The sequence below is a fragment of the Panthera tigris genome, chromosome A1 (genome assembly GCF_018350195.1).
Source record: "Panthera tigris isolate Pti1 chromosome A1, P.tigris_Pti1_mat1.1, whole genome shotgun sequence".
Taxonomy (NCBI): domain Eukaryota; kingdom Metazoa; phylum Chordata; class Mammalia; order Carnivora; family Felidae; genus Panthera; species Panthera tigris.
The window spans coordinates 88,407,164-88,468,111 of NC_056660.1; the positions used below are offsets into that span (position 1 = coordinate 88,407,164).

At 47.2% G+C, this 60,948-nt stretch overlaps 2 protein-coding genes, 2 long non-coding RNA genes and 1 pseudogene across 5 annotated transcripts; all 5 read right to left on the bottom strand.

Annotated features, from left to right (window-relative positions):
- Positions 1 to 21,330: 21,330 nt before the first annotated feature.
- LOC122242064 (proline-rich protein 36-like) lies at positions 21,331 to 24,225 on the bottom strand. The gene is made up of 3 exons (XM_042999259.1): positions 23,634 to 24,225; positions 22,495 to 22,685; positions 21,331 to 22,238 (listed from the first exon to the last, which is right to left on the bottom strand). Coding segments are annotated over exons 1-3 (1,101 nt in total). The 5' UTR covers positions 23,636 to 24,225.
- Positions 24,226 to 24,234: 9 nt separating this feature from the next.
- On the bottom strand, positions 24,235 to 25,828 carry LOC122237338. Its single transcript, XR_006215761.1, has 3 exons — positions 25,431 to 25,828; positions 24,911 to 25,122; positions 24,235 to 24,477 (listed from the first exon to the last, which is right to left on the bottom strand). It is a non-coding gene; the product is annotated as an uncharacterized LOC122237338 (long non-coding RNA).
- A 7,952-nt stretch (positions 25,829 to 33,780) lies between these two features.
- Positions 33,781 to 38,304, bottom strand: LOC122237321 (ral guanine nucleotide dissociation stimulator-like). 2 transcript variants are annotated; one of them, XM_042981416.1, is made up of 7 exons: positions 38,157 to 38,304; positions 37,932 to 38,064; positions 37,634 to 37,760; positions 36,490 to 36,674; positions 35,587 to 35,646; positions 34,458 to 34,651; positions 33,781 to 34,202 (listed from the first exon to the last, which is right to left on the bottom strand). In XM_042981416.1, exons 4-7 carry the CDS (start codon positions 36,492 to 36,494, stop codon positions 33,808 to 33,810), a joined length of 654 nt encoding a protein of 217 aa, XP_042837350.1. In that variant the 5' UTR covers positions 36,495 to 36,674; positions 37,634 to 37,760; positions 37,932 to 38,064; positions 38,157 to 38,304; the 3' UTR covers positions 33,781 to 33,807. The 2 variants fall into 2 exon arrangements, with proteins under 2 accessions (XP_042837350.1, XP_042837343.1); XM_042981409.1 differs by lacking the exon at positions 37,932 to 38,064.
- Positions 38,305 to 46,838: 8,534 nt separating this feature from the next.
- On the bottom strand, positions 46,839 to 54,000 carry LOC107180736. Its single transcript, XR_001511490.2, has 3 exons — positions 53,975 to 54,000; positions 53,191 to 53,277; positions 46,839 to 46,877 (listed from the first exon to the last, which is right to left on the bottom strand). It is a non-coding gene; the product is annotated as an uncharacterized LOC107180736 (long non-coding RNA).
- Positions 54,001 to 55,244: 1,244 nt separating this feature from the next.
- Positions 55,245 to 59,265, bottom strand: LOC122237319 (annotated as a pseudogene).
- Positions 59,266 to 60,948: the final 1,683 nt, after the last annotated feature.

Here is a 60,948-nt window from a genome sequence, read left to right on the forward strand (position 1 = left end):
CATTCATGGCGGTCATCAGCCAGGGAAGGGAAGGGCCCCATATTTTAAATGAAGTTGGCATGTTCTTTTCAGGGGGATATGTTTCTTTTTTACTGACATTCGGAGCCACACAGTGGATACAGTTCTTTACAGCAGGAGTAGGTTTCAGAAAAGGCAAGGAAGTGTCCCATTTTGCTCTGACCTTGTGGTCCAATGCACAGACCACGTGTCCAGATTTTGTTTGTCAGTGCCACAGGCCCTTTCCATGGTAGTGTTCCACCGGTTGGGATAGTTACAGTGTAAGCAGTATTTTACTCCCCATTTATGGTTCATCTGCTGGCTGTAATACAGAGGGAAGAATGTGCTGAAATGTATTAATTCCTGATTGATGGGCTGCCAGGGCATTGCCAGGGCTGCTGAAATCCTGGCTTGCCAGCCTGGCTCCTGGCAAGGCCTTGCCTGGGGAGTGACCACAGACAGCCTGTACACAGGCGTGTGCGAATTGCTGCAGAAGCCATGGCCATAAACCTCATTTTAGTCTTTGTGCGTGAAACCCAGAAGCTGGGCACTGGGGAGGGCCACACCCCAGTCTAGCTGTGAGCTGGGTCAGAGGACTCCCAACTGGGGTGTAAGTAGCATGAAGGCACGAGTGGGCTTTGGGAGTTGATGTGTCTGAATGACTGATCGAGGACCAAGAATGGAGAGTGAAAGCAGCTTAGTCTTTTGTAAATGACCCCAGCCGGCATTGCCTTGTTGGAGCTGTCAGTGAGAGCTGGAGTGTCCATCAGTTAGAGCAGCAAACTCTTCCAGTTAGCCGGTACTCTCAGATCCTACATCATCTCCACAACAAAGGTATTTGGAACATGGCTTTCTGCAAGTGAATTTCTTGGCTTTTCGCTGTGCTATTATTACTGGTAAAGTGTGATGGCATCTTGTGCAAGTAACCTCCCATTTCACCATCCAACTTGGGGGGCACATGGGTGGCCTGCTGGTTCTCATTTAGCGCCAGGACTCACGCCTTGGAGCCCAGCCCCCAGCCAGACTGTGAGCCATGCATGCGAGGGCCAGGCCATATTCCGCCGCATCCCACTGCTCCCCTCGCATGCCTGGCACACCATCTGGGCTTAGTGGAGCTCGTGGCTTCTCAAGGGCTCTGACATCTTCTGTCAGGTGGTTTTTCAGAACCCATTTATCGTTTCCTTCACAGACGATCTGTTGCCCATTACTGGTATCGCAGTGGGTATTTTAAACGTTGACAGTTGACCAGTTTATAAAACAGGTGAATGCTGTACCTCATTATATGTTTTTGAATGTGTTTATGGCTAGTGCTGTTGACCATTCTTTATGTTTTGAACTGATTTACTTTTATAAGTAACTTTCTTGGGTAGTTTTCAGCAGGCTTATATATATTTTCTCATTGCACAGTAATTTTTGGTAGAGTTTTCACAAATGCAGATGTTTCCCCAATTTGTTTTGCTTTCTAATTCTTTTCCTACTTGACACCATTTAAAATTTGTATATGGTGACGTAGACCAGTTTTCCTTATGTCCCGGACTTTTCCTTGGGAGGGTTTTTCTCACCTGTGCACACGAGCAGTCAGGAGTCTCGGGGTGACACTGCAGTCTGGCTGTCATCATCACCCTGGGTGAGATGTCTGCTCATATGTTTGGGTGACATTTCAGCACGGGGAGTACCCCACATGCACCCCTTGAACCCCCTGGAGGTCGTGCACCCACACTTTCAGGAACGCGCAGTCTTGTGATGGTCAATCTTCCTTTCCATTTGGATATATTATTAATGGTTTGAGTGAGACAGCATTTTGCTGATTGATTTAAAGACCAATTTATCCTTCGAGGAATTATTTTTGACTTAATTAGGTTAAAGGGAGTAAATCAGTTTAATCGATTGATTTATAATCAGTTTGTGCTTTCAGATTATCATGACTCAGGCAAGCTTACTGTCTGTATAAATGTCTGCCATCTGCCTTCTGAAGGATGGGAGTCTTTATGGTCCCCTGATGGCAACACAACCCAGGAAGAAGGTAGCCTGCCCCTTTCTACTTGTGTTTCTTTGTGTCCCTAAATGCTGTGACTGTATGTGACTGAGCACTTTCGTCCTGTGACCTGACGAGAGGTCCCCAGCACCTCTGGTGGCCACTGCGGGCTCTGAGGACACTGGGCCCCGGGGTCCTGGCCCCTCACCTGTGTGTATGTGGAGGGCGCGAGCATGCAGCATGGTTGGCTGTCTGTCCTCCCCCCCTCCCTTCTCCTGTCTCCGTACCACTTCCCTGTGGACATCGGCAACCTGTGTGCTCCTCAGACACTAACTGCCCTCATGGTCCAGGTCAGCGCCCCTCCTGTCCTGGTGCGCACGTTCTACTGTGGGGAGGCAGCACCGAGGCCGCGTCACTGAGCCCTCCAAGTGGCCTCCCAGTGAGCTGAGCACCTCAGCCAGGCTCCCTTCTCTCCTCAGAGCTCCAGGGGACCGGCTGTTCCTCTGAATGGGGACACAGATGACTTCATACACTCAGCAAGCGTCTGTGAAATGTCCTCTGTGTGCTGCGTCCTGGGTGTACAGTGATGGATTAGCGTCCTTTGTTGGGGAAGTCTTACCAAGTTAGACAGCGGACTGAGAGAACAACCTTGCGCAGCCAGCTTCCTAGTTCTTTCAAGCAGTCAGAGGGGAGTCAGGGAGGGCCTTGCAGGAGGCGGAAGCTGGTGCCCAGGCTTGCTGGGGTGTCTGCTGTAGTGAGCTAGGGGAGGGCAGTGTGAAGCCACAGAGCCGCGTGGGGACATGTAGGTGGTTGTGCGGGCAGAGGGGATGGCGCGGGAGGCCGTGGTGAAGATGGTGCAGGCAGGGCGTGTTGCAGCGGGCCTGTGCTGGCCTGGAGAGCCAGTGTGCGTTTCCTCCCTAACTCTGGGCTCAGAGGCACTACATCACCATGCAGCCATGGCAGAGAGCTTACAGATCGGGGCCTCTGACCCCAAGAGCACAAGGGCTCCTGCTCCCTCCTGGCATGCCTGCTTAGATGTGCACCCCCCCCCCCCAGGGCCCCTGGGTCCAAGCCCTGCAACATCCAAAACAAAGCTCTGCAACAGGAACACCTAGATCTACTGATTTCACTAGATAAAAACTCCCATGTCAATCATATTAGGATGTCCCTGAAAGGGGACGGCCATCTCGCCAGTGCGCCGGGAGAAACTGAAGGTCAACCAATCACCGAGCAACAGCACAACCTGGCATGAAAGAAAGACCCACCCGAACCTAAACCCGGAACTGCTGCAGCTTAAAAACCCTACCCCACCATACCCAGGCGTGACTTCCCTGACTCCTCTCACTCCCTGAGTCATGGAACCTCACCCGGAACCTTAGTTCCCAATAAAGCCTTAAACTGCAAAAAATTCTTTTTGACTCTAACTCCTATCTTTACCCTGCCCAACGCCTGACACTAACATTTGGTGTTGAAACCTGGGAGAGGTGGTAGCTCTCCTCCCTTGGCGGAACTCCCCCCTCCTCACCAAGCCAGATGCCAACCACCCTACTCTCAAGAGCCTACAGGAGCTGGTAAGTAGGACAGACCCCTCCTTCCCCCATCCAACTATGACTGACACCCACGAGAGACGTCTTGTAAGTCAGTCTCCTCTCCCCCACACGCCATAAGGCCCGCACGCCGAAAGGCCCGCATGCCAATAGGCCCCTTATTGCAACTCGAGGGACGCCTCGCCTTGCCACGCCAATGGGGAGCAATGAGTCTAAACCGACTCCATCTCTTACCCCCCTCCAAAGTCTGTTAAAAACTTCCGGCTCCTGGGCTTACAAGGCGAACTTCGTGGTAACTGACTCGTCCGCCTTTGCACTGTAGTCTGGCCTCAAAACAAATTAGATAATGATTTTCAATGGCCGCCTGAGGGGTTTTTATAATACCAAATCTTAACCGATCTGGACAATTTCTGCCATCAGCTGGGAAAATGGGGAGAAATACCCTACATTATGGCCTTTTGGGACCTCAGGTCTCGCCCCCACTTATGTTCCTCCCGCCCCTCTGCATGTGTGCTCCTTGTCCGCCCACAACCCCCCAACGACCCCACCTCACCAACTTCCCCGAACTCCGACCCATTAGAGGATCTAGCCACGCCACCCACGAGCCCTCGCCCCCCTCCACACTCCAAACCTCCAGCCATCCCGCTCACTTCCCATATCATCCCGAACTCGTGCTCAGGCCCCAGCCAGCGAACAGACCCCAGTGGCCATCTTACCTCTCCATGAGGTAGCCGGGCCTGAAGGCCTGGTTCACGTTCATGTCCCCTTCTCGCTCCAAGACTTGTCTGCAATTGAAAAGCGACTAGGGTCATTCTCAGCAGACCCTACCCAATACATTAAGGAATTCCAATACCTCACCCAAGCCTACAGTCTCACATGGCATGACATTCATGTGATCCTCACATCTACCCTCACCCCTGAGGAGAGGGAGCGCATCCAGGCTGCAGCCAGAGAGCATGCAGACCAAACCCACATGACTAACCCCACTATGCCCGTAGGTGCCGATGCTGTCCCGGTGGCTGATCCCAATTGGAACGACCAACACGCAGGCAATGGTCACCGGCGCCAGGACCAGATGATCCAATGCCTACTATCAGGCATGAGGGCAACCTCAAGCAAATCAGTAAATTTTAACAAACTTCAAGAAATAATACAAAACCCCCATGAAAACCCCGCAACCTTCCTTAGCTGGCTCACAGAGGCACTTACCCAATGTACCAGACTAGACCCTACCACCCCTGCCAGGGCCACGGTATTGGCCACCTATTTTATTTCCCAATCAGCCCCTGATATTCGAAAAAAACTAAAAAGGGCTGTAGACGGCCCTCAAACCCCTATGGCCGACCTGGTAAAATGGCTTTTAAAGTTTTTTTTTTCAATATATGAAATTTATTGTCAAATTGGTTTCCATACAACACCCAGTGCTCATCCCAAAAGTGCCCTCCTCAATACCCATCAACCACCCTCCCAACCCTCCCACCCCCCATCAACCCTCAGTTTGCTCTCAGTTTTCAAGAGTCATGCTTTGGCTCTCTCCCACTCTAACCTCTTTTTTTTTCCTTCCCCTCCCCCATGGGTTTCTGTTAAGTTTCTCAGGATCCACATAAGAGTGAAAACATATGGTATCTGTCTTTCTCTGTATGGCTTATTTCACTTAGCATCACACTCTCCAGTTCCATCCACGTTGCTACAAAGGGCCATATTTCATTCTTTCTCATTGCCACGTAGTACTCCATTGTGTACATAAACTACAATTTCTTTATCCATTCATCAGTTGATGGACATTTAGGCTCTTTCCATAATTTGGCTATTGTTGAGAGTGCTGCTATAAACATTGAGGTACAAGTGCCCCTAGGCATCAGTACTCCTGTATCCCTTGGGTAAATTCCTAGCAGTGCTACTGCTGGGTCATAGGGTAGGTCTATTTTTAATTTTCTGAGGAACCTCCACACTGTTTTCCAGAGTGGCTGCACCAATTTGCATTCCCACCAACAGTGCAAGAGGGTTCCCATTTCTCCACATCCTCTCCAGCATCTATAGTCTCCTGATTTGTTCATTTTGGCCACTCTGACTGGCGTGAGGTGATATCTGAGTGTGGTTTTGATTTGTATTTCCCTGATGAAGAGTGATGTTGAGCTTCTTGTCATGTGACTGTTGGCCATCTGGATGTCTTCTTTAGAGAAGTGTCTATTCATGTTTTCTGCCCATTTCTTCACTGGGTTATTTGTTTTTCGGGTGTGGAGTTTGGTGAGCTCTTTATAGATTTTGGATACTAGCCCTTTGTCCGATATGTCATTTGCAAATATCTTTTTCCATTCCGTTGGTTGCCTTTTAGTTTTGTTGGTTGTTTCCTTTGCTGTGCAGAAGCTTTTTATCTTCATAAGGTCCCAGTAGTTCATTTTTGCTTTTAATTCCCTTGCCTTGGGGATGTGTCGAGTAAGAGATTGCTACAGCTGAGGTCAGAGAGGTCTTTTCCTGCTTTCTCCTCTAGGGTTTTGATGGTTTCCTGTCTCACATTCAGGTCCTTTATCCATTTTGAGTTTACTTTTGTGAATGGTGTGAGAAAGTGGTCTAGTTTCAACCTTCTGCATGTTGCTGTCCAGTTCTCCCATCACCATTTGTTAAAGAGACTGTCTTTTTTCCATTGGATGTTCTTTCCTGCTTTGTCAAAGATTAGTTGGCCATACTTGTGTGGGTCTAGTTCTGGGGTTTCTATTCTATTCCATTGGTCTATGTGTCTGTTTTTGTGCCAATACCATGCTGTCTTGATGATTGCAGCTTTGTAGTGGAGGCTAAAGTCTGGGATTGTGATGCCTCCTGCTTTGGGCTTCTTCTTCAGAATTACTTGGGCTATTCAGGTCCTTTTGTAGTTCCATATGAATTTTAGGATTGCTTGTTCTGCTTTTGAGAAGAATGCTGGTGCGATTTTGATTGGGATTGCATTGAATGTGTAGATAGCTTTGGGTAGTATTGACATTTTGACAATATTTATTCTTCCAATCCATGAGCACGGAATATTTTTCCATTTCTTTATATCTTCTTGAATTTCCTTCATAAGCTTTCTATAGTTTTCAGCATACAGATCTTTTACATCTTTGGTTAGATTTATTCCTAGGTATTTTATGCTTCTTGGTGCAATTGTGAATGGGATCAGTTTCTTTATTTGTCTTTCTTTTGCTTCATTATTAGTGTATAAGAATGCAACTGATTTCTGTACATTGATTTTGTATCCTGCAACTTTGCTGAATTCATGTATCAGTTCTAGCAGACTTTTGGTGGAGTCTATCGGATTTTCCATGTATACTATCATATCACCTGCAAAAAGTGAAAGCTTGACTTCATCTTTGCCATTTTTGATGCCTTTGATTTCCTTTTGTTGTCTGATTGCTGATGCTAGCACTTCCAACACTATGTTAAACAACAGCGGTGAGAGTGGGCATCCCTGTCATGTTCCTGATCTCAGGGAAAAATCTCTCAGTTTTCCCCCATTGAGGATGATGTTAGCTGTGGGCTTTTCATAAATGGCTTTTATGATGTTTAAGTATGTTCCTTCTATCCCGACTTTCTCGAGGGTTTTTATTAAGAAAGGTTGCTGAATTTTGTCAAAGGCCTTTTCTGCATCGATTGACAGGATCATATGGTTCTTATCTTTTCTTTTATTAATGTGATGTATCACGTTGATTGATTTGCAAATGTTGAACCAGCCCTGCATCCCAGGAATGAATCCCACTTGAACATGGTGAATAATTCTTTTTCTATGCTGTTGAATTTGATTTGCTAGTATCTTATTGAGAATTTTTGCATCCATATTCATCAGGGATATTGGCCTGTAGTTCTCTTTTTTTACTGGGTCTCTGTCTGGTTTAGGAATCAAAGTAATACTGGCTTCATAGAATGAGTCTGGAAGTTTTCCTTCCCTTTCTATTTCTTGGAATAGCTTGAGAAGGATAGGTATTATCTCTGCTTTAAACGTCTGGTAGAACTCCCCTGGGAAGCCATCTGGTCCTGGACTCTTAGTTGTTGGGAGATTTTTGATGACTGATTCAATTTCTTCGCTGGTTATGGGTCTGTTCAAGCTTTCAATTTCCTCCTGATTGAGTTTTGAAAGTGTGTGGGTGTTTAGGAATTTGTCCATTTCTTCCAGGTTGTCCAATTTGTTGGCATATAATTTTTCATAGTATTCCCTGATAATTGCTTGTATCTCTGAGGGATTGGTTGTAGTAATTCCATTTTCATTCGTGATTTTATCTATTTGGGTCATCTCCCTTTTCTTTTTGAGAAGCCTGGCTAGAGGTTTATCAATTTTGTTTATTTTTTCAAAAAACCATCTCTTGGTTTCGTTGATCTGCCCTACAGTTTTTTTTAGATTCTATATTGTTTATTTCTGCTCTGATCTGTATTATTTCTCTTCTCCTGCTGGGTTTAGGGTGTCTTTCCTGTTCTGCTTCTATTTCCTTTAGGTGTGCTGTTAGATTTTGTATTTGGGATTTTTCTTGTTTCTTGAGATAGGCCTGGATTGCAATGTATTCTCCTCTCAGGACTCTCTTCGCTGCATCCCAAAGCGTTTGGATTGTTGTATTTTCATTTTCATTTGTTTCCATATATTTTTTAATTTCTTCTCTAATTGCCTGGTTGACCCACTCATTCTTTTTTTTATAATAATTTTTTTAACGTTTGTTTATTTTTGAGACAGAGAGAGACGGAACATGAACGGGGAGGGGCAGAGAGGGAGGGAGACACAGAAACGGTAGCAGGCTCCAGGCTCTGAGCCATCAGCCCGGAGCCCAACGCAGGGCTCGAACTCACGGACCACGAGATCGTGACCTGAGCCAAAGTCGGATGCTCAACTGACTGAGCCACCCAGGCGCCCCCCCTACCCACTCATTCTTTAGTAGGGTGTTCTTTAACCTCCACGCTTTGGGAGGTTTTCCAGACTTTCTCCTGTGGTTGATTTCAGGCTTCATAGCATTGTGGTCTGAAAGTTTACAATTCTTGTAAACTTATGAAGGGCTGTTTTGTGACCCAGTATGTGATCTATCTTGGAGAATGTTCCATGTGCACTCGAGAAGAAAGTATATTCTGTTGCTTTGGGATGCAGAGTTCTAAATATATCTGTCAAGTCCATCTGATCCAATGTATCATTCAGGATCCTTGTTTTTTTATTGACCGTGTGTCTAGATGATCTATCCATTTCTGTAAGTGGAGGGGTAAAATCCCCTGCAATTACCACATTCTTATCAATAAGGTTGCTTATGTTTGTGAGTAATTGTTTTATATATTTGGGGGCTCCGGTATTCGGCGCATAGACATTTATAATTGTTAACTCTTCCTGATGGATAGACCCTGTAATTATTATATAATGCCCTTCTTCATTTCTTGTTACAGCCTTTAATTTAAAGTCTAGTTTGTCTGCTGGAAGTATGGCTACTCCAGCTTTCTTTTGGCTTCCAGTAGCATGATAAATAGTTCTCCATCCCCTCACTCTCAATATGAAGGTGTCCTCAGGTCTAAAATGAGTCTCTTGTAGACAGCAAATAGATGAGTCTTGTTTTTTTATCCATTCTGATACCCTATGTCTTTTGGTTGGTGCATTTAGTCCATTTACATTCAGTGTTATTATAGAAAGATATGGGTTTAGAGTCGTTGTGATGTCCGTAGTTTTAATGCTTGTATCGATGTCTCTGGTACTTTGTCTTACAGGATCCCCCTTAGGATTTCTTGTAGGGCTGGTTTAGTGGTGGCGAATTCCTTCAGTTTTTGTTTGTTTGGGAAGACCTTTATCTCTCCTTCTATTCTAAATGACAGACTTGCTGGATAAAGGATTCTTGGCTGCATATTTTTTTCTGTTCATCACATAGAAGATCTCCTGCCATTCCTTTCTGGCCTGCCAAGTTTCAGTAGAGAGATCAGTCATGAGTCTTATCGCTCTCCCTTTGTATGTTAGGGCACGTTTATCCCTCGCTGCTTTCAGAATTTGCTCTTTATCCTTGTATTTTGCCAGTTTCACTATGATATGTCATGCAGAAGATCAAATCAAGTTACTTCTGAAGGGAGTTTTCTGTGCCTCTTGGATTTCAATGCCTTTTTCTGTCCCTAGATCAGGGAAGTTCTCAGCTGTTATTTCTTCAAGTACACCTTCAGCACCTTTCCCTCTCTCTTCCTCCTCTGGAATACCAATTATGCGTAGATTATTTCTCTCTAGTGTATCACTTAGTTCTCTAATTTTCCCCTCTACTCTTGGATTTTTTTATCTCTCTTTTTCTCAGATTCTTCTTTTTCCATAATTTTATCTTCTAGTTCACCTATTCTCTCCTCTGCCTCTTCAATCCGAGCCGTGGTTGTCTCCATTTTATTTTGCAGCTCATTAATAGCATTTTTTAGTTCCTCCTGGCTGTTCCTTAGTCCCTTGATCTCTGTAGCAATAGCTTTTCTGCTGTCCTTTATACTGTTTTCAAGCCCAGTGATTAATTTTATGACTATTATTCTAAATTCACTTTCTGTTATATTGTTTAAATCGTTTTTAATCAGTTCATTAGCTGTCGTTATTTCCGGGACTTTTTTTTAGGGGAAGTCTTCCGTTTCGTCATTTTGGATAGTCCCTGGAGTGGCGCAGGACTGCGGGGCACTTCCTCTGTGCGGTCTTGAATGACTTGCATTGGTGGGCGGGGCCACAGTCAGACCTGATGTCTGCCCCCAGCCCACCGCTGGGGCCACAGTCAGACTGGTGTGTGCCTTCTCTTTCCCTCTCCTAGGGGTGGGATTCGCTGTGGGGTGGCATGGCCAGTCTGGGCTGCTTACACACGGTCAGGCTTGTGGTGCTAGGGATCTGGTGTATTAGCCGGAGTGGATCGGCAAAGTGCACAGGGGCGGAGGGGCAGGCTCAGCTCGCTTTTCTTTCAGAGATCTTCTTCAGAAACGGTCCTGCAGCACCAGGAGGGAGTCAGACCCGCCGGAGGGATGGATCCGCAGAAGCACAGCGTTTGGTGTTTGCACCGTGCAAGCAAGTTCTCTGGCAGGAACTGCTTCCCTTTGGGATTTTGGCTGGGCGATGAGCGAGGGAGATGGCGCTGGTGAGCTCCTTTGTCCCCGCAAAGCTGCACTCTGTCGTCAGGGGCTCAACAACTCTCCCTCCCGTTATCCTCCAGCCCTCCCGCTCTCCAAGCAGAGCTGTTAACTTATAATCTTCCAGATGTTAAGTCCCGCTTGCTGTCAGAACACACTCTGTCTGGCCCTTCTGCTTTTGCAAGCCAGACTCAGGGCCTCTGCTTTGCTGGCGGGGTGCCCCTCCACCCCGGCTCCCTCCTGCAAGTCCATGTAGTGCGCACTGCCTCTTCACCCTTCCTACCCTCTTCTGTGGACCTCTCGTCTACGCTTGCCTCTGAAGAATCCTTTCTGCTAGTCTTCTGGCGATTTTCTGGGTTATTTAGGCAGGTGTGGGTGGAATCTAAGTAATCCGCAGGACGCGGTGAGCTCAGCGTCCTCCTACGCCGCCGTCTTCCCAGAAGCTCCACCAAGTATCGGCTTTTAAAGTTTTTAATGGCGGAGAGGAAGCTCAAGAACAACAGCGACAGGCCTGTCTCCAGCAAAAGGTACAATTATAAACCCAAGCCTTGATAGCTGCCCTGAGGCCAGCCACAGTAAAGCCCTATAGTCCAGGCCCCCTCCCGGGCCTTGTTTTAAATGTGGCCAAGAAGGCCATTGGTCTCCTCAGTGTCCCCATCCCAAAAAGCCTACCAGTCCATGCCCATTGTGCCAGCAAATGGGCCATTGGAAATCTGATTGTCCTAACCCAAGGGACAACAGACTCGTAACGCCTCCACGTGGCAAGGCTTCACCCGGATTGGACTCTGCCTTCCAACTGCTGGAGATGGAGGATGACGACTGATGAGGCCCAGACTCAGTAACTCCGGTGACCCACGCTGAGCCCAGGGTAAAACTCCAGGTAGCAGGTAAGTCCATCTCCTTTCTGTTGGACATGGGGGCTACCTATTCTGTCCTGCCAAGCTATTCCGGCCCCACTACACCATCCTCCGTTTCGGTCATGGGCATAAATGGCACCCCCTCCATTCCCCCATGCACACTGGTACTCACCTGCTGTCTGGATGGTCTCCACTTCTCCCACTCCTTCCTAGTCATCCCCTCCTGCCCCATTCCCCAGTTGAGCCGAGACATCCTCAGTAAATTAGGAGCCTCTATACATTTACCAGCTATTTGCTCCTGTCCCTCCCCCACTCATCTCCTACTGGCCCCTATCACGGATGACACAGACCACAGCCTCAACCCACACCCAGACCTCCCAGTAGACCCAATCGTATGGGATACATCCACCCCAACAATCGCCACCCATCACCAACCTGTCATTAAACTCAAAAATCCATCACAATTCCCATCTAGACCCCAATACTCAATCTCCCACACCCACCAACTAGGCTTGAAGCCCATCATCGATCGCCTACTCAAGGAGAGCCTCCTAATCCCATGTCATTCCCCCTGCAACACCCCGATCTTGCCTGTAAGAAAGCCAAATGGCTCATATAGACTAGTTCAAGACCTCCGAATAATCAATGAAGCTGTAATTCCCATCCATCCAGTAGTGCCCAACTGATATACCCTCCTCTACCCCCATCCATGACCCATTTTACAGTGCTTCATCTCAAAGATGCCTTTTTCACCATTCCCTTACATCCTGAGTCCCAATTCCTCTTTGCCTTCACATGGCAAGATCCAGTCACCTCTCTGGCCTGCCAACTCACATGGACGGTACTTCCCCAGGGATTTCGTGATAGTCCCCATCTCTTTGGGCAGGCCTTGGCCAGGGATCTCCTCAAAGCCCCACTCTCCAGTCACTGTACTCTACTACAGTACGTAGATGACCTTCTATTATGTGGAACCTCTTTCGACCACACCAAACAAGATACAGTCCAGATCCTAAATTTCCTGGCTAACCTGGGGTATCGAGTCTCCCCACACAAAGCCCAAATCTGTACTAATACAGTCACATTCCTGGGAGTCTCACTCACACCTACTACCAAAGCCCTAACCCAAGATCATCTCTAAGCCCTCCAGACCCTGTCCCCACCTGCCAATGCAGATGAAATCCTCTCCTTCCTGGGTCTAGTGGGCTTCTTCCAACACTGGATCCCTAACTTTGCTATACACGCAGCCCCCCTATGCAAAGCAGCCAAAGAAACCCCCCAGGGCCCACTCTCCAGCCCGGGATCTGTCGCAAGGGCCTTCCAAGGGCTGGTCACATCTCTAGTCACTCAACCGGTCCTTTCCCTTCCTAATGTTTCAAAGCCTTTCCTCTTATACACAGATGAGAGGGCTGGAATTGCAACAGGGCTCCTAACCCAACCGTGTGGCCCTAAGTTACAAGCTGTCGCCGACCTTTCTAAACAACTGGACCCTACCATCAGGGGGTGGCAACCCTGCCTCAGAGCACTTGCAACAGCAGCCACCCTAACCCAAGAGGCACTCAAACTCACCCTACACTGCCCCCTAACGGTACTTTTACCACACCGTCTATCTGATCTCCTTACACATAAGGCCCTGGCACACCTCTCCCCATCACGCATATAATTGTTCCATCTGCTCTTTATTGAAAATCCTGAAATATCTCTCCAACTCTCCCCCAGACTCAATCCTGCCATGCTACTTCCACAAATCAACCCCAAAGACACTTCACAGCCACTCTTTCACTCCTGCACTGAACTTAAAGATATTCTCTCTAAACCTCCATCTAACTTAAAGGACCTTCCCCTCACTTCCCTGATTTCACCCTATTTGTAGACAGTAGCTCACTAGTTGACTGCAGGGGCCACCGACGAGCAATGTATGCTGTAGTTACATTAAACCAAACTCTAGAGACCCAGACACAACCCACAGGGACCACATCCCAGAAGGCTGAACTTACAGCCCTCAACTGGGCTCTCTAATTGTCCAAAAACAAAAGGGTCACAATATACACAGACTCAAAATATGCTTTCCTTATTGCACATACACGCTCCCACTTATGGGAAGAAAGAGGATTCCTCACAACTAAGGGTGCCCCCATCATCAACGGGCCACTCATAGAGAAACTCCTTGAGGCCCTCAAACTCCCACAGGAAGTGCCATTGTCCACTGCAAGGGCCATCAACCCCTAACCACAGAGATAGCTATAGGAAATCACAAGACTGACAACACTGCTAGACAAACAGCTCTCTCTCTCTTGACCCAGTTCCTATGGGCATCCTCACTGAAGATACAACTCCCGATTATACCCCAGATGAACAAAAACAATACATGGCCCCTCCCAATGCCCACACCAACGCAGGCTGGATCATGCTGGGCCCCAGACTGGCCCTCCCAAATAGCCTAGTCCCTTCCCTACTAACAAAAATCCACAAAACCCTACACATTGGGCTGGAGGCCACCTTCCGCTTCCTTGAGCTCATTATGTACCACCCCCACCTACGACAACTGATCACCAAAACACACCAACAATGCACCACATGCGCTGCAGTCAGTTCCCAAGGGAGAATGAGGCACTCATCAGATGCGGGGCCATCTCCCGGGTGAAGCCTGGCAAATAGATTTCACTCACGTGCCAAAACACAAAAAATTACTTTATCTCCTTACTATAATTGACACCTTTACAGGGTGGATAGAAGCCTCCCCCACCTCATCTGAAGGTGCCTCCATAGTGGCTGAGATCCTTCTTAAGGACGTCATTCCCCACTTTGGTCTACCGAGAAGGATACAGTCTGACAACGGGCCTTGCTTTCATCTCAGCAGTCACCCAACAGGTCTCCAAAGCTTTAGGTATTACTTGGAAACTCAACATACCATACCACCCCCAGTCCTCAGGTAAGGTTGAAAGGGCCAATGGCCTCATAAAAGACCATCTCACTAAACTCTCCATAGAGACTCAGCTTTCTTGGCCTCAACTCCTACCTATAGCACTCACCTGACTCCGAGCCGCTCCCCGAGGACCCACAGGCCCCAGCCCATTTTAACTCCTATACGGGCGACCCTTCCTGTTACCCCAACCCCTACCAAAAGATCCTCCTCCTTTGGCTGCCTATCTCCCTTACCTCATCCTGCTCTGACACCTGATTCGACAGTATGCTGACCTTACTCTACCAGCTCCCATTGATCTCTCCTCTCCTTCACTATCTGTAAACCCAGGAGACTCAGTGCTCCTTCGAGTAAGACAAAAACCAACCCTTGCCCCCCGATAGGAGGGTCCCTACACAGTCATACTCACAACCCCCAGGGCTGCTATATTATTGGGCCACACCCCGTGGGTTCACACCTCCGACCTCAAGCAGGCCCCCCCCTTTACCCTCATACCAGAAGAGTCGTGGACCTCCCAACCAACCAGCCCCCTCACCCTCAAACTAACCTGACAGGCCCCTTCATGACTGACCCTTCCCCTCGGTTTTCCACCTTCACACTCACAATATTACATGAGCTACAACTCTCCCACTCATCTGACCCATCACCCTCCCCTTATTTCTCTCCTGGGTCTCAACTGTTGGCTTCAGGGAACTCTCTCCGATTTCTCCCCCATTGAAATCTCCTTCTTTACCTTTTTGCTAACGATACTTATATATCATGATGATACTTCCCTTGTTACTCCTTGTTAATATCATCCCCCTTATACCCTCACAACCCTCCTATAGGTGGGTTTTTTACCTATCTGAAACTTTTAATGGACACACCTCTATCATATCCTCTACCCTTTGCCCCATTGTTGGGTGCCAAAATCAAGTCACCTTTAAATTCCCCTCTTTCAACACCTTCCAAGCCTCCACACGGATTACTCCCGCCATTTGCTTTTTATATGACCAAACCAAGATATGCTCCCAAACCTCCCGCAACCAATATGGAGGATACCCCTATCACTATTGTAACATACACTGGCTCAACCTATACTGTTTCACAGGACCAAGGACGGGACGCTTCTGCTTAAAAAATGGCAACTTTACCCTTTCTATCCCTGATCCATGGGATACCCACTAGCAAACCGGAATAAAGGGCAAACTGAATCAGAACAACCATTTCTCTAACCCCATCTCCTCTTTAACCATCTATCAAACCTATGATCCCTCAATGTCTCCTTCCCTCTCCAACCTTAAAGATCTTACCCAAGTAATCACGGACCAAGAAGACCAGCTCAACACACAACTACAGACACCCCCTGCACAACATCCCTTCTCATGGCTTACATTCATCAGACAAGAAGCTATCCTGCTTAACCACTCAGGCTTAACCAACCTGTCACACTGCTTTCTTTGCGCATCCCTTCAGCAGGATCCAGTAATAGCCATCCCATTACCCACACCCTTTCCCAACACCACTAACTCCATCAACCACCCCAGAAGTCAAATCTCCCTACAGGTTCCCATCCTCACTGAGACCCCTCAAGGCAACATGTCTCACCCAATACGCTACTCCTCTCATGCCTCCCCAACTTGCCCCTCCCCCCTGCCTATGCCTAGCCACGACCCTCCAGGGGGAGGGGATTGGAGAATCCAGGGGGATTCTATTGGTGTAATGGAACAGCTTATAAACAAATGCCAAAAAATGCTTTCGTCTGTCTCCCAGTCACCATTATCCCCCAACTCACCCTATATGGACAGGAAGAACTCCATCAACTCCTCGAATTCCATCTCCAAAAACGAGCCATTTTCCTCCCACTAATGGTCGGACTATCCCTGGCCACCTCCCTATTGGCCGCCGGGGTTGGGACCGACTCCCTCGCACACTCCATTACCTCCTCCAGGGACCTGTCAGACTCCAAATCGCAATAGAAGCCTCAGCAACCTCCCTATCCACCTTACAAAGGCAGATCAACTCCCTAGCACAGGTCACTCTATGAAACCGATGAGCCCTAGATCTCCTGACAGCAGAAAAAGGGGGAACATGCCTGTTCCTGAGGGAAGAATGTTGCTACTACCTCAGTGAATCAGGCTTAGTTGAAACCAATATAGAACACCTAAAGGAAATCCAAAAAACCCTATCCACCTGCCCAGGATCCTCAGACCCCCTAACCTCCTGGTGGCAATCACCCCTCTTAACTTGGCTCCTCCCCACAGTCACCCCACTAGTTGCTTTCTGTATAATACTTATGCTCTTACCTTGTTTTCTCCATTTAATATGGAAATGAATTCATGAAGTTTCCCAGGTCCCATTTCATCAAATGGTGGTCTGGCCCTATTCCCGCATTCCAACCTCAGATCCCACATACTATGGCATCACCCTTACACCCACAGGAAGCAGCCAGATCAGATCCGTTGCCCATTATCACCCATAAGAGGTTGGAATGTTAGGATGTCCCTGGAAGGGGACAACCATCTCGCCAGTGTGCCAGAAGAAACCTCTCCAGCGCTGGGGAAGAAACTGAAAGGCAGCCAATCACCGAGTGCCAGCACAACCCAACGGAGAGCCCCGAGCAGCGCGCCAGAAGGAACTGAAGGTCAACCAATCACCGAGCAACAGCACAACCTGGAACGAAAGAAAGACCCACCCGAACCTAAGCCCGGAACTGCTACAGCTTAAAAACCCTACCCCACCTTACCTGGGCATGACTTTCCTGACTCCTCTCACTCCCTGAGTCACAGAACCTTCCCCGGAACCTTAGTTCCCAATAAAGCCTTAAACTGTAAAAAATTCTTTTTGACTCTAACTCCTATCTTTACCTCGCCCAACGCCTGACACTAATAAATTGCAGATCTCCACTTCTTGTATGGACCATGCCAGGGTATGGGAAGGGGATGGGGAAATCCTCACAGAGTGAGGATTCCACAGAGAGTGGAAAATCATGTAGTCCCACTTCTTTATTTTTCCTTTGTAGGTTTGGCTTCTGGTGTCAAATCCCAAAAGTCAGTGTCAAGACTGAGATCAAAAACATTTTCATGGGTTCTGCACTTGGCTTTAGGGCAGCAGAAAGGATTGCTTAAGACTCCATGCAAGTCAAGAGAGGCGACAGGGATTTTAAGGGACGTCTCCGTGAGCTGCTCTCAAGCTCCTGTTGTCATTAAATATACAAACAATGTGCAACACGTCAGTAGGCCACATGCTAGAAAGAATGTATTAAAGACATGGTGCAAACCAAATTTAGACAGGAAAAAATATTCCATGCAACAACATGATCTAAGGACTTTGTGAGCACGTGCAGAACCCAACCCCTACATACACATCTACATACACCCTACATACACATACACATCTACATACACCCTACATACACATAGATCAGCGTAGTCTAGCCTGCCCCCCAGGGGCCCACCAACTAGGCAAGTGAACTGCTGCTGGCTGTTTGCAGCAAGGCCAGAGAACAGTGATCTGCTTTGCAAAGCGTTCCCTATAATCTCCTAACTCAGGACAGTATTGTGCGATTTCCCACACCTTCTGCCCAAGTTTTTATCCAGTATTTTTCTGGTTTTAGGTCTTAAGTCTTTTTTTTTTTTTTAATTTTTTTGGTAACGTTTATTTATTTTTGAGACGGGGAGAGACAGCATGAACGGGGGAGGGTCAGAGGGAGAGGGAGACACAGAATATGAAACAGGCTCCGGGCTCTGAGCTGTCAGCACGGAGCCTGATGCGGGGCTCGAACTCACGGACCGCGAGATCATGACCTGAGCCGAAGTTGGATGCCCAACCGACTGAGCCACCCAGGCGCCCCACGTCTTAAGTCTTTAATACATTTTGACTTCGTTTCTGTGTGTGGTGTTAAATACATGTCAAGTTGTTTTTCTGTGCATGTTGTTTTTCTGTGCCCAGGGTTTCTGACACCACCTATTGAGGAGACTGCCTTTTCCTCACGTTATATTCTTGGTTCTTTTGTTGTAAATTAATTGGCTGCATACGCGTGGGATTCTTTCTGGGCCTTCAGTTCTGTTCCAATGATCTGTGTGTCTGTTTTAACACCAATACCATAGTGCTTGGGTTATTGTAGCTTTGAGATCCAGTTTAATATCAGAAAGCATGATGCTTCCAGCTGTGTTCTTCCTTCTCAAAGTGACTTTGGCTATTCAGGGCCTTTTGTGGTTCTGTCCTCATTGAAGGATTATTCTATTTTTGGAGATGTGCTTAAGCTTTGATAGGGATTGCACCTAGGGAATGTGTAGATGGCTTTAAGTAGTGTGGACATTTTGACCATCTTAATTCTTGGGATCCACTAGCATAGAATGTCTTTCCGCTTATTTCCGTCCTTCAACTTCTTTCTCCACTGATTTCTGGATTTCAGTAAAGAGGTCTTTCATCTTCTTGGTTAAATTCATGATTTTCTTTTTTAAGTTTTCTATGTTTATTTACTCTTGAGAGAGAGGTATACAGAGAGAGAGAGAGAGAGAGAGAGAGAGAGAGAGAATGAGTGGGGAAGAGCTGAGAGAAAGAGAGACACAGAATCTGAAGCAGGCTCCAGACTCTGAGTTGTCAGCACAGAGCCCAATGCAGGACTCAAAATACAATTCATGAGATCACAACCTGGGCCACAGTCAGATGCTTCACTGACTGTGCCACCCAGGTCCATAAATAAGGTGTGTTTGGATATACGGTTTGTTCAACCAGACACAGAGAGCTGTGACATAGACATATACTTCCCAACACATTCCCACAACACACCTTGTGCATCTTGGCAGGTAGCCACCTTGTCTCTATTTTCTGTCCTGGAACCCAGTGCCTGACTCAAACATTCAGTGAATTCATCCCAGAATACTGCAGTTGGGAAGAGACCTATATTTTTCATAGAGTTGCTGAAAGGCACCTCAAAATCATTGAATTTTACAGAGTTGTTTCTGATCTGCCTGGAATCCTCTGAGGATGTCTAAGTTGGAATGGCAGTTTCTTTGCTGAGAGATCAGGGAGCCCTGCAGTATTCCTGTGTGTCTTGTCGTCACCAGAGGGTGCTGTGTGGCTGCTCATGACAAAGACACTATTCCCCAAAGATGGGGCTGGCAGGTGCAGGGCTTCACTGCTGGAGGAGCCTGAAGCGTGGAGTGGCTTTACTCAGTATCAAACCGTTGACTGAGTCTCCATCCTGCAGGCTCCTTGAGCTCCTGGTGTGCTTTGTAAAGGACTCTCTTGCTTGCGGAGGTTCAAGTGGTTCTTGCTGTTGCCACTGAATCCTCAGGATGAACACATTCAGGTCATGGTCTTTAACTCATTGACCTGACCTGCACTTACAGGTACGTTCCTGAGAGTAAGGGACCTAGCCTGGGTGGAGGGCCAGCAAGCAGACAGCAGTGGCCCAGGCTGCATCCTCCACTGGCCTGAAAGCAGGGACTGGCTGCTCTACTGAGAAGCAGAGCTATGGAACAGGAGGCGCACAGGTGGCTGGGGTTTGTCATGGGATGGGGCCTGGACGAGTGTGTTCCGGGACATGGGGCAGGGATGCTGTGCAGGAGATCACAATGAGGGAATGTGGTTTCTTTCCTGCCCCATGGGTCACTCCTAGGTACCCTGATGGCCTCAGTGCTGGCTTGTCCTCCTAATTCTTCAGGTACCCAGTCAGTCCTGGGGTCCTTGCTTTTCACATAAGGCCCCAAAGTAATAAAGAGACTATAGATATTGGAAACTGGAGGCAGCACCCGCAAAATGCATATGAATTATGTTCCAAAAGTTGTGCTAGGTGTACAAGCCTAATAAAGAAAGAGAGATTTACAGTACACATGTACCGTTCTGTACAACGACGAGAGTCAAAGTATTGGAATTGGCTCAGTCATTCAGCTTCTGGAGACGCAGACTGGATGATGATGTGTGGCCACGGAGAACGCAGAAGGGGACAGGACCGTGCCTGTCCACTGTGGGGACATCACGTACTACAAGATCATAATCCTGGATCCTTCCACGCCCAACCTGTCACACCACTCATAGACACAAACACAGACACCTGCTGCACTCAAAGCAAAAGGACTGGGAAGATGACACCATGTCTTATGGGTGATTATTTCTTCGAAGAATATAAATTTTTCTCCGCATTTATTTGTATTTATTTATTTATTTATTTATTTTCATATTTATTTATTTGGAAAGAGCGAGAAGGAGAATCCTGACCAGGGCTTCAAGCTGTCATTGCAGAGCCTGACTTGGGACTTGATCTCAAGAACCATGAGATCATGACCTGAGCCAAATTCAACTCAGAAACTCACGATTGAGCCACCTTGGTGCCTGTCCTCATTATTTAAATCTTTAGTTTACTACATAAACGTCACCTGCAGAAAGCCTTTAACATCTTTGTACTTTATTGCCTAATAGATTAGCATAAATGGAATATTGAATATTTCATTTAGGTATTTTTATAATATGCACATTAGACCAATATCAACATGGCCGGTCCAGGAAAATGAAACATTGTCAAGGTATCGCTCTGGTCCAGACGTTTCTCCTCTGGCTTCTGGTCTTGTGTCAAACCTCAAAGGGTCCCCATGCCAGATAATGAAGATATTCCAAGTAGGGAGCTTCACATAATCTTTGTTCTTTGGGGAGTATTCCTCTGTCAGAAAAATATTAGTTTCATTGAATTTTTAATGAATTATTAATCACTCTCATGTTATGTAGCCAGACACAACAGGCCATGTTGTATTTTTGCACACACCTGAAAATTTTGGAGGAGCTAAAGCAGCAGAAACAGATATCGGTGGTTGCAGAGACTGGGGTGAGGGAATGAGCCATGGTGATTAGTAGTACACGTGTCTGTGTGATGAAAATGTTCTAGGAATACATAGTGGACACGGTTGTAAATTCCTGTGAAGGTATGTAATGACACTTGATTTATAATTTCAAAGGATCAGAGTAAAATTTTATTGGAAGTTAATTTATGTTTTATTTACAAAGAAAATACATAAGGCCGTTAAATATCTCTATACAAACCACAAAAATTACAAAGACTGCAATGACAGCGGAAGGGAATTCATCCATTGGGGCTGCAGCCAACATGAGCCGCTGCTCGGGAGCTAAGGCTGGTTGCTCAGCTGCAGCAGGTGGTTGCTCCAGCCCTTCCATGCCCCCGCCAGCTGGGGCTGGAGGCTGCTCAGGCTGTAGGTCCACCAACGGGGCAGGTGTCTCTTCCAGGTCCTGACAGTGAATCAGAGCTGGGACTACAACCTGCACTGGTGGGTTTGCTGCAGGGAGGCTCAACTCTTCTATGTGCTGAGCTTTAGGATGAGTGGTGTCCTTAGCCAGTTTGCGCTGCAAAGCTGCAGCAGGTGGTTGATCCAGCCCTTCCGCGACCCTGACAGCTGGGGCTGAAGGCTGCTCAACTTCTGGGTCCTCCAAAGGGACATGTGGCTCTTCCAGCTCCTGACAGTGAATCAAAACTGGGACTACCACCCGCACTTGTGGTGAAGCTGTAGGGAGGGTCACTGCTTCTTCTAATTGCTGAGCTCCAGGATGAGTGGTGTCTTCAGCCAGCTTGGGCTGCGAAGCTGCAGCAGGTGGTTGCTCCAGCCCTTCCATGACCCCGCCAGCTGGGGATGGAGGCTTCTCAGGTTCTGGGTCCACCAAAGGGGCAGGTGGCTCTTCCAGCTCCTGACAGTGAATTAGTGCTGCGACTAACACCTGCACTGGCAGGGATGCTGCATGGAGGGTCACTGATTCTTCTAATTGCTGAGCTCCAGGGTGAGTGGTGTCTTCAGCCAACTTGGGCTGCGAAGCTGCAGCGGGCACCACAGAGATATCAGGTGCTAGCTCCTGAGGGACGTCTGGATCTTGCCCTGGAATTTGTGCCTTAGCTTCAAGAATTGAAACTGTCATCACTGTGATTGCCATTCCAGGGCCATTCCTAATAAAGGAAACCTCTCCCACAGACATTGTCATCTGAGTCAAACAACCCATCAGGAGGAATTCTCCCCAGATGGCATGCTAATCGAACAGTGATCTGATACTACGCACTGCTTCTAGCCCAGCCACAGCCTCAGGAAATGTGCTCTGTGTGGCATACCCCATCCCCTCCATATGCCCGCATCTCCCATTCAGAGTCCTCCTCACCCCAAGACTCTGGCTCTTTGGGCTCACGGTTTCTCCACGATGAGCAGAGAAGGCGGGCACAGCACTGCAGTTCAGAGCCTGGAATGTGGACCTCTACATATGCCTGCAGCATCTTCAGCCTGATGAAATGTGGGGGCTGGAAAAAATCCTGGGGGTACTGGTCCAGCCAGGTGCCCAGTATGGAGAAGGCCCTGGGGATACAAAAGTGGCCAGAACAATCAACATGGGGTGTTTCTAACACTCTGATGTCTCAGGACACCTCTGTGGGACCTGGCATCCTTGCCTCCTGATCCTGGATGTCCAGAGGCTGTCCCTACACCTTGTCCACCTGTGATTTGGAAGAAGTCCTGCCTGAGAGAGTCCTGATCACTGAAGAGGGACTGTCAAAATTCTATTTGACGTGAACCCCTTAACCAATGATGTGGTCGTCTCTGTCCTTCTTGGGGAAGCCAGACATACTCTTTGGTGTGTCCCCCTGCCTACCTCCCGCTAGAATTCAATTCCGTGCGTGAGTGGAGGGGTGGTGCCAGGATGAGTCAGTGCCTTCACTGAATATACTAGCGCTCTGTGAAAATCCGAACAAATACGGGACAAAGGGACTCTGTCTCTTACTTGGGCTTTTTGGACCCTCCTCATACCTTAAACATGACGACCTGTGCCTATATGGTGACTCATTCACTCAGTGCACGTGTGAGTGTCCTCCACTGACACTGGTCTCCCATAGTGTGGGTGATATGTGGTCCTTGAGCCCTCACTGTGTCTCCTGAACCCTTGCTAAGCAAGCACACACTATTGATGTTCCACAAGGTGGTGAGCGTGATGCTCCCCAAAACCTTTATTCTGGGCTCCCACATGGGGTGGAGGCAAGCCTGTGAGTGGGAAGGGAAGGGGTTGGACTCTCTAAGGGGCTGACTCTGTCCTCTGGTGCCCTTTTCTGTTTCACTGTGCCCACAACCTATCCTCTAACCTACAGGACAGGACCCCTTTCCTTGCTTCCAGGGAGAAGCCCTCAGACCTTTGCCCTCTCACAGGACTCTCAGATGTGTGGGATGCTGGGCCCTGCAGCCCCTCCCACGCACAGTCTCAGCACTGCACTCTTGGAGACGGAAGGCCCGCCAGCATGGGTACAGCCTACTCACATTTTCTCCTGCTCCCGGGGTCTGCCATCCTCCTCAGCGTCAGGATGGAAGCAGCTATATCTGGAGGAGGCCAGAAAAGCATCATATAAGGTGTCCTTTGGATACTACCTCTTGTCATATCCAGGGTCACTGACTGATGACTAGAATGAAGCTCTAGAGGGGAAGGTGCTGTCTGCTGTGTGCTTTGGATCCCAGTCAGCAACTACAGAAGTGCCTGCACATAGTAGGGCTTCCTGTATGGTTGGTGAATGTTAGGACCCCAATCAGCTCCATCACACATATTGGTGTGGACCTAGGCGTGGGCCTTCTGCTTATCCACAGATATCCTTGCTCTGGTTCCATCCAGGACTCAGACCCCCAGATGGAGCCTCAAGTCTTTTCAAATGGGAATAGCCTAACTCAAGATCTGGTGACAGTGAGGGATGAGGCAGAAACTTGATCACGGGCAAGAGGACAAAGATGACCCAGCACAGACACAGCCCTGTCAGCAGACATTTCCACAGAGCCAGGGTCACTTTCCCTGCAGTGCCCCCACTGAGTACCTGCAGTTATTCTACCCCGATCAGAGGAACAAACTGAGACTCAGGGAGGTTTGGTGACTTTCCCTAGACTCAAAGCTTCAAGGGGCTAAATCACACTAGGCTGTGAAGGGCAGGGTGCTCACCTCTTAAACAGTAGGTCCAGGACCTGTTGGGTGGTAGCAAAAGCTCTCTACATTCCCAAGAATGTGCAGAGGTAGGTGGGGTCTCTACCCAGGAAGGCGGGCACCATGTGCTCCGCTCGCTGTTCCAGTAGCATCCAGACTCCTTCGATGGTCCACTCCACACAATTCTCATTTTTTACCCTGAGGTAGAACAGAGGAGGGACACAAAGTCAGACACAGCACCATGGACATCAGGAGGGTTGGGGTCCAGAATGCAGACCAAACTCACCAGCCCTCAGTGACTTGTCAAAAGAGTGAGACCTGGGTGCCCACAGTAGGAAAAATGATCTGGGCATTCACACGAGAATTTGAGGTGGGGAATGGCTGAACACGTTAGGATCTGAGGTCAGATTGTTAGATGAGTGTGGACAGACCTCCCTGCATTAACAGCATTGTCCCTATGATTTATAACACCACAGTCCATTCTAGGGACCAGAAGACAGGGATATTTCCTGGCAGAGGTTACATCAGGGTAGTAGGACATGTAGTATGTTCAGTGCAGCACTGTGACATGGCAACAGAAGGGGATCATGTCAAAGTCCCACATTTGTGAACGGCTGAATGGGTCAGGTACCTTGTCTCATTTCCAGAACGTTGTCTAGGTGGTAAGGCCCTTGCTCCTGATCTGGAGGGGCCCCAGGGACGTGTTCCTTGGCAACCAAAGTGCAGAGCAGTAGACATAATACCATGAGCCCCATGTCCTTTGGGTAAAAATCACCCTGCTCCTCATGAACATGTGTCAGACGTAGAGAAGGTGTGGAAGGATGGTCAGGCAAACCAGGACACCTGGGAACAGTCATTGAAGAAACATGTACAACACAATGCCAAAATATTCTAGACAGAATTGGATGTGATATGGTTTCTAATCCCTTTTCTGATATTCCTATAAATAAGTGGAGAGTGACTTTCCATATGGCCATGGCAGGGCCTGGGCCACGAGTGCATGTTTTGGGAAGAGATGGGGTTCCAGGTTCATCTGGAGTCAGGAGTGTATGAGGGAGACCAGGGGAGTATCAGTGTGTTTTCTGTGCCCTGGGATTCTTTGCATTGCCTCTGGGCCGTGCGTGTTGAGTTTTCCCGGTACCTGCACTCACCCTGGGCCAGCTCTGCATCCTGCTGATGGCACGGGGCTTCCTCCTGTCCTTCAGGGAAGTAGAGCAGGGGCTCTCATCATTCACCTTCTCCATCTCTGATGTGTGACTCTGTAAAGACAGTGCCTAGCAGGCAGGCAGGGGACTCAAAGCCCTGTCTGCTTCCTTTCGCTTGTCCTCAGACCCATGTGACTTCATTCCAGATATATGACACCACATTGTGCACACACCGCCCCCCCCCACCCCAAGGAGGAGAAGCAACATGGTTTGAGGGCCTTGGATTAACCCTGTTATACGTTAGAGGCACCACAGAGATCCCTTTTGCCTCCTTCCCAGCATGACATCTGCATGGCCATGATGGGTCCACCAGGTCATCCACTGCCATCCAACCTCCTCCAGTCCAGGACAGGAGCACCTCACGTGTCCCCCTTTCCCTGAAACTGAACACGAGGGGATGGGAGTGCCCAGGGATGGCTCAGAGCTGTGACCTGACCTGACCTGACCTGGCCTGCTCTAGGCTACTCTGTATTATCTTATGTGACCTCCTGGAAAACATCCTGAGGCATCGCCAGCATGGGTGAAGGAAACCTCTCCAACACCCGAATAATCCTGTACACTGGGGTTTCTGGTATCCAGAGCCCTGGTAACTGGGAAAACAACAAGAGAATATCCCAAACTCTCTGTGTCTGTAGACAAGTGAGCCTGGTATGGGACCTAACTAGAACATGGGTGCCAGGTTACAGGAGTTCCAAGCTCTCCTGAGACCTATTGTGAGCAAAGTGATGTCACTGCCTAGGATCCACCTCCTGAGTCCGCTCCTGGGATAACACCTATGCAAATAGTCCTCTATTTGCTGACTGCTCACCCCCATACTCCAAGAAATGTCACATCGGTCCACAGTTACACCAACACACCCCTCTCCACAGCCCCCTGGGAAGGTCTGGGGGAAGCCAGGGCCCCAGCTTTGAGACATATCTGGGTTGAGACATCACTCTTCATTCTTACCTCTTTCTGGTCCCAGATTCATGATTGTGCTTCTCAGGGATAGCCCATGTCTTTTCTGCCCAGTGGAGATAATTCTAGCATGTACTTCCTCAGGATGTGCTCAGATATACGTGGGATGATACCTGTGAAATTGGAGGAGTGGTGTCACATGTTGGAAATTTATCCAACCATATTTACTTTGACTTCTCACCTCCTCTGTTTCTGCTGCTCCTCTGATCCCACCCAACAGTCCATACTGGTGTGTGTGTTTGTGTGTTTGTGTGTGCGTGTGTGCATGTGTGTGTGTGTTTACCAGTTCTCACTTTCTAGAGTCCCAGAAGATAGCAGCTCTGCCTAGGGAAGGATGGCCAAAAACTTCCTAAGAGCTTAACCTCTCTAATTTCTAAACCAATCCCTACAGATGGGATTGGAGTTGTGGCCTAGTAGGTCAGAGCTCTCTTTTACGTAGACTTTGTCAGTAGTGTGCCACAAACCATTCCCTCCCATTGCACTGGGTACAATGGGGACAGGGTTGCACTCAGTGGGTTGCCGTAGCCTGGAGTGCTCCTCAGAGAAGAACATGCTGGAATGCCCCCTGTTACACCCCTCTTCAGCCTCACCCCCACACCACCTCCATGTCTGCACACAGTTATAGTAACACAACCTTTTCCAGAGCCCTCTCAGAAAACCTGCATCAAGTCAAGGACCCCATTTTGAGGACATGGAGTTGGGTTCATACCTGGTTCTGACTTTTTACCAGTCTGTGATTCTGAGCAAGGCACTCACCCTGGCAGGGTCTTCACTTTCTCCTCCCCTCAGTGGCTCCCTGGGATTCCCACATCCTGTAAACACATCCCTGTGTAATATCGTTCCTGGGGTGTGATATGGACGTAGTGTTCGATTTCTGTTCCACAGAAGATGGCAATGTGGCCCAAAGCCCATTCCAAGTTTTGGTGATTAAAATGTCCATGCCCAGCCACGTGCTCACTCTCACTCTCAGATCCTCACACTGGGGAACAACCCCCGTGTTGAGTAATGACACAGACGGGTACACATAGCCTAGCACTGAGAGACAACAACAGACAGACAAGAAGTAAGGCATTCGATGTGGACTGAATCCAGTCCCTACCCTGAAGTGAGCTCAGGGGTTGAGTGAAGTAGGTTCAGGGTGCATGGGTCAGTGCGACCTTCGTAGGACACCCCTGTGCTGTGCTCCCCCTGAAACCCAGGCAGGGCTGGAAGGAGGAAAAGGTTGTTGACGGCACCATCCCTTCCCGCAGGGAGGCTTCTTGGGAGCTCATGACTGAAGTGACATTTCCTTTTGTATAAACTCAGAGTTCCCTCTGAATTGCATGAGAAGGGGCTGAGGGCCCTCATTTCATCTCCCTCACACTTCCCGTCGTCCTGTGTGCCAGCTGCCAACGTCGCAGGCGCCCAGGTCATGAACGTGGTCCCCGAGTAGGGGAACCCCAAAGCCTTTTTTGTGTCCTCAAATGCTAACGTTCTCTGCTTGTCTCCTGCATCCTGGCTCATCCGAGGCCCCGAGCCCAGTGCCTACAGGAAGAGTGACCAGTGCTAAGCTGTCTCCTGATAGGTAGCTCAGGTGAGGTCATTCCCAGTGGCCTGCACAGCTGCAGGGCTCCTTAGAAACCAAAAGCCACAAAGTTTCAAATAAGAGTGCGCTGGAGGTGGAACCTGGAGAGTCACCAGGCCCTAAGGGTATGGAGGCATGACTTTTATCCGTGGGCTTTTGATCAGAGCGCCTTGTCTTCTAGGTATTGTCAGGGCAGCCTCTTTTTAAGAAAGAGGTCAGTTTGTTGACGCTTGTATAATATCCTTCGTAGTAGTATCTGTTCTAAGGGCTCTGTCCTTGCGGAAATGGGTCTGGATGTATGCAGTGTACTCCTGAATGGAACATTCCCAGGGCGCCTGGGTGGCTCAGTGGGTTAAGCTTTCCACCTGGGCTCAGCTCATGATCTCAGCTGGTTCCTGAGCTCCAGCCCTGCACTGGGGTCTGTGTGGACAGCTCAGAACTTGGAGCCTGCTTTCACATTTTGTGTCTCTGTCTCTCTGCCTGTCTGTCTGTCCCCCACCGGCACTCGCTACAACAAGGAGAAAAGAATCACTTTTGTGTGGTGGACACATGTACCTTATGTTCATTATGCTGATTGTTTTAGTGGTATGTACATATGTGAAGAGTGATTAAATTGTCCACTTAGATCTAAGGAGATTTTTATCACATAATGATTCTTCAAGAAACCATAAAAGGTTTGAAAGGCTAATATACCTAATAATGTAAGCACTCTGTCCTTATTGATATGAAATACTGAATACAGAACTCATCTTCAAAAACTGCTGAGTCATAATAAGAATTCAGGTAGATCTATTGAATGTAATGGAATGAACTAAATTCTTTGAAATATAAGAAGCTAGAAGTTAAGATACTGAAGTCATATTTACTCTCTAGTTTCCCTCTTGACATGGTCTTTTTTTATTCACTGATGTCTTTTGCCCTTTAACCTATTTCCCTCCTTCCTGCCCCTCACCTTTGCAATCATCTTTATGTATTTATGAGTTTATTTTATTATGTTTTGAGAATTTTTGTATTTTGTTTTCTTATTTTTTTGTTTCAGATTCCACATATATGTGAGAGCATTTGGTATTTGTCTTTCTCTGTGTGATTTATTTCACTTAGCATAATGCCCTCCAGGCTAGTATAAATAATGTAGCATAATACAGGTGTGAAGATATCCTTGCGAGTTAGCTATTTCATGTGTTCTGAGTAATACCTAGGAGGGTAATTGAGGGAAATTGCTGGATGCTATGGATGTTCTAGTTTGAATTTTTTGAGGAAACTTTATATTGTTTTCGACTGCCGCTGCACCAAGTTCCAATCCCAGCAACAGAGCCCAATGATTCGCTTTCCTCCACATTTTACCCAACACTTGTAATTTCTTGTCTTTTTGATAAGAACATTCAGACAGGTTTGAGGTGATATCTCTTTCACTTTGGATTTTCATTACCCTAATGTGGAGTGACATTGAACATCTCTTCATGTATGTAGTGGCCATCTGTATGTCTTCATTGGAAAAATGCCTCTTCAGGACTCTGCCAGTTTTGTAATTGCTCTTTGCTCTTGTGTTGCGGAGCGGTAGGAATTCTTTATATCTTTTGTCTATTGACCCTTTACCATGTATATAGTTTGCAAGTATTTTCTCCCGTTCACTATGTTGCGTTTCCATTCTGTTGAACATATGTTTGCTGTGCAGAACTTGTTTTTTAGTTTGATGTAGTCCCACTTCTTTATTTTTCCTTTGTAGGTTTGGCTTCTGGTGTCAAATCCCAAAACTCAGTGTCAAGACTGAGATCAAAACCACTCTCGTGGGTTTGGCTTTTGACTTTTTCCAGCAAAGCCAAGGGCAGCAGAAAGGATTGCTTAAGACTCCATGCAAGTCAAGAGAGGTGAGAGGGAGGCTAAAGGACATCTCTGCGAGCTACTCTCAAGCTCCCGTATTCATACAAATGGTGTGCAATAAGTCAGTGGGCCACATGCTAGAAAGAAAGTATTGAAGACATGGTGAAAACCAAGTTAAGACAGTATATAATATTGCATGCGACAACATGATCTAAGTATTTTGTGAGCACATACAGAACCCAACCCCTGGATACACAGCAACAGAGAAGCGAAGTCCAGCCTGTCCCCCAGATACACACTAACTAGATAAATGAACTGCCGCTGGCTGTTTGCAACAAGTCCAGAGAGCAGTGATCTGCTTTGCAAAGCGTTCCCTATAATCTCCTAACTCAAGACATAGTTTTGTGATTTCCCCACCTTCTGCGCAAGTTTTATGCATGGTTTTTCTGGTTTTAGGTCTTAACTTTAGGTCTTTGATACATTTGACTTCGTTTCTGAGTGTGGTGCTAGATAGGTGTCAAGTTGTTTTTCTGTGTGTGTGGCTGCCCAGTGTTTCTGGCACCACCTATTGAGGAGACTGCCTTTTCCTCATGTTACATTCTTGGTTCTTTTGTTGTAAATTAATTGGTTACATATGCGTGGGTTTCTTTCTGGGCCTTCAGTTCTGTTCCAATGATCTGTGTGTCTGTTTTTACCCCAATACCGTACTGCTTGGGTTATTGTAGCTTTGAGATCTACTTTAAAATCAGAAAGCATGATGCTTCCAGCTGTGTTCTTCCTTCTCAAAATGACTTTGGCTATTCAGAGCCTTTTGTGGTTCTGTCCACATTGAAGGGTTATCCTATTTTTGGAAACGTGCTTAAACATTGATAGGGACTGCACCTAGGGAATGTGTAGATGGCTTTAAGTAGTGTGGACATTTTGACAATCTTAATTCTTGGGATCCACTAGCATGGAATGTCTTTCCACTTATTTCTATGTCTTCAAATTTTTTCTCCACTGATTTATGGTTTTCATTAAAGAGGCCTTCATCTTCTTGGTTAAAGTCATTCTTTTCTTTTTTAAGTTTTCTATTTTTATTTATTATTGAGAGAGAAATACATAGAGACACAGAAAGAGAGAGAGAGAGAGAGAGAGAGAGCGTATGAGTGGGGAAGAGCTGAGAGAGAGACACAGAATCTGAAGCAGGCTCCAGACTCTGAGTTGTCAGCACAGAGCCCAACGCAAGGCCCAAGTCACAAACTGTGAGATCACGACCTGAGCCACAGTCAGATGCTTCACTGACTGTGCCACCCAGGTGCCTGTTGGCTAAATTTATTCTTAAGTATTTTATTCTTTTGGAGGGATTTTAAATTATTTTCTTAATTTCTCTCTCTGATAGTTTGTGATTCATGTATAGAAATGAGGCACAATATATACATCGACCTACATATCTTAGCATTACTGAAATCATTTATTAGGTCTACCAGTAATGGTGTAGAGTCACTGCGGTCTATGTACAGCATATCATGCACTCCTAATAAGTGAAAAAGTGCCTGGGAATATAGGATGATGTGATCGAATTTAGATGAGAGGAAGCAGATATATGGAGTGATACTATGCAAATTTTCTGAAATGTTTTGTGCTTGATATAATCACACAACTCCATAAATAAGGTTTGTTTGGATATACGTTTTCTTTAACCAGACACAGAGAGCTGTGACATAGACACATCCTTACCAACACATTCCCACAACACACCTTGTGCATCTTGGGAGGCAGCCACCTTGTCTCTATTTTCTGTCCTGGAACCCAGTGCCTGACTCAAACGTTCAGTGAATTCATCTCAGAATACTGCAGTTGGGAAGAGACCTATATTTTTCATAGAGTTGCTGAAAGGCACCTCAAAATCATTGAATTTTACAGAGTTGTTTCTGATCTGCCTGGAATCCTCTGAGGATGTCTAAGTTGGAATGGCACTTTCTTTGCTGAGAGATCAGGGAGGCTTGCAGTATTCCTGTGTGTCTTGTCGTCACCAGAGGGTGCTGTGTGGCTGCTCATGACAAAGACACTGTTCCCCAAAGATGGGGGAGCCTGGAGGAGCCTGAAGCATGGAGTGGCTTTACTCGGTATCAAACCGTTGACTGAGTCTCCATCCTGCAGGCTCCTTGAGCTCCTGGTGTGCTTTGTAAAGGACTCTCTTGCTTGCGGAGGTTCAAGTGGTTCTTGCTGTTGCCACTGAATCCTCAGGATGAACACATTCAGGTCATGGTCTTTAACTCATTGACCTGACCTGCACTTACAGGTACTTTCCTGAGAGTAAGGGACCTAGCCTGGGTGGAGGGCCAGCAAGCAGACAGCAGTGGCCCAGGCTGCATCCTCCACTGGCCTGAAAGCAGGGACTGGCTTCTCTACTGAGAAGCAGAGCTATGGAACAAGAGGCACACAGGTGGCTGGGGCTTGTCATGGGATGGGGCCTGGACGAGTGTGTTCCGGGACATGGGGCAGGGATGCTGTGCAGGAGATCACAATGAGGGAATGTGGTTTCTTTCCTGCCCCATGGGTCACTCCTAGGTACCCTGATGACCTCAGTGCTGGCTTGTCCTCCTAATTCTTCAGGTACCCAGTCAGTCCTGGGGTCCTTGCTTTTCACATAAGGCCCCAAAGTAATAAAGAGACTATAGATATTGGAAACTGGAGGCAGCACCCGCAAAATGCATATGAATTATGTTCCAAAAGTTGTGCTAGGTGTACAAGCCTAATAAAGAAAGAGAGATTTACAGTACACATGTACCGTTCTGTACAATGATGAGAGTCAAAGTATTGGAATTGGCCCAGTCATTCAGCTTCTGGAGAAGCAGAGTAGATGATGATGTGTGGCCACTGAGAATGCAGAAGGGGACAGGACTGTGCCTGTCCACTGTGGGGACATCACGTACTACAAGATCATAATCCTGGATCCTTCCACGCCCAACCTGTCACACCACTCATAGACACAAACACAGACACCTGCTGCACTCAAAGCAAAAGGACTGGGAAGATGACACCATGTCTTATGGGCGATTATTTCTTCGAAGAATATAAATTTTTCTCCGCATTTATTTGTATTTATTTATTTATTTATTTATTTATTTATTTTCATATTTATTTATTTGGAAAGAGCGAGAAGGAGAATCCTGACCAGGGCTTCAAGCTGTCATTGCGGAGCCTGACTTGGGACTTGATCTCAAGAACCATGAGATCATGACCTGAGCCAAATTCAACTCAGAAACTCACGATTGAGCCACCTTGGTGCCTGTCCTCATTATTTAAATCTTTAGTTTACTACATAAACGTCACCTGCAGAAAACCTTTAACATCTTTGTACTTTATTGCCTAATAGATTAGCATAAATGGAATATTGAATATTTCATTTAGGTATTTTTATAATATGCACATTAGACCAATATCAACATGGCTGGTCCAGGAAAATGAAACATTGTCAAGGTATCGCTCTGGTCCAGACGTTTCTCCTCTGGCTTCTGGTCTTGTGTCAAACCTCAAAGGGTCCCCATGCCAGATAAAGAAGATATTTCAAGGAGGAGCTTCACATAATCTTTGTTCTTGGGGAATATTCCTCTGTCATAAAAATCTTAGTTTCATTGAATATTTAACCAATTATTAATCACTCTCATGTTATGTAGCCAGACACAACAGGCCATGTTGTATTTTTGCACACACCTGAAAATTTTAGAGGAGCTAAAGCAGCAGAAACCGATATCAGTGGTTGCAGAGACTGGGGTGAGGGAATGAGCCGTGGGTGATTAGTAGTACATGTGTCTCTGTGATGGAAATGTTCTAGGAGTACATAGTGGTCACGGGCGCAAAATCCTGTGAATGTACGTAATGACAGTTGAATTTGTAATTTGAAAGGATCAGAGTAAATTCTTTTGAAGTTAATTTATGTTTTATTTACAAAACAATACATAAGGACAGTACATATCTCTATGTAAACCACAAAAATTACAAAGAACGCAATGACAGGATCAGGGCATCCTTTGGGGCTGCAGCCAACATGCGCCACTGCTCGGGAGCCGAGGCTGGTTGCTCAGCTGCAGCAGGTGGTTGCCCCAGCCCTTCCGTGACCCCGCCAGCTGGGGCTGGAGGCTGCTCAGGGTCTGGGTCCACCAAAGGGGCAGGTGTCTCTTCCAGCTCCTGACAGTGAATCAGAGCTGGGACTACAACCTGCACTGGTGGTGACTCTGCAGGGAGGGTCACCAATTCTTCTAATTGCTGAGATCCAGGATGAGTGGTCGCTGCAGGCAGCCTGGACTGCAAAGCTGCAGTGGGCACCACAGAGATAGCGGGAGCTAGCTCCTGAGTGACGTCTGGATCTTGCTCTGGAGCTGGTGCCATAGCTTCAAGAATACAAAGTGTCATCACCGTGATTGTCTTTCCATGGCCTTTCCTAATAAAGGATACCTCTCCTGCAGACATTGTCATCTGAGTCAAAGAACCCACCAGGAGGAAATCTCCCAGATGGCAGGTTAATGGAACAGTGATCTGAGACTACTCACAACTCCTAGCCCACCCGCAGTCTCAGGAAACGTGCTTTGTGTGGCATACCTTGTCCCATCCACATGCCCACATCTCCCACCCAGAGTCCTCCTCACCCAGAGATTCTGGCTCATTGGGCTCATGGTTTCTCTGTGATGAGTAGAGAAGGCGGTCATGGCGCTGCAGCTCAGAGCCTGGCATGTGGACCCCTATATATGCCCGCAGTATCTGCAGGCTGATGAAATCTGGGGGCTGGAAAAAGTCCTCAGGGTAGTGGTCCAGCCAGGTGCCCAGAATGGAGGAGATGGCCCTGGGGATACAAAAGTAGCCAGAACAATCAACATGGGGTGTTCATCCTGCACTAATGTTTCAAGACAGGGCTGTGGGACCTAGCCTCCTCTATGCCTCCTGCTCATGGATGTACAGAGGGTGGTTCTATGCCGTGTCCACCTGTGATTTGGCAGTCCCACCTAAGAGAGTCCTGGTCACTGAAGAGGGACTGTGAAAATTCTATTTGATGGAAACCCCTTAACCAATGATGTGGTCATCTCTGTCCTTCTTGGGGAAGCCAGACATACTCCCTGTTGTGTCCTCTGCCTACCTCTCACTAGAATTCAACTCCGTGCATGAGTGGAGGGGTGGTGTCAGGATGAGTCAGTGCTTTCACTGCATACACTAGTGCTCCATGAAAATCTGAACACATACGGGACAAAGGCACTCTGTCTCTTACCTGGGCTTGCTTGAAACCTCCTCACGTGACGACCTGTGCCTCTATGCTGCCTCATTCACTTAGTGCACATGTGGGTGTCCTCCCACTGACACTGGTTCTCCCATAGTGTGGGTGATATGTGGTCCTTGGCCCTCACTGTGTCTCCTGAACCCTTGCTAAGCACACAGTCGAAGTTCCACAAGGTGGTGAGCGTGATGCTCCCCAAAACCTTTATTCTGGGTCTTCTGATGGGGGTGGAGGCAAGCCTGTGAGTGGGAAGGGATGGGGTTGGACTCTCGAAAGGGCTGAATCTGTCGTCTGTTGCCCTCTGCTGTCTCATTGTGCTCACAGCTTATCCTCTAACCCACAGGACAAGACCCCTTTCCTTGCTTCCAGGGAGAAGCCCTCAGAGCTTTGCCCTCTCACAGGACTCTCAGATGTGTGGGATGCTGGGTCCTGAAGCCCCTCCCACGCACAGTCTCAGCACTGCCCTCTTGGAGAATGAAGGCCCTCCAGCATGAGCTCAGCCTACTCACATTTTCTCCTGCTCCCGGGGTCCACCATCTTCCTCAGTCTCAGGAAGGAAGCAGCCATATCTGGAGGAGGCCAGAAGGGCATCATATCAGGTGTCCTGTGGATACTACCTCTTGTCATATCCAGAGTCACTGACTGCTGACTAGAATGGAGCTCTGGAGGGGCACCTGGGTGGCTCAGCTGGTTAAGCCTCTGACTTCGGCTCAGGTCATGATCTCGTGGTCCGTGAGTTCGAGGCCCATGTCGGGCTCTGTGCTGACCGCTCACAGCCTGGAGCCTGTTTCAGATTCTGTGTCTCCCTCTCTCTCTGACCCTCCCCAGTTTGTGCTCTGTCTCTCTCTGTCTCAAAAATAAAAATAAAATGTTAAAAAAAATTAAAAAAAAAAAAGAATGGAGCTCTGGAGGGGAGGGTGCTGTCTGCTCTGTGCTTTGGATCCCAGTCAGCTCCTACAGAAGTGCCTGCACCTAGTGGGGCTTCCTGTATGTTTGATGAACGATAGGGCCCCAATCAGCTCCATCACACATATTGGTGTGGGTCTGGGCCTCCTGCTCATCCTGGGCATCCTAGATTAGTTTGACCCAGGACTCAGACACACAGACAGACCCTCACATCTCCTTTTCAAATGGGAAAAGAGCCCAACTCAACACCTAGTGACAGTGAGGGATGAGGCTGATACTTGATCATGGGCAAGAGGACAAAGATCACCCAGCAGACACACAGCCCGTCCAGCAGACCTTTCCACAGAGCCAGGGTCACTTTCCCAGCAATGCCCCCACTGAGTACCTGTAGTTATTCTGCTCTGATCAGGGAACAAACTGAGACTCAGGGAGGTTTGGTGACTTTCCTTAGACTCAAAGCTTTAAGGGGCTGAATCACACTAGGCTGTGAAGGGCAGGGTGCTCACCTCATAAACAATAGTTCCAGGACCTGTTGGGTGGTAGCAAAAGCTCTGTACGTGCCCAAGAATGTGAAGAAGCAGGTGGGGTCTCTCCACAGGAAGGCGGGCACCAGGTGCTCCACTCACTGCTTCAGCAGGCCTGCATTGATGGTTCACTCCACACAGTTCTCATTCTCGTTCACGGGTGTGGCCTTTTTACCCCGAGATAGAACAGAGGAGGGACACAAAGTCAGACACAGCACCATGGACATCAGGAGGGTTGGGGTCCAGAATGCAGACCAAACCCCCCAGCCCTCAGTGACTTGTCGAAAGAGTGAGACCTGGTGCACACAGTAGGAAAAAGGATCTTGGCATTCACGTGAGAATTTGAGGTGGGGAATGACTGAATAAGTTAGGATCTGAGGTCAGATTGTTAGATGAGTATGGACAGCACCTCCCTGCATTAACAGCATTGTCTTTGTGATTTCTAACACCACAGTCCATTCTAGGGATCAGAAGACAGGGACATTACCTGGCAGAGGTTGGATCAGGATAATAGGACATGTAGGATGTTCAGTGCAGCACTGTGACATGGCAACAGAAGGGAATCATGTAACAGTCCCGCATTTGTGAAGGGCTGAATGGGTGAGGTAAGTGGTCTCATTTCCAGAATGTTGTCTAGGTAGTAAGGTCCTTGCTCCTGATCTGGAGGGCCCTAGGGACGTGTTGCTTGGCAACCAAAGTGCAGAGCAGTAGACATAATACAGTGAGTCCCATGTCCTTTGGGTAAAAATCTCCCTGCTCATCATGAACATGTGTCAGATGTGGGGAAGTTGTGGAAGGATGGTCAGGCGAACCGGGACACCTGGGAACAGTCGTTGAAGAAACATGTACGACAATGGCAATATATTCTAGACAGAATGGGATGTGAAATGGTTTCACACCCGTTTTCTGATATTCCTACAAATAAGTGGAGAGTGACATTGCATCTGGCCATGGCAGGGGCTGGGCCACGAGGGCATGTTTGGGGAGCACATGGGGTTCCAGGTTCATCTGGGATCAGGAGTCTATGAGAGATACCAGGGGAGTATCAGTGTGTTTTCTGTGCCCTGGGATTCTTTGCACTGCCTCTGGGCTGTGCGTGTTGGGTTTCCCTGGTACCTTCACTCACCCTGAGCCAGCGGGGCATCCTGCTGATGGCATGGGGCTTCCTCCTGTCCTTCAGGGAAGTAGAGCAGGGGCTCTCATCATTCACCTTCTCCTCCATCTCTGACGTGTGGCTCTGTAAAGACAGTGCCCTGCACGCAGGCAGGAGTCCTCAAAGCCATGTCTGCTTGCTTTCACTTGTCCTCAGACCCGTGTGAATTCATTGCAGATATATACACCACAGTGTGCACACACCTCCCCCAAGGAGGAGAAGCAATGTGGTTTGAGGGTCTTGGATTAAACCGGTTATAGGTTAAAGGCACCTCAGAGATCCCTTTTGCCTCCTTCCCAGCATGACATCTGCATGGCCATGATGGGTCCACCAGGTCGTCCACTGCCATCCAACCTCCTCCAGTCCAGGACAGGAGCACCTCACGTGTCCCCCTTTCCTTGAAACTGAACACGGGGGGATGGGGGTGCCCAAGGATGGCTCAGAGCTGTGACCTGAGCTGACCTGGCCTGGCCTGCTCTAGGCTGCTCTGTATTACCTTATGTGACCTCCTGGAAAACATCCTGAGGCATCGCCAGCATGGGTGAAGGAAACCTCTCCAACATCTGAATAATCCTGTACACTGGGGTTTCTGGTATCCAGAGCCCTGGTAACTGGGAAAACAAGAGAACATCCCAAACTCTCTGTGTCTGTAGACAAATGAGACTGGTATGGGACCTCACTAGTGCATGGGTGCTGGGTTACAGGAGTTCCAAGTTCTCCTGGGGCCTATTGTGAGCAAAGTGATGTCACTGACTACGATCCACCTCCTGCGTCTGCTCCTGGGATAACACCTATGCAAATAGTCCTCTATTTGCTGACTGCTCACCCCTTTCTCCATGAAATGTCACATCGGTCCACAGTTACACCAACGCACCCCTCTCCACAGCCCCTGGGAAGGTCTGGGGGCAGCCAGGGTCCCAGTTTTGAGACGTATCTGGGTTGAGACACAACTCTTCATTCTTACCTCTTTCTGGCCCCAGATAAGTGATTGTGTCTTTCAGGGATGGTCCCTGTCTCCTCTGCTCAAGGGACATAATTATAGGATGTACTTCCTCAGGATGTCCTCAGGCATACGCGGGATGATACCTGTGAAATTGGAGGAGTGGTGTCACAAGTTGGATATTTATCCATCCACATTTACTTTGACTTCTCACCTCCTTTGGTTCTGCTGCTCCTCTGATCCCAAGTGTGCGTACATGTGCACGTACATGTGTGCATGCAAGTGTGTGTGCGTGTACGTGTGTTTACCAGTGCTCATTTTCTAGAGTCCCAGAAGATAACATCCCCACCTAGGGAAGGATGGCCAAAAATTTCTTAAGCGCTTAGGTTCTCTAATTTCTAAAGCAATCCATACAGAAGGGATTGGAGTTGTGGCCTAGTAGGTCAGAACTCTCTTTTACGTAGACTTTGTCAGTAGTGTGCCACAAGCCATTCCCTCCCTTTCCACTGGGTACAATGGGGACAGGGTGGCACTCAGTGGGCTGCCCTAGCCTTGGGTCCTCCTCAGGGAAGAACATGCTGGAATGTCGTCTGTTACGCTCCTCTTCACCCTCACCCCCACACCACCCCCATGTCTGCACAGAGTTACAGTAACACAACCTTTTCCCGAGCCCCCTCAGAAAACCTGGGTCAAGTCAAAGACACCATTTTGAGGACATGGAGTTGGGTTCATGCCTGGCTCTTACTTTTTACCAGTCTGTGATTCTGAGCAAGGCACTGACCCTGCCAGGGTCTTCACTTTCTCCTCCCCTCAGTGGCTCCCTGGGATCCCCACATCCTGTAAACACATCCTTGTGTAATTTCCTTCCTGGAGTGTGGTATGGACTTCGTGTTTGATTTCTGTTCCAAAGAAGATGGCACTGTGACCCCAAGCCAACCAAGTTTTGTTGATAAAATATCCATGGCACAGCCACATGCTCACTGTCACTCTCTGTGTTGTCTCTCAGATTCTCACACTGGGGAACCACCCCCGTGTTGAGTAATGACACAGACAGGTACACAGAGCCTAGCCCTGAGACACAACAACAGACAGGGAAGAACTAAAGCATTCGATGTGGACTGAATCCTGCCACCACCCTGAAGTGAGCTCAGGGGTTGAGTGAAGCAGGTTCTGTCTCAGTGATGACAACAGCCCCAACCTCCTGAGAGGCTCTCAGGAGCCCTCAGCAAAGCACTGCTGAATTCCTGGTCCCCTGGGTCTGTGAGATGTTAAGTTTATGGGGAAGCCACTAAGGGTGAGGGAATATTGTCACACAGCACTAGAGCAGAGTACTGAATATGTCCTCCTGCCCCAGGCCCTGGATCTCCTTACCCTCCCTCTCTGCTGTCCTCCCCAGCTCTTTCCAGGCTCCCTGCTGTCCTTTCAAATGTCCACTGTGGCAACACCAACCTCTGCCTCCGAGTGTCTGCACCACTGTGCCTTCTGCCAGGCTACATATATTCGGATTTGTGCAGGGCTGACTCTTTCTTGCACTGTTGCAGGAAATATTAATGTTTCCTCAGCACAGCCTTGTCAGACCCTCACCTGGTGGAGCTCAGGACCCACTTGTAGCACCTTGATTTTTTTCTATGGAGTCATTGCTCATGTCATTCACATTTTTGTTTCATGTTCTTTCCATCTTCCTGTCTAGACCTTGAGCTCCTAGAGGGAAGACCTGGCTGCCTTACCATCACTGGCACTATCTGAATGCTCAGATGTTCTTTCCCAGTGGATGAATGAAGAGGTAAGGAGATCCATCCCACCATTTAGCAGCTCAGTCATTATACCCTAATTTACCTGTCATTTTTCAAAACTTATTTTATTTTGTATTTTTTAAGTCAACTATACTCCTAACTTGGGGTGTGAAATCACACTGCAAGATGAAGAGTCTCATGCCCTACTGACTGAAACAGCCAATTTTAATGGAACTAGACTGATTTCTAAGTTATCTTGCAGGTTAACATTTTGTAGGTATATTAGGTTATGCTGAATTACCAGAGAACGCCCCAAATTTCAATAGCATGTCCCCATAGATTTCCTCACATGACAGTACTGGGTGCGTGTTTAGATTGGAGACTAAACTTCTTCATGTGGTCATTCAGGAACCCAGCGTTCCTCCATTTTGTCCCTTCTCCCTCCTGAGGATATCAGGTACTTCCACAACCAACAGCACAAGGGGTGATAAAGGGGACAGAGAACAAAGAAATGCACATGGGAGCATGTTATCAGCCAGGTCTAGAGTGCCCAAAATATCCGCCTTTACACTCATTCCTTGTTTTAAAGGCAAGGGATTTTAAGTAATGATCTGTGAGAAACGATGTCCCACAAAACATAGAAAATGCATCCCTAGATATGCACCACAAAATATGCAAAAGGTAATTCCTGAGCTGAAGGACAATTTTCTCCCTCCGGTACACATTTATGCAGGAAATAAGAGTAAAAAATCTATGTGTGTGTTTGTGTGTGATTTATACATATTAATGAATATGACGTTTTATGAACATATATGAATATGTTAAGAAGTGAATGATCACTGACTTTTAAATAGAAGAATTAGTAAAATAATAAGTTAAAAATAATTATTAGTGAGCTTACAGACATAGAGTATTAAGATATATGACAGTATCGGGGCGACCTGGGTGGCTCAGTGGGTTGAGCGTCCGACTTTGGCTCAGATCATGATCCCATGGTTCGTGGGTTCAAGCCCCGCATTGGGCTCTGTGCTGACAGCTCAGAGCCTGGAGCCTGTTTCCGATTCTGTGTCTCCCTCTCTCTCTGCCCCTCCCCCACTCACGCTTTGTCTCCCTCTGTCTCAAAAATAAATAAACATTAAAAAAATTAAAGAAACTAAATTAAGAAATATGACAGTATGAATTAAATGATTGATGGTTGAGAAATCAATTAAGTGCCTAAGATTGTTTTCAAGTACGAAAACTCTTATAAACCACATGACTGTAAGTATAGTGTAAATATTGAAACTCCAACCCAGTTAGGCAGTTAAATTGAAAGAATTACATATATCTATGTTCACTTACACTAAGCACCCCACTCTTTGTTTCTGCTGAGGTCATGATCTCTCGGTAGTGAGAATGCTGAGAAACAGAGGAAGTTCGAAGGAGCCCCCTTGTCTCTTGGTGCGGGTGACATGGAGGGGGCTATTGTGGGACCCCATGTTTTCCTAGATGTCCCCAGTCCAGGAATATTACAACCCTCCCTAATTCCCCTGCACAAACTGGGCTAGGTAAGGAAGTTCTGGCTGCCGCAACTTCCTGTGAGATATGCCCCAAGATCTCTACAGATTTGACCTAAGATCTCATGAGATTTGCCCCTAGATCTCATGACATCTTTCAACAGGACAGAGCTGGCCATTTGCTTTGAGATTAGAAGAAACACAGACTGCCCTGAAGGTTCCACAGCCCGGGAGAATCAATGAGGGCTTATTGAGTGTTCAGAGGAGCCAGGTCCGGTGCACTTTCCTTTCCCCCACACCTCCTCACCTCCTGTTTCAATCCCCTCTAGCTTCACAGAAATAAAAGGCCACCAGGCCAAGTCTTCCATATTTTAGTGGTGGTTGTTACCCCCACTGCTCTTAGAATGCTGGATGAGTTGGAAAGTATGAGCCAGGGGCCTCATATCCTTTTGGTGGTGGCCTTGGGTTGTTTGTGGGACCCTGGGTGTTGGTAGCAGTCCACAAACCAGGAGCGTCCTAACCTGCCTATTTACACTGCACAAAGGTGACTACACTAAGGAGTTCTCCTGCCTGCCCCCTTCTGGCTATATTCAGCCTGACATCTCATGAGATTTGGCCTGGAGATCTCGTAAGATTTGTCAACAGAGCAGAGGTGGCTGCATCTTTTCGAGTCAGGACAGACACAGACTGCACTAAGTGTCCATGGTCTAGGAAAGCGCTCAGGGATACTTTTTCTGTGTTCACAGGAGTCAATTTCTGTGCACTGTGCTTCACCCCACTCCTCCTTCTCTCCTGTGTCTTGCGCCTCTAGTTTACTGGGAATAACGGGCTAGTCTGGTCCAGCAGCCCCTGTTTCTGTGGCCAGATGTTTTACCCACCACATCTAGGATGCTGAGACAGACAGGAAATATGAACACAACACCTCGTGTCTTGGTGCTGGTGACATGACAGGGTCTATTGTGGGACCACAGGTTTTCCAAGGTGTCCCCAACCCAGGTATATCACAACTCTACTATTTTATCCTGCACGAAAGAGGTTATGCTACTTAGTTCCTGCTCCTGCCAAGTTCCCAGGAGGTTGGAAAAGATCTTGCCAAATTTGGCCATAGATCTCATGAGATCTACCCCTAGATCACGCGAGACTTGTCAACAGGGACAAGGTGGCTGTGTTCTCTGGCGGCAGGAGAGACACAGAATACCCTGAAGTTCCTGCACCCTGGGAGGTGCAATAGCAGGCTGCCTGTGTGTTCAGAAGAGGTGGCTCCTATCCACTTTCTTTCTCCCTGTACCTTCTGACCTCCTCTTTGTATCACCTCTAGTTTAGCATGAGCAATATGAAGTCCAGCTGTTACAGCAAATACTCTGCCCAGAAAGAGACAAGCCACAGAACTCGGGGAATCAGAAAATACTGTTTATTGTGCACCCATGACGCCCCAGCGGAGTCACCTCCAAAGGCTGAGCCCCATACCTTGGCATTCGCCTCCTTATCTGGCTCTGATGCTAGGCAGTTGAGAGACAGTGGAAAAATAGAGGGGTCCTTGTCAGTGGTGCTACATGGATTGTTGGTGGAGGCAGGAGGCAAACAAGATCATAGAAGCCAAAAGAATGCATGCCAAAGAATGCAAGCCAAAAGAATGCATGAGGATCATGCAGCCTCAGACACCTGGATGGCCCCTTTTATCTTGTTGTTGTTGTTGTTTGTTTGTTTTTTCCTATCTTTTCTTCTCACAGCCATTTTTTCCTAGGTCAGTGGTCCTTGTTACCCCCACTGCTCCTAGAATGCTGGGAGGGATGGGGACTACTAGTGAGATGCTTTATGACATTTTGATGCTGCAGTTTGAAGACACTTGTGGGACCCCAGTTGCTCCTAGGTGTCCCCAATCCATGAATGTCCCTGCCATGCACAAAGCAGACTTGGCTATGGAGTTCCCACTCCTGTTGAGTTCCTGTGAGATTTGGCCCGAGATCTCCTGAGAGTCACAGTGAGATCTTGCAAGATTTGGCGTTATATCACACGAGAATAGCCCCTAGATCACGGGATACTTGTGAACAGGGAAATTGTGGCTTCGTTTCATGGACTCAGGATAGACACAGACTGTGCTCAAATGTCCAATGTCTGGGACAGCTCTCAGGTAACCTCTTTATGTGATCACAGAAGCCACTTTCTGTGCACGTTGTTTCTCCCTTCCCCTCCTGCCCTCAGGTTTCTCTGTCTTGTAGTTCAGTGTGACAAATGAGCCTCTGGTCCATTTGTTCTTACTTTATTGGTCCGTGTTTAGCTCTAGTGTACTTAAAGGCTGGGAGCGGCAGAAAGTATGAGCGAGGCCCTTCGTGTGAATTGCTTATGGTGTCTGTTGGCTTTTGTACAACCCTGGATGTCGCAGCAGTCCCCATCCAAAAATGCCCCAGCCCTGGCGGTGTGCCTTGCAGGTACCAGGCAAGACCAGGGAATTCCTCCTGCTGCCAATTTCCTGTAAGATGTGACTCAAGATCTGGTGAGCTTTGGACACACGTGTTCTGAGATATGACCTTAGATCTCAGGAGATTTCCCCCTTTAACAAGCGTTATTAGTCAACAGGGAAGAGCGGCTGTGAATTCAGGGGCAGGATGACACAGACTGCACTGAAATGCCCAAAGCCTGGGAAAGTTCTCAGGGACCCGGTTCATTTTCAATCATCTATATCCGTCAATGACCACCCTAGGAGCCTCCTATTCCTGTTGTAACAGATTACCACAAACTTAGTTTCTTCAAACTACACCAACTCATTCTTATGGTCTGAACATGAAAAGTCCACAATGAGTCTCACTGCACTAAATTCAACATGGCAGCAGGGCTGTGTTTCTTTCTGGAGGCTCCATGGAAGAATCTGTTTGTTGTCCCTTCCAGCTTCTAGAAGATGCCCACATTGTCAGCTCAGAGCCCGTTCCATCTCCAAAGCCGGCCGTGGCTGATCGGTTACTCTCAAAACATGTTATCTTGACACTGACTCTTCCTCTTTCACTTGCATGGACCCTTGTGATTACATTGGCCCCTCCAGGCTAATCTCCTCAGATCAAGTTCCTTAATCTAATCACATTTACAACGTCTCTATTGCCGTGTATAGTAGCATATTCCCAAATTCATGGGGTGAGCCTTTGGACATTTGTGGGAAGCTCTACTCTACCATAGCTACCCCCATCAGTGAACACATTTCTAAAGCATGTCAATCAATGCAATCTCCTCATTCCTGTAAATCAGCACGTTACCACACTTCAGTCTACTGCTTTTGAGTGCCAACATGTCAGCAGGTGACACCAACTCATTTATGTCCCTGACATTAACCATTTCCAGAACTCCACACTTCCCAAAAATTCTACTTAAGATCAGCAGTGTGGCCGGTTCAGAGAGACCGTGAGTGACTGACAGGATTCTGTGTCTCCCTCTTTCTGCCCCTCCCCTGTTCATGCTCTGTCCGTCTGTCTGTGTCTCTCTCTCAAAAATAAAAAGTTAAAAAAAACCTTGAAATTGAGGTCAGTGTGTTTATTGTAATTCTATATTTCACATTAACATTCTTCATCTCATCTTGTTAAACTTGTCAACATCTGTTCGGGGGTGTCTAAGTCCATTTGGGTTGCTCTAACAAAATAGACCACAGAAATTTATTTCTTATGGCTCTGGAGGCTGGAAAGTCTAAGATCAGGGCCCCAGCATCGTTGAGTCCTATGAGGGCCATCTTCCTGATTCATAGCCAAACACCTTCTGGCTGTGTCCTCACTTGGTAGAAGGAGCAAGGGGTCTCTGTGGCATCTCTTTTATAAGAGCACTAACCCCATTTATGAGGGGCTTGTGACCTAATCACCTTCCAGAGGCCCCACCTGCTAATACCATCACATCAGGCATTAGGATTCCAACATATGGATTTCGAAGGGACATGAACGTATGGATGTTAGCAGATGATGACATGACCATGTGCTGTAGAATCTCCACTTTGTGTGCCTTGGCTGGGAGTCTTTGAGGAATTTACTTAAGCTCTCATTGACTCAGTTTAATCACTTGTAAAAGGAGAAGTGGCTTAGTGTTTTGGGAGGCCATGGGAAAGTCCCCCACTTCAAACTTAACTCTTTGTGTTGGCTGGATGAACATATTGTGAACTTGTCTCTAGGTAGGCCCTCTGGAATGTTTATTGCTTAACAGATGCTCAGTGCCTCTTAGGGGATCATGACTTGGCAGTCTTTAGTCACCGACTAACCTGGATGCTGCGAGTCCTTGAAAGTACCACATGATCTTTGCTTGTTTCCCTCCTCTCTAACTTTGCCATTTGAACTCCCACCATACTTGAAGAGGCTTAGGTGATTGATATCTGGGAAGAGGATGCTGACTGTTCCCTCAGGTATGAGTTAAGTGCCAGACCTGGGCAAACCACTTTGAGGACCTCCTAGCTCTGGTATTTTAATTGCCTCTTTGTGGTCTGTGAACCTCTTAGACCTTAACCTAGAGGACCTTGGTGCAGAAAAGCTTAGCAGATGGAGGGGGGAATGGAAACAGGAGCTGGATATAGAGGTGAGCTTCAGGGCAGAGAATGTGGTTTGAGTTGGGAAATGAGGAGGTGGGTAGGAGGGAAGGTGCAGATATATTTTAGGTTTAGTGGAAATAGGTTGGGGCAACTGTGGTGAGGTATCTTTTGTTTTCTTTGTTTTGGTTTGGTTTTTATTAAAGTAAGCCATGGGAGTGAGTTGGAAAGGGTCTGAACTTGAAACAATGGCAACGGCTGAAGTGAGCTGTTGTGGGAAAGGCCACTTGGAAGCTGTATACCTGTGCATCGCAGAGCATCCATGGTTGAGATTTAGAACGAGCATTTCTTTCTTTTAACTTTTTTAAGATTATTCATTTATTTTGAGAGAGAGAAAGAGAGACATCTTGTGGGGGTGGGGCAGAGACAGCGGCATAGGATCCAGAGCAGGCTCTGTGATGACTGCACAGAGAAAAAAATCTGATCCTTGATCTCAGCTCAGCTCTTGATATCGTGGTGAGTTCAAGCTCCATATTGCGTTTCACGCTGGGTGTGGAACCTACTTAAAAACAAAATGAAAGAAAACAAACTTCAATGAGGTATCATGACACACGTGTCAGAATGGCTCGAATTAACAGCACAGGTAACAACAGATGTTGGTGAGGATGCAGAGAAAGGGGAACACATTTACACTATTTGTGGGAATGCAAACTGGTGCAGCTGCTCTGGAACACAGTATGGAGGATCCTCAAAAAGTTAAAAATAGGATTACCCAATGATCTAGCAATTGCACTACTAGGTATTTACCCAAAGGATGCAAACATATGGATTTGAAGGGATACACGCACCCCGATGCTTAAAGCAGCATTATCAGTAATAGCCAAATTGTGGAAAGAACCCACATGTCCCTCGACTGATGAACAGACTCCTTATAGAGAGCAAAGTGAGGGTTGCTGGAGGGGAGTTGAATGGGGGCATGGGTCAGATGGGTGATGGGCATTAAGGAGGGTACTTGTTTTGATGAGCATTGGGTGTAATATGTAAGTGATGAATCACTGAAGTGTACTCTTGCAACTAAGATTACACTATATGTTAACCAACTGGAATTTAAATACAAACTTGAAACTAAAAATAACAAATAAATAACAAATTTATACAAACTAAAAATAACAAACAAATAGATAAAATGCTGGTGATGATGAGATAACTAGCAGTTACTAGTTTGCTTATTATGTGTGAAAAACTCGTTTTTAAAACTGACACTTTTAAGTTTTATCTTTATTCTCTTTTCTTTATCTCTCTTTTCTTTATTCCCTTTTTTTTTCCAGCTTTACTAAGGTACACTTGCCAAATAAGTTTTATGTGTTTAAGGTGTATGATGTGATATTTTGATATATGTATGCATTGTGAAAAGATTACTACCGTCAAGCTAATTAACGTACCCATCACCTCACATAATTATCCTTTGTGTACGTGTGGTGAGAACACTTCAGATCAACTCTCCCGGCAAATTTCACGTCTACAATACAGTTTCATTAACTGTAGTCACCACGCTGTACAGTAGCCCTCCAGACCTTATTCATCCTGCCCTGAATATTTGTACCCTTTGAATAATATTTCCCCATTTTCTTATTCTCCCAATCTTGATGACTACTGTTCTACTCTCTGCTTTTATGAGTTTGACTTTTTTTAGATTCTATATATAAATGGAATAATGTCATATTTTTTCATGTGTCTGGCTTATTTCAATTAGTATAATGTCCTCCATGTTCATTCATGTTGTGAAAATGGCTGAATCCTTTTCTTTTTAAAGGAGGGATAATGTTATTTATATTTTTTCCATATAACTTTGTAAATATACATTCATGCATTGACACTTTGGTTGTTTCCTTAGCTATTGTGAGTAATGCTGCAATGAACATGAAGGATCAGACAGCTTTCCAAAACAGTGATTTTATTTCTTTTGGATATATACCCAGAAGCGAGATCGCTGGATCACATAGTAGTTCTCTTTTTAAAGTTTTGAGGAAACTCTATAGCATTTTCCATAATGGGTGTACCAATTTATATTCCCACCAACAGTGTACAGCAGTTCCCTTTTTTTTTTAATTTTTGTTTTTGTTTTTTGAGAGAGAGTGAGAGAGACAGAGCATGAGCTGGGAAGGGTCAGAGAGAGGGAGACACAGAATCCAAAGCAAACTCCAGGCTCCGAGCTGTCAGCCCAGAGCCCAACATAGGGCTCGAACCCACAGACCATGAGATCATGACCTGAGCCGAAGTCAGATGCCTAACCAAATGAGCCACCCAGGCGCCCCGCAGCTCCCTTTACTTCACATACTTGCCAACAGTTGTTATCTCTTGTGTTTTTTGATAATAGCCATCCTAACATGTGTAAGGTGACATCTCATTGTGATTTGCCTTTCCCTGAAGACTAGTGATGTTGAGCCTTTTTTCATTTACCTGTTGGCCATTAGGGTGTCTTCTTTGGAAAAATATCTATTCAGGTACTTTGCCTATTTTTCAGTTGGGTTACTTCCTTCTTTGCTATTGAATTGTATGATTTCCTTGTATATTTTATGTATTAACCTTTTATCAGATAATATGGTTTTCAATTATTTTCTTCCATCCCATAGGTTGCCTTCTCATGTTATTGTTTCCTTTGCTGCACAGTTGTTTTTTGTTTCTTTGTTTTTGTTTTTTTTGTTTTTTTTTTTTTTAGTTAGACGTAGTCCCACTTGTTTATTTTTGCTTTTGTTGCCTGTGCTCTTCTCTTGGTGTCATATTAAAAAAAAATTATTGCCAAGACCAATAAAAGGGAGCTTTCCCCCTATATTTTCTTCTAGGAATTTTGCAGTTTCAGATCTTCCATTTAAGTCTGACCTTGGAATGATTTTTATCTGCTTGAATTTCTTGAGGCTTGTGTTATGAACTAACATGAATCTATCTTGCAAAATGTTCCATGTGCACTTGAGAAGAATGTCTATTCTGCTGCTGGTGGGAAGTTCTATTTATGCCTGTTAGGTTCATTTGGTCTATAGTGTTGTTCACTTCTGCTGTTTCTTTATGGATACCCTCTCTGCGATCTATACATTATGGAGTGGAGTCGCCTAGTATTATTGTATGCCATATTTTTTCTCCTTCAGATCTGTCAATGTTTGCTTTACACATTTACATGCTTTGATGTTGAGTGCTAGTATATTTATAACTCTTATACATTGAATAGACCCTTGTATCATTACTTGATGACCTTCTTTCTCTTTTGAGATAGTATAGAATAGAAAGTATAGTATAGAAAGTATAGTATAGTATAGTATAGTATAGTATAGTATAGAAAGAATAGTTTGTCTGATATAAGTGTGCATGGTTACCATTTGCATGGAATATCTTTTTCCATCCCTTTACTTTGAGCCTATGTGTACCTCCAAAGCTTAAGTGAGTCTCTTGCATGTGGCATATAGTTGAGTCTTTTTTGAAAAAATCTATTCAGCCGCTCTGTGTTTTTTTGTTCTTACAATTTAGTCCATTTACATTTAAAGTTGTTACTGATAGATAAGAATTTTCTCTTGCCATCTTGTTCATTGTTTTCTAAATTTTTTGTAGTTCCTTCATTCCTTTCGTCCTTTCTTGCAGTCTTCTTTTGTGATTTTTTGTTTTTTTGGTTATGCTCTGAAAATCATTTCTCTTAGTCTTTTGTTTATCTGGTGTAGGATGTACATGTAGTGGAATTGTGGACAATGTAGTGCATTGTGATTATCTGGAGGCTTACATGAAATACCCTAGTGTCTATTTTAAGCCATAAGTTTACCTGCAATTGCTACAAAATCTGTACACTTATATTTCCCACATACACATTTTGTGCTATTGATGTCACTCTTCTTTGTATATTGTTTATCCATTAACACACTATTGTAAGTATAGGTGTTTTCATCATTTTTGTGTTTAACTTTTTATGCTATAGTTAAAACTTATGCATTATGATTTGGAGTATTCTGAATTTGACATATATTTACTTTTACCATAAGTTTTATGTTTGGCATGTTTTTGTGTTACTAGTTAGTATTCACTCATTACAACTTGAGAAGCTCCTTTTAGTATTTCTTGCAGACAGGTCAGTGGTGGTAGTCTCCTTCAGCTTTTGTTTGTTTGAGAAAGTCTTTATCTCACTTTCATTTCTGGAGGACGGCTTTGCTGGTTAAATGTATTCTTGATTGGCATTTCTTTTCTTTCAGCACTTGGAATATATTTTCCCACTCTTTTCTGGCTTACACAGTTTCTGCTGAGAACCTACTTATAGTCTTATGAGGGGTTCCTTTGTATGTGACAAGACTTTTTTCTCTTTCTGACTTAAAAACTGTCTCTTTGGCTTTGGCTTATGTTAATTTAATTATAATGTTTCTTGATGTAATCTTTGGGTTGATTCTGTTGGGGAAACTTTGAGCTTAAGGAACCTGGATAGCTATATCCCTCCCAAGATCTGGGATATTTTCAACCATTATGTCTTTAAACAAATTCTCTACCACTTCCTTTTTTACTTTTTTCCTTCTCAAGGTCCTATAATGCATATATTGCATTAGTAGGACTTGATAGAGTCCTATAAATCCTATAGGCTTTCTTCACTCTAATTCACTCTTTTTTTTATCTGACTGAAATATTTCAAATGACCTGTCCCTGAGTTTACAGATTCTTTCCTCTCCTTGATAGAGTAGTGTTGAAGGTCTCTAATGAATTTTTCTTTTCATTCATTATATTTTGTTTTCCCTCTCTTTAAAATTTCATTCGTTCATTCATTCATTCATTCCAGGATTGTATTTAAACACAAGTTAGTTAACATAAAGTGTAGTATTGGTTTCAGGAGTAGAATTTAGTAATTCATTACTTATATATGTATAACACCCAGTGCTAATCCTGACAAGTGCCCTCCTTTGTGCCCATCACCTATTTAGCATATCTTTCCACCCACCTACTCTCCAGAAGCACTCACTTTGTTCTCTATAGGTAAGAATCTTTCAAGGTTTGCCTCCCTCCCTGTTTTTACCTTATTTTATTTTCCCCTTCCCCTATGTTCTTCTGTTTTGTTTCTTAAACTCCACATATGAGTGAAATCATATGGTATTTGTCTTTCTCTGATTTACTGCCTTTAGCATAATACACTCTGGTTCCATCCACATCATTTCAAATGGCAAGATTTCATTCCTTTTCATGGCTGATTAATATTCTATTATATGTATATATCTTTTTTTTATCTCCAACTAGGAAAGAGTTTGGACCACCCTCTAAAATAGAAAATACAGAAAGAAACACTAGTTATTCATCACCGATTTGCTTTGAGTTCATTGATTGAATGCAAGTTGCCTTCAGAAATGAAGAGCTGAACAGGGAGTTGCACAACCCCTCATTCAGACTCCACACCCCATAGTCCCATTAGCTCCCATGTTAAAGGACCACCTTTAGCAAAAGGGGGGTGGGATCTCCCCACCCCATCAGAGGGTGCAACTTTGCAGCCAGGGACAGGGCAGGGGTGTGGAGGGGAGCGGCAGGACGCTTGTGTTCACCTGAGGCTTCCACTTTCAGTCACTTCAACAAGTTCCCTGGCTGGGCTCCAGCAACTCAGGCCCACCACCCTGACTCTCCCTAGAATATTTCTCTGGAATCTGAGGTCCCTGCGCTTCATTTTCACAGGCAGGAATGTTTCATCCTGCTCATGGCTGCAACTTCCCTGGCTCTGCCTTGACATTTTCCCACAACCACAGGTCCATGCGTTCGTTTGCTTGTTCGTACCTCAACCCTCCAGCCACCAACCCAGTCAGACCTCCAAGGGCATTCAGGGCGCCCCTGCTCTGTACCTGCGCTGCTTCCCACCACTGGAGCCTAACCCCCCACTCGATCCCGGGCCCTCCTCCTCCAGGGAACCGGGGTACAACCCATAAAGGTCACTCCTGAGTCCTCCAGACTGCAGCCAGATAGGAGCACAAGAAGAACCCCAGAGAACAAGGGAGGGGGCGTGGGGATGGAAGAGGAAGACAGAGAGGGGCAGGGGTAAGGCCACATGGGACCTTGTCACGAGGATCCCTACATTTTCAGCACTGGGCCTGAGGCTGGTCCTGGAGGGAGGCTGTGGTTCTTGGCTGCTGGACGGTTTAGGGTTCTGGCAAATGGTCTTTGTGGGGGGGCGTCTGGGGACATCGCACCGCGCTCAGTTCCTTTCAGTGTTGTTGCTACAGGAGAGCAGCTGAGAGGCTCTGTGGGTGGCGCAGCCAGTGCCTTGGCCTCTGCCTTCAGGATTAGCCTGAGCAGCAAGGCTGCCATCCTCTTGGGCTAGAGTCTCATGGCTCCCAGCCTTCTGTGCTTGAGCCCCGCTACTGCTACAGCTACCAGGTCTCAGGCACAAGGCTGCAGCAAGACCCCGATGGGTGTGGAATGGACGAGAGGGCATATGGGGGGAGGGCTTTCAGCCCCTGCTGGCTGAATGTGTTGGGGGCTCATGGCAGCAGATATTTGCTCCGCCCCAGCACTATACAAGGTGTTGGGACACGTGTGTGCTTCTGCTCCCTCCTAGCACACCTGCTTTGGCAGGCCCCCTGAGGGCCCCCTGGGTCCAAGTCCCTGCATATCCAAGGGTCCCTCCCATCTTAATCACAGATTTCCACTTCTTATATGCAACATGCCAGGGTGTGGAAAGGGGATGGGGAAATCCTCACAGCTATTATCCTGCTTCACTCTGCCCAGTGGAGGGAGACAAGGGCAGGGGCACCCTAGATGGTGTGGGCACAGGGCAGGGTGAGACAGAACAGCCCTGAGAGTGCACAAGGAGGAGTTGCCTTCTCTGGGGAAAGCAACAAGGGATAAACATTCAGAGAAAAAACAAGACCAACCTCAGAGAAACAGATGAGAGTGGAAAATCCAGAAGATTATACCTTTCCTCTTCAGAAGGATTGATTCTCCAGTCCCCTGAGTCAGATCTAGTGGAAAGGAGACATGACAACATTCAGGGTGTTTGAATCTTGAATCAGATACCACGTTGCAAAAGGCTCCTTAGTATGAAATCAGCATTTAGCAGTAAGCTGAAACAAACAACGTGGGGGAGGGGAGAACATGTTTGTCTGAGATATGTTTCAGGAAACACCACCTGAGGGATCCAGAGGCACTCGACTTTCCAGGCCAATTTCAATATGAAATCATTTTTAGAGCAAAAGTAATCAACAGAAAATAGTATTCATTTGTATGACTACTTTAAAATGCGCTCTAGAGGTTACCACACATCCCTGCATCCAGGAAGGGAAAGGGCACAACGTTGAAGGTAATGGAGGAGAGAGGCTTGTTTCAGGGTGAAGAGGTGGACTTGGGCACCACTTCAAAGCACTCCACCCTAGGACTTTTATCCCAAGAGGGAGGTGAATACAGGTGTTGATTTGTTCAGAAATGAGCTAAAGAGATGATCAGGAAGTGAGGTTGGGAATAAGGGATTGGGAACGTGGGACAGGGCTGTGGGGACAGAGGAATTCAAAGTGTGGGCTTATAGCCAGGCTCCATTCAAACGTGGGAACGGGTATAATTGTTATGCCCAGAATTTGTGATCCTCAAATACCGCCAGGGAGCCGAGTCCGATGTAAAAGCAAAAGAGCTTTTATTCGAGCTAGCTCGACCTCAATCCCCTACCTGCACCGACGCAGCGGTGAGATGCCAGGGAGAGAGAGCGAGTTTCAAAAGCACAAAGATTTTATAGGGGTCTAGGAGCAGTTGGTTAGGTAATGGCTATGGCATCAGCTGATTGGCTGGGGTAAGGTTGGAGTCCTGTTACACAGGTCACTGGGCGTGTTTTGATCAGGAAGTTTGAACGGGTGAGCGGGAGGTTACTCAAGGGGAGGAGGCGTGGTCTAGGTGAAGGACACAGAACAAGATGGAGTCAGCCGGTGTAGGCCCTCCCATTCATTCCCCCCTTGTCATGTAGCTTAGGGACCCAATCATGGGACCGGCTGCATTTATGGTGACAAGGGGAACAGAGTTTGGAGGTTTACGCCAAGTTCTGGGAAGCAAGTGTCCCTGGGGTGCTCTGGGAGGTCTGATTAAGTATTGTCCCCGAGCTGGTGTCTATGATCTGCCAGGTGATGTTTTGGGGGGCGTGGGGGCTCCTGGCAGCATGAGCAATGACAAGCAGAGTTAACAGTTACCAATATTAGGTGGGTCAAATGTGCTGTAGCTTGAGCTTGAGCGGGTTGTGTTGGTCCCAACTGAGGGCCCATCGCGTGACGAAGTCCTTCTGGATCGAGGAGGGGTCCGCTGACCCAACGTGGGTGTGATGGACCCAGGTCGCGATGCCGTCTACTTTGAGAGCGGTGGGGGTTGTCAGCACCACGATGTAGGGTCCCTTCCAGTGTGGCTCGAGGGTCTCTCGGTGGTGCCTCTTGACGTAGACCCAGTCTCCTGGCCTGTACTGATGAGGTGTCGGGGTCGGGCCAGCCTCGTAGATGGCACAGAGGCGTGGCCAAATGTCCTCGTGCGCCCTCTGGAGCCCTCTCAAGGAAAGAAAAGGTTCTTGATCTTTAAACTCAGCAATAAGTTCATCTTGAAGGCTGGGAATAACAGGGGGTGGCCTGCCAAACATGATCTCATAGGGAGTAAAACCCAGAGTGTAAGGAGTGTTTCTAACCCGGTAAAGGGCATACGGTAGGAGAGTCACCCAGTCCCCGCCAGTCTCCATGGTTAATTTGGTAAGGGTCTCTTTTAGGGTTCTATTCATTCTTTCTACCTGTCCTGAGCTCTGGGGCCTATAAGCACAATGTAATTTGCAGTTTGCCCCCACCGTCTTGGCTACTGCCTGTGTTACCTTCGAGATAAAAACTGATCCATTGTCTGATCCTACCATGGCAGGAAAACCATACCTGGGTAAGATGTCTTCTAGTAGCTTCGTGGCCACCGTCTGAGCCGTTTCATGCTTGGTTGGGTATGCCTCCACCCAGCCAGAGAAGGTGTCTGTAAATACTAAAAGATATTTATAACCATACTTTCCTGGTTTGACTTCAGTGAAGTCGACTTCCCATTGGGCTCCCGGTCTGGTGCCTCTGAGCCTGGTTCCTTTTTTATTTGATGTGGCTCTCGCGTTGGTGAGTTGGCAGGTCTTGCAGGCAGATACAACTTGCTCTATTTTGGTGTCCTGTTGGTGAATCTTGATTCCGGCATGTCGGATTAAGTCTTTTAATTTTCGGGCCCCCATGTGAGTAGACCGATGCATGTGTTCTAATATTGAGACTCTGAGCCGGTCTGGCAGCACAAGCTCCTTGTTAGGTGTATACCACAATCCCTTTATCTCCTGGGCCATGGGGAGTTTCTTGATCCACTGTAACTCCTCCTGGGAGTATTTGGGCTGGTCTGGTAAAACTGGGTCTCCCGGGTCTGGTAGCTGTATGGTCATGGTGGGGACTGAAGTAAGGGCTACTGCCTTGGCTGCCTGGTCAGCTTTCTGATTACCTCTAGCTACTGGGTTATCAGCTTTTTGGTGCCCTTGGCAGTGGATAATGGCTAGCTTGGCAGGAAGCCATAAGGCCGTAAGCAGGTGAAGTATCTCCTGCTTATTTTTTATAGTCTGTCCTTCTGCCGTCAGTAACCCCCTCTCCTGATAAATTGCCCCATGAATATGAGCTGTGGCAAATGCATAACGGCTGTCTGTGTAGATGTTAAGCTGTTTTCCAGCTCCCAGCATCAGCGCCTTGGTGAGGGCTATGAGCTCTGCTCGCTGGGCTGACGTTCCGGAGGGTAGAGCCTCTGCCCATACGGTGTCCGTTTTGGTGACCACCGCTGCACCCGCATACCTGTGTCTGTCTCACACAAAGCTGCTGCCATCAGTGAACCAAGTAGCCTTGGCATCAGGGAGGGGCCGGTTGGTCAGGTCTGTCCAGAATCCATGTACTTGTTCCAGGATTCCCGCGCAGTCATGTAGTGGAGCACCTAGGTCAGGGTCGGGCAGCAGGGTTGCAGGATTGAGGGCTGCACTGGGGTGGAACCACACTCATGGAGGGTTGAGTAGGAGGCTCTGGTAATGAGTCACACGTGTGTTGCTCATCCATCTATCAGGAGGCTGTTTCAGGACCCTTTCAATGACGTGTGGGGTCGTGATCCAGATCTCCTGTCCTAGGGTCAGTTTGTCTGCGTCCTTGACTAGGAGTGCTGTCACCGCAATTCTTAGGCATGGCGGCCAGCCAGCAGCCACTGGGTCTAGTTTCATACAGGACAGGTAAGCCACTGGGCGGTTCCAGGGGCCTAAGGCTTGAGTTAGAACCCCTTTTGCTATTCCCTTATGTTCGTCTACAAAGAGGTGGAAGGGCTTCGTAATGTCTGGTAGGCCCAGGGCTGGGGCACTTAGGAGGGCCTTTTTTAACTGATTAAAGGCAGTTTCTTCTTTTTCAGCCCATTTAAATGTTTTCCCTTCTTTGGTAGCTTCATATAGGGGCCTGGCGATCTCAGCAAAACCTGGAACCTGGAGGCGGCAGTAGCCGGCTGATCCTAGGAATTCCCTCACTTCTCTTCGGGAGGTGGGAGTAGGGATCTTTAGGACAGTTTCTTTTCTGGCATCTGATAACCGCCGCTGTCCACCTTCCAGTATATATCCCAGGTAACTTACCCTCTCCCTGCATATCTGAGCCTTCTTCATGGATGCCCAGTACCCTAAGGCCCCCAGGGTAGCCAGCAGGTCCTGGGTCCCTCACTCACAGTCTTTGGCCGTGTCGGCAGCAATCAGGATGTCATCTACATACTGTAGAAGGGTGAGGCCAGGGTGCTCCCTTCTGTACTCACCCAGGTCCTCATGTAGTGCTTCGTCAAAGATGGTGGGTGAATTTTTGAATCCCTGAGGCAGCCCTGTCCAGGTCACTTGCCTGCTGTAGTCCTCCTCCAAATCATGCCACTCAAAGGCGAACAAAGGTTGGCTCTGGGGTGCCAGCGGCAGACTGAAGAAGGCGTCCTTTAAATCTAGTACAGTATACCAGACCCTGGAGGGCGCCAAGGAGCTCAAGAGAGTATATGGGTTGGGAACAGTTGGGTGTATGTCCGTGACCCTCTTATTTACTTCCCGGAGGTCTTGTACTGGTCGGTAGTCATTTGTGTGAGGCTTTTTGACCGGCAGTAGGGGGGTGTTCCAGGCAGACTGGCAAGGAACTAGTACCCCTAGGCTTCGTAGTCTCTGGATGTGTGGCTGGATCCCCTTCCCAGGCCTCCTGAGACATGGGGTATTGTTTGATGCTTACCGGACTCTCTCCTGGCTTGAGCTCTACCAGGACTGGGGTCCTGTGAGCGGCTAGTCCCATTGCCCCCATCTCTGACCAAACCGAGGGGAATTCTTGTAGTCATCTGTCTATATTATCCTCCCTCGGGAGCACCTCCTGGTGGAGACGGTATTCATCCTCCAGTTTCATGGTCAGGACCTGGATGGGGTGGCCCTTGCCATCGGTGACCTGAGGACCCCCTTGTCTGAAAGTTATCTGAGCTCCAATCTTGGTCAGTAAGTCCCGTCCTAACAGTGGATAGGGGCATTCTGGTATTACCATAAAGGAGTGGGATACCCGGCCCATTCCCAAATCTACCGTTCTTTGGGTAGTCCATGAATACTGGCTCATACCAGTTGCCCCTTGTACCCAGGACTTCTTGCTGGCTAATTTTCCTTGTGGGGTGCGGAGGACCGAATGTTGTGCTCCGGTGTCAACAAGGAAGTCAACAGGGGTCCCCTCCACTTTAAGAGTTACCCTGGGTTCAGGGAGAGGGTCCGAACCCCGACTCCCCTAATCACTTAGTTCATTTAGCTCTAGGACTTTTACTCGATCAGTCTTGCTTCCCTTCCTGCCGGCCCTTTTCAGACAATCTCGGGCCCAATGCCCTATCTCCTTGCAGTATGTGCACTGATCCTTCTGCAGCCTCTGCTTCCCCCCCTCTTGGTGGTTCCTTTACCTTTTCTTGCGTCGTCTGCCAGCTGCCGGAGACGGCGGTCTCATTCCTTGGGGAAGTCAGCAGTGGTAGCTAGTATTCTGGCCAGGTCTCGAGTCTACTTACTGCTGGCAGCCACCATGGCGCAAGCCTGCTTGTCCTCAGGAGGCTCCCGGTTATTATATACCTTTTCGGCTACCACCAGTAAGTCCTGCAGACTTTTTTCTCCTACTCTATCTATTTTCTGTAATTTTCTCCTAATGTCTATGGCCAATTGGTTTACAAAGGCCACGATAACAGCTGCCTTGCTTTCCGGAGCCTCTGGATCCATGCTCTTGCTTTCTGGATCCATGGGGGTATAGGAACAGAATGCCTCCATGATCCATTCTAAAAAGGCAGCCAGAGATTCATCTTTTCCCTGTTGTACATTTCCTACCTTGGCCAAATTTGTTGGCTTTCTAGCAGCCATTCAGAGACCCCCCATTAGAGTCTGGCAGTAGACCTGGAGCCTCTCCTTACCTTCTGCTGTGTTGAAATCCCACTGGGGCCGAGTTAAGGGGAAGGAGGCATCTATCTGAGCCTGGTTGGTGGTGGGATTCCCGTCTGCACCCGGAACTAGTTTTCGGGTCCCATTGAGCATTCTTTCTCTTTCTTCAGTCATGAACAGGACCTGCAAAAGCTGCTGACAATCGTCCCACGTGGGCTGATGGGTAAAAAGAACAGAGTCTAATAAATCAATAAGCCCTGCCAGTTTCTCAGAAAACTTAAGATTCTGGGCTTTCCAATTGTAGAGGTCACTAGTGGCGAAAGGCCAATAGTGATGGGGCTGATTCCTCTCCGCGTCTGGGGGTCCAGTGGCTCGCAGGGGCAGAATAGTGGAATCGGCGGCGAAGGCGGATTGCTCCCTCTGAGCCCTTTGTCTGGTAAAGGGCGGGCTTCCCACTGGAGCGTTTCTGCCTCCCGCTCTCAGAACAGCGTCTGCCTCCCCCGGAGGGGGAGGATGGTGTTCTTCTGGCATCCTAGAGGGGTTATACGGGGGAGGAAAAATTAATTCTTCAGTACCCCCCCCCCCGTAGGACAGGGTAGAGGGGTGCTGAAGGCTGGGTAAGACTTTTCTTGTTTTCCTTCTCTGTCCCCTGCAAAGCAAGAATGGGTTTGGCTCCAGAGGGAGCGGGGCTAGGAAGGGCTTAAGCCAAGAGGGTGGGTAGAGGGGTAGTCTGAGTCTGTCCCATTACGTCTGTCCAGTAAGTCCACAGAACAAAACAGAGAAACACAAAAACAAACAAACAGAGGGCCCCTAGAAAGTCTTCCAACTCCATGGAAGCAAAACTGAAAGCTAGCTTAGACCTTTGAGGGATTCCACGTCCCTCCAAAACCAATGAGGGGATTCCACATCCCTCCAAAGACGACGGCCTCACCCTGACCAGTGGGAGCAACCTGCCTCGTCTCAGACCTTTGAGGGGATTCCACGTCCCTCCAAAACAAATGAGGGGATTCCGTGTCCCTTCAGAAGGGAGGATCGGAACGTCTTCCGAAACTCCCAGACCGTGGTCCTCCAGTGCATCCACTTAGACTGCGTTGGGCACTACCAGAATTCCATAAATGAGCTCACACAGAAAAGACAGAACAAACAGACAGACACTAACCGTGGCCAGTCAGGCTCTCTGGGTCAGGGGTCCCTCGGGGGTCTTGGGGATCCCGGACGAGCCCCCAAATGTTATGCCCAGAATTTGTGATCCCCAAATACCGCCAGGGAGCCGAGTCCGATGTAAAAGCAAAAGAGCCTTTATTCGAGCTAGCTTGAGCTCAATCCCCTACCTGCACCGACGCAGCGGTGAGATGCCAGGGAGAGAGCGAGTTTCAAAAGCACAAAGGTTTTATAGGGGTCTAGGGGCAGTTGGTGAGGTAATGGCTGTGGCCTCAGCTGATTGGCTGGGGTAGGGTCGGAGTCCTGTTACACAGGTCGCTGGGCGTGTTTTGATCAGGAAGTTTGAACGGGTGAGCGGGAGGTTACTCAAGGGGAGGAGGCGTGGTCTAGGTGAAGGACACAGAACAAGATGGAGTCGGCCGGCGTAGGCCCGCCCTTTCAATAATAAAAGCAATTTTCCAGTTTTCATGTTTGTGGGCCTTGTTCTGAGATTCCCAGGGAAGGTATACTTTAACATTGATCAAGGTCAAAATGACCCCGCAAAACCTCAAAGCATTGGCTCTATTACTCCCATGAGGACATACTGTACATGTGATAGGTTTTACAAAATGACAAAAAAGATTCATTCCAATCATAAAAATAAGAAAAAGAAAAACTCCTGTTCCCATATGATTAAGCTCATATAGCCTTGCATATACTAAAATCATAAGGTAAAGTGTGCAACTTTCTGGAATGTCTTTCATCATGAGTATTTGTAACCTTTTTTTTCTGATGTTCTTTTTTAATACAATTTAGTGCCAAATTGGTTTCCATACAACACCTGCTGCGCATCCCAACAAGTGCCCTCCTCAATGCCCATCACCCACATTCCCTTCTCTTCTTTATGTATATATATATATATATATGTACGTATATGTACACACACACACCCATACACCATAATCCTTCAGTGGAGCACACCTTTTTGTGAAAATTGTGTATCCCAAGAAGATCTTCTAACTGGAGCTCAAATAAAACAAAATTTTTTTTTCTTTAATTTTTCCCCAAGTGTGTTCATTTGGTGTTGACATTT

Bases quoted from the DNA above. Each gene is read 5' to 3' on its own strand.
- LOC122242064 (XM_042999259.1), bottom strand. The intron at 22,239-22,494 runs GTGAGGAGGACT...CAATTCTTGAAG, and splicing joins CAAAGAGCCAGAGTCTTGGG to CTAAGGCACAAATTCCAGGG.
- LOC122237321 (XM_042981409.1), bottom strand. The intron at 34,652-35,586 runs GTGAGTAGGCTG...TTGTATCCCCAG, and splicing joins CCCCGGGAGCAGGAGAAAAT to GGCCATCTCCTCCATTCTGG. The intron at 34,203-34,457 runs GTGAGGAGGACT...GTATTCTTGAAG, and splicing joins CAATGAGCCAGAATCTCTGG to CTATGGCACCAGCTCCAGAG.